A 72,089-nucleotide genomic window follows, 5' to 3' on the forward strand; every position below is an offset into this window, starting at 1 on the left:
GTGAGTTCCCCAAATACCACATACCACACATATCAACATACTACCTAGCATATTTGGGTGCTCGCCTACCCCTTTGGTCTCTTTGAACCGGATATTGTCTAGCATATAAGAACATAAATCACATACTGTCATACATAACCATGAGCCATACATATCATTCATATATCATAATCAATAAAGATGTTATGTGCCGATACATAGTCATGCTACTATGCCACGGGCCGCCACGTAGTCTTTCTTGCCAAGCTGGAGGCCACCCCCTGGGTTTGACAGACAAGCGCCAAGAGCCACCTCCTGGTCTTCCATGCAAGAATCACAAAGACAACTAGCATACATACTGTTATACTTAGCTAATTAGCAAACAGTGTGCCAGGAGCCACCTCCTGGTCTTTCATACATAATGCCTAGGGCTAACCCCGTGTCTTCCTATCATACATAATAGCTTACAGTGTGCCAAGAGTCGCCTCCTGTTCTTTCATACATAATGCCTAGGGCTAACCCCTGAGTCTTCCTACATCGCATAAACCAAATGGGCCGGCATTGGTGTCTTCGATCCATACAAACAGTAAGGAGACTCATCTCGTATGCAGAAGCTCCCAGGAAGAAATCCTTAGCTGCTGCCCCGCCGGCTTCCCGAGCTATCAATACCAGAACCAGATAAAATCTTAGTTAATAGGCCAAAACTCTCAAGTTTGGCCCAAGGTCAAAATTTATCAAAAGTCAACGGTCAACAGAAGTCAAAGTCAACAAGTCAAACTTCAGGCTGAGTACTTACCAACCATAATTGGGACCCCATATGAGTACGCATAGCGTACTCGAAGGTACACTCGACGTACCCAGCGAAATGTCACTTTTCCATTAAGTGCTTAATCTCTTAAGTCCTTTCATCCAACACTCAGATCTAGTCCCACAACATCATTCTAAGTCATAAAGTTTCCACCTTTATGACTTTCCATGTCTAGAAAAGGTCTAAAAGCTAAAACCTTAACTTATTAATCCATTAAGACATCATGACACTCTCATGGAAGGTATAAAAGGATCAAGATTACATTTTTATAGATACTAAAAGCTCCATAATGGATAAAGTTTCCAACTTTATCCATTAGAATGGTCCAAACCACCAAGATCTAGCCTTTAAGCATCAAATGGGACCAAAAGTGCATCTTTTTCAACTTAATCCATTAAGTCCAAGTCTCTAACCTTCAGATGAATCACAATGATGTTTAGATGCATAAAGTTTCCAACTTTATCCATAACAAGGTCACAAACTTTCAAGATCTAAACTTTATGCACTAAAATGACGAAAAGCTCATAACATCCAAAACTACCTAAATCTAACAAATGCATCATCAAGATTCAAACTTTATACCTCTAGAAGATAGATCAAGGTGAACAAAGTCCAGATCTACATGCTCCAATGCAACCAACACTTCTACAAGAAGTTCCTTCTTCTCCAAGGTGCACCATGCATACTCCAATGCATTCAAAATCACCTTCTTTTAGCTCACAAGGCTCATCTATGGTTCGGGTTTCATGAATGGGTTGTTGGAGGGGTGGAGGATGAGAATGGAGTGGGTTTTGGGGAGTTAAGGAGCTTAAATAGGGCTTAAATCACGAAAATAGGGTTTGGGCACTAATTGTGTACACCCAACATACTCCTGGTACGACTAGGGTACTCCTGGTACGCCTAGCGTACTCAGGATTCCATTAGTTCGCCTATCGTACACCTTTTTGTCCGCCCAACTTACTCAGCTTGGTCCAAAACCACCCAAACTTCAAACAGTCATAACTTCTTCGTTCTAACTCCGTTTTCGATGTTCTTTATGTCCACAGAAAGCTATTGAGGAGTTCTACAACCCTATTTAAATACTTTTGAATTAAAACACATCGAACTAAAATCCATAATTCATAAAAGAAGTCTGAAACACTACATTCCCATTTTACCCTTTGACTCCAAAGTGCAAACCGAACTATTGGGTCACATATCTACATTACCCACATCCAAATGGGCCTAAATCTTACCTTTTCAAAGGCCTAATCCTTATGATGATCGCTCTTCGGGTCACAACCTCGAATTAGGAATTGATTCGGAACAGGGCGTTGCAACTCTCCCCCACTTAAATTAGATTTCATCCTCGAAATCATTGACTACCGTCCCCAGCATACCAGGCAACCTGAGCAACACAACCACAATCCTGTGAATACCATAGCCTTCCCAAGGCAACCGAAACCAACGCTAACAAAACTCTCCAAACCCAAAGAGAACGAATCCTTAATCCCTTATAGAGGACCACATCTACCCTTCCGAGACCTGAAATCTGCATTGGTGTGACTCCTCGACAGACCACCCCCACCGAACCATTACCGTGCGAATTCCTTATCGAATAACTGATCGAACAACCACTAATGGTCCTGATTATCTCAGTGTTACCAACCGAATGAATTCACTTACCATATCCAGATGTTGAACGCCCGTCTTAACAGATAGTCCAAATAATCCTTCGAGTAGAGGATCCATCTCTAAAACGGTTAGACTCAGACGAGAGCTGCACAACAGAGTCAAATCGATTACTCTGAGATTATTTAATCCCACTGCAAGTGGCTTAGCATCTCCCGGTCAACGACTACTCCACATAAGGATCCCAAATCACTGCCGCTACTCGGAATACCATATCGCCGTCTAGCTGCTTTCCATATCAACCATGACTTCCCTGGATCCCAATCTTGCCTGCCACTATCCGAAATATTGGATTCCTTCCCGGTTGCTGAGCCAACATGCAACCTTTCATTCTCCCCACGTGACCTCCGAAGGATACCTCGTCTAACAATAACTTCCCTATCTATACCGCCACTCATGGCTCCTTCAATCCTCTTGATCCATCCGATCATGATAGGCTCACGACCTGTCACCGCTGAATCCAACACAAAAAGGTGAATGCTACAAGAATAATTGTAGTCTTACATCATGCCCGTTCTCCTTCGACCTACCGTTTCGTGAATCCGATCATATTGTGGCCTACTCACATTCGTGTGGCTGACCTGCCCTGGCCTAAATCATTTGAAGGAATCCGTGAGTAAATCACAAATCTGTCACATTCTCACTATCGAATAAGGACCGGTGAATGGTACGGGACACTCCGCAGTCTTACAACACTCTGATACTAACTGACCACTAGTGAATGCTACAGGCCACCCCCGCAGTCTTACTATATGTGACATCCCCAATTTTACGGCCAGAAAAGACCGATTTGTTCATGCTTATTTAAATAAGAGTATTTCTTTTCAAAAGAATAATAGTGCGGAATTTGTTCCCAAAAAAAACATAACAATATCATTATCAAATCATTTCCGAGGAAATGTATTTTTATTTATATTTAAAAACCTTGGGATATCATGGTCAATACAACAACATAAGCATAAACATAATATTACAGGCCTTACAATAATTTATTATTCTGATGGCCTATTGTCCTTTAAATCTCTCGTCAGATTTAAACTCATCACACCTGTGCTCTTACGCCGCTACCTGTGATACAAAGAAACTGAGTGGGCCAGACTTGGGAGCCTGGTGAGCATATAGGGTTTTCAATCCACAATAATAATATTTAAAATCTTTTTAAATATAAACACACCACACCAAATAAATAACCCGATTACTTGTTCCCGTTATTTTCACTCCTTGACCCTAAAATGATTATCTCAAGGTACCTATCCCAAAGGATCTATATAGCAATGGGTAGAAAATATCACTCCGGGGATACCTGAGCGATATATGTCAATAAGGCAACCATGGGGGGATAGAGTACACCGAATGAACACACCATTCATTAACACCTACAGGTTGCGAGCCTGCTAGTGTTCCCACTGGACTGTATAGAATGGTCCGTGGTCGTCATCTATACTCTGCTAGATGACAATTCACCAATGACGCGTTGGTACCTTAGTTGTCAACACCTCACCTTTATTATTTCACCTTTCACGACCCTTCACTACCCAATATGATTTAAGTACGATAAAATAAATAGATTAATACTTTATTAAAATATAATTTAACAAAGTAAAGTCATATTGAGCACAAATATTGTAAACACAGATAATAGCACATATAGCATTTAAGCAATTAAAATACTTCATATCTATGTGTAAATTGAAAGTAACTATGCACTCACCTGATATGACGGGTGTATGTGTCTTACTTGCAGAATGATTTCTCGATATCTAATTATTTGAATTGTATTATTCCACTGTTTCTATAAAAAAAAATTTGAACCGTGAACACAAGATACTCCTATTTATACTAAAACTTAATCCTTTATTCTTAAGACACATATACATGCCACAATTTGACACAACTCTTCAAATTATAATTGCTACGTTTCAACCCGTACAAATTCATGGTGACTATTAAATTCATTGGTGGACACGTATAACTCTAATTACAAGAGGCAATAGAAAAACAAAACACGTGTACCTGAAAGTGTACGATTACATATTTAAACAACACGTGTTATCTTTAATTAAAAAAATATGTACGACCTTTCTTATATTTCTTACATATGTTGGTTTTCAATTTACAAATTATAGTTACATTTATGGCCCCTCAGTTATTCTTGTATTAACACATTATATCCTTCAAGTTACACTATAGTCCCTTAATTATTTATTAATGAAATCATTATACCTTTTATAATAAAATCTTATCAAAATCATTTAAATCGTTCTTATCCAAATTTATAATTAATAACTAACGTTGTAAAAAGTACCCGGTCAAGTATTATCGAAAAACGGGTGTAACGGAAAAATTATCGTTTTACTACTTGGGTTCACCCTTAAATGTATTTACATCATATAATTTGTAATGTTAGGTTCGTTACAACTTTCGTTAAGATTAGTTATCCTAAATAATCTTTTTATTTTTAACGTTTGTTTTAGCCATATTTATTAAGTTTTTAAAATAAAACTTTTTTCTACACAAATATTATATACACATAATGTTTGTCAAATGTCCACGCATATAACATATACTCGAATAATTATCTTTCCCTTATTCTTAAAAGGTTACAATCGTCGACCGACGTAAATACATATTTTATAGGATATGCCTAGCAAGAAACGTGGGCGTTACAATTATCCCCCCCCCCCCTTAGGATGATTTCGTCCCAGAATCATGCCTCAGCAAACAGATGTGGATAGCGACCTCTCATGTCAGTTTCTGTATCCCAAGTGAGGTTCGGTCCATTCGTATGTTTCCATCGCACCAACACTAATTCGACCATCTTACGTCGCAACTTTTTCGTCTTACAGTCAACAATTGCTTCGGGCTTCTCAATCAGCCTCTTGTTTTCATCGATCCTTAACTCTGAAAGGGGAATCATATAGGGAACTTCACCCGTGAACTTCCTCAAGTAACACACATGAAAGGTGTTATGGATGCATTCTAGTTGAGCTGGCAATTCCATCTTGTAAGCTTGATTTCCATCTTTCTGAAGTACTTTAAACGGTCCAATAAACCTTGGATCTCATCTTCCCTCGCTTTCCAAATCTGATAAGTCCCTTCCACGGAGAGACTTTGAGCAACACCAAATCTCCAACTTTGAAGGTTATTGGTCGTCGCTTCTTATCTACATAGGCCTTTTGACGAGTTTGAGCTGCTAACATTTTGTCTCTGATCACCTTCAATTTCTCAGCAGTCTGATGGACAATCTCAGGACCCATAAACTGCTTTTCTCCAGCTTCAAGCCAACAAGATGGCATACGACACTTCTGTCCGTACAACGCATGATAAGGTGCCATCTTAATGCTCGAATAGTAACTGTTGTTGTAGGAAAATTCCACTAGTGGTAAGTGCTCATCCTAGTTACCTAGAAATTCCAAAGTGCATGCTCGTAACATATCTTCCAGTGTTTGAATCGTCCTTTCGCTCTGACCATCAGTTTGGGGATGGTAAGCTATGCTCAAACACAGTTTTTGTTGGATTAATGTCTAAGTCCATAACTATATTTGGTATGTACTTGACCCGACCCGGCATGGTCCATTTGGGTTGCACTTCACCGGCACAATTTATATGGATAATCTTTTGAGAATAGTATATTTATGATTTATATTAATATATTATAAGTTCTAATATATTAATATGGAATCATATTATTTAATTAGTATTGATCAAGAATTAATTAAGTGATCAAAAAGAACTAATTAAATATGGACTCTTATATATGGAATGGGCCAAGTTCATTTAGGTTGGGCTAAGCTTTCATGGATGGTCCATGGAGCTTTTAACCCATGGATCCTATGTAAATGAAAGGTAATGGGTATTAGGGTTTACATGGATGTAACCCTAATCCTCCATAATATATAAAGGGGTCCTTGGCTCACAAAATTGGAACAAGTGTGTGAAAATAAGAGTGGGCCGATTTTAGTGTGCATACATATTCTCTCAAGTTCTTCCAAGGTGTTTTGGTGATTTGTGATTCCATTTGAGGCTTCCACACTATTGGGGCTAAGATCTTAAAGCTTGAAGACATCAAGCTACATCAAAAGGTATGTCATCTAACTAGAACTTTGTAGTATAGGTGCTTCATAATATGCTAGTTAGGATGAAACCTTGGAATAGTTAATATTTGCATGTATAATAGAGAAAACATAGATCCAAGGTTTATAGGGTTGCATGTACACCATAGGAGTGTTAGAATGCTCAAAACCCAACAGTGGTATCAGAGCCATGGGTTGTTTTCTGTTATATTGATGCAAATGTTTTATTTTCAAGTTGAAAAAAAAGGAAAAAAAAAACATGACGTTTGTCAAATTTTAAGATAATTACTTGTTTTTGTGAAAAACTAATTATTTGTAAAATTTGAATCATTTGCTATATGAGTTGAAATAGGTCAAATTTAGTAAAAGATAAAATGATATGATTATTTTATTAGTTTTAAAAGTTTGATCTAAAGAGTTTTTTGAAACCTCCATAAGTTATGGATATGAAAAGGTTTTTAAAAAAATTGATTCAAAGTTTTTTATGGAGTTACAAAACTTGGTCTTAATGTTTTAAAGAATTCCATAACTTGTTCTTAAGTAATGGAACATGAAAAGTTTCATCATAAAACAAGTATTTAACTCCATAAGTTATGGAATCCAAAAGTTTTCAAGAGTTACAAAACTTGCCCTCAAGTTTTGGAATTTGGAAAAAGTTTTTTATGATAAAAAAAAAAGAATTGAATTCTAAAACTCTTGGGTTCATAACTTAAACAATTAATTAAATGGTTTTAATTTTGAATTTAATAATTGGAATTATGATGTTTTTGTTGAATAATTCAATTAACTCTTATGGACTTTATTAATAGATAATTAAAGTGTTTAATTAAAAGAGAATTAATAATTCCATAATGACATGGTTTAAATTTAATTAAATTAAGAGTATAGTTTAATTAATAGATTAAACCACCAAGTATTTTAAATGTCTAAAATACACCCTTACACTATTATAATATTAAAAGTTTAATATATTATATGTATAAGAGCAAGTCGTCTTACCATTAGTAGGCCTCATTCACAAAGCCGGTCTATAAGGGGGGGTATAAGGTTACTGCCTATAAAATGGCAGTTTAATGGGTGTCCACTATCACCCACCGCTTCCTTGACTGGTGGAGGGTCGTTAGCCGAACGGGTAGGACAAGGACTATAATTCTCCCTTCATTATAAGTATAATGATAAATACTAAGTAACTAAACACTTATAAATTCCCAATCTTAGTTACTTAGGAAAATGTGAATAAGGTGCTAATCCATGAAATTACACTTTGCACTTTGTTTAAGTTGTTAGTGGAGCGTGTGTGGTTAACCGGCACACTAACCTGGACTTAACAAGGTAGGCAAAGGGTAACTTAATGTTTATCATAGTATCGTTGAAGCGTGTGTGGTTAACTGGCACATCGATTGAGGGGTAAATATTAAGGGTACCAAGTATATTTGCATGGTTACTTCACACCTTGTTTTGTGATCCTCGACATCCCAGTCACAAAACCTGAAGGGCACACTCGAGATTGAAACATGCCATTGAAAAGTTCAATGAATCTCAAAAGAATCTAGGAGTTTCAAAACCAATTAAAACCTAATAATACATTTCGTTTATCTTGGTGGAAATTGGTGAATCGTCATTCTCCTACCTTCAAATATTTTATAGCTTGGATTACGGCATCCCTCTTCCAAGTTATAAAATAGTTTGTTGGGTCCTAGCCTTAATATATCATATTGGGTGTTATATTAAGGACTTAAATCAACTTTACGTGAATTTCTCCCATTGTTGATGTCTGGTTTAGACAACAATGATCTTCCCAAACCAAGCTTTCCTAATGAATATGACTTCCCGAGTTTGGCTCATAGAAGTCATACTTCTCTTCCTCCACCTCCTCCAAATATTCTCCCTAACCCACAAGTTCAAGGTCACTCAAGCCCTAATGGCAAGCAAGGTCTATGTGTGATCACATCTTAGAGATGAAGTCACATATTGACAAGCCGGGAGAGTTGGGTGTCAAAGTCTTGAGAAAGTTGGATGTTCAATCACTTTCTAAGTCACATAGTGAGTTCCTTTGGGACTACTATGAAACAGACTATGACATGAACCTTAATGATCATATCTATTTGCTTGGTGCTGCTGAATCAGCAATGATTTGGAACGATAGTAATGCAAATTTGATTAGAAGATCAACTTCCAAAAAACTTTATGGACAGTGACAATGGTGACACTGGAAATCCAGAAAAAGCATTCTCTTCCCAATGGAAAGGGATTGGCCATAGTCAACCCGGTTGACCAAATGGTAAAGAGAAAGGCTAAGTCTGAGATAGTCCCATTACCAAAGGGTCCATATGTTTATTTTGCCAAAGGAAGGGGCGTTGATTGCAAAGCTGCCAAATTTACCTAAGGATGTTAAAGTCAATAAGTTTGACTCTACATCAGGTAGAGCCCATTATCTAACTCTGTTAAGTTCTATTCTGAGATCCTCATTACATGATGTGACTGGGTCACATGTTGATGTTTTAAGAATCAAAGAATAGAGAGAAATCTTAAAGGAAGTATATGCTGATTCTGATCGCGAAGGTGGATTTCGATCGCATCAGAATTTTGAGCAGTTGCTTAAGAAGTTATGATATATTGCTAAGGAATAGATAACAACAATTTTCCATGTGGATTGTAAGGATAAGTTTTTCCGCAAAGTTTTAAAATAAAAGAAAATTGTTTAACTTTATTTATTTGAAGTATCCTTACAATGGCATTTGTGGAAAATTGTTGCTTATATGATTCCACTGACAACAATATTGGAAAATGGATTTGATTCTTTCATTTGTGGTAGTGTCTAAATTTACCAAATCAGGAAAGTTCCTCATCGCCCAAGTTTCAATTGGACCGAAACTTGGAATCATGCAAGTTGAATAGTATGATGAATGAGAACTTTCAAGCATTGGAAAATCAAGACTAATTACTTGTTCACATGGATGTGTGAGTCAAGTGAAGGACTAAAGGGATCGAGTACACATTCTTGTGCACTGGTCATGTCCACCACAAAGCTCGTTAAGACTATTTGATTTACTAAAGTTTAGTAAATATGGTTATACTTACAAGTTTAAGTATAATTCTGAAACATTGGAAAAGTCTCAAGTATGGCAGAACGAATGGGAAGAATCAAATTAGGCAGAAAGATAAAAGTTTCTCAAATCTGAAAAGATGGGAGAGTACTTTAGTATCATGTTTGTGATCATCTTAATGATTTAGAAATCATATAACAATTAGTCCTCTAAAGGTCATCTTAGTGCATTCTTATGACTAAGAAGAGGAGTCATGAATTGTTGAAATGGTTAGATCAGGAAGATGAGTCATACTTCGTTCCAAAACAATTCTTAGAGTCATACTCCAAGATTGTAACTGGAGTGACATATCTTAAAGAAAGGTTTAAAACACTTGTCAAATGTAAGAGTAATAGTGTCCTACTCTTGTACATTTGAAATTGGTAAGTTGTGATGTTTTGGATAAAACAAAGACCAACTAAGGCCAATTGTGTGAAGTGTTTGTCTTGATAAAGAATCCGCACTATCTCTTGAATATTTGGCAAGATAGTCTTATATGTCAAGAGGATAGTGGGAGTCTTAAAGATCCTAAAAAGAATTTCAAGAACTAATCAAGAATAAAACCTGAGGTTCTTCGCTAGCACACGACTTGAGGTTTATAACCTATCGTGTTGACATATTCTGTGCCCATTCCAGTTAAAGTTGGCTTTGCATAGGAGTTCTGAAAGTTCTCAATTGGTTGCATAACAACTTGGAAGCAATGGAAGGCCCTGTACTGCCAGGTGGCAAGAAGTTAAGATTGCATAAGTTCAGTCCATATGAGTTTAGATTTGTCATTATCCTTGTCTTGTGACTATGGTTTTGACGATTCACATGGATAAGAACACATACACCATAAAATCTAAGGGTCATAAGGTTTCTCTCCGATTCATGAAAATGATGGTGAGGAAACACTTCCACCAAGTAGATTTGAAGCAGATGGCAAAAGGTCTAAACAATTGAGACTATGATTATGGCATCCCTATTCATAGTTCTGAAATTGTTTAGACACACATGCATGCTATCTAAGGAAAGGTGTATGATTTTGATAAAGTTTTATCAAAGCATCTCGTATCAGAAATCTGAACTTTGGTAAGAAAGTCAATAAAGTATTGATTTCTAGAAGTCCAGCTGATTTCTGAGTACATGTCAAAGCTAGTGGGAGCATAAGTGTTATGCTAATAATCATCATGTTAGTGGGAGCATGATAATTATTGTTAGTGCTGCAAGTTAGCAATGTTAATTATAGAAAACAACAGTTTCAATTCGTGAGGCTGCAGGGATTGAAAAAGTTGTTTTGCTATAATTAAGGGAGAGGATATACTTCATTTCAGTTCTAAAGGCTTAGATTGAGACCTTAATCATCTTTAGTCAAGAGTATATATATGAATTTCATGTGGGATTGGTTCAACTTAAGGAAATTCTATATATTGCGTTCTCAAAATTCGATTATGATTACAGCATCCCTCTTCATAGTCAAATTTTGAAAACATGGCAAATAAAAATATTGTAGCAAAAGACTGGGCTAGAATCATGTCTTTATGTGAGACATCATGAATCGTGTACCATTTGCTTTGGGTACAGGATCGATTGCATGTGCTATAATATTTTTCATTTCTAAATTTTTCCAAATGCCCAGAGGCATTAAGAAGGGAAAAGGTCTAGAATTGGATATGACTAAAATGATTAAGCAATTCTCGAGGACAATCTGAGGTTTACCAAAGATTGGTTGCTCAGGGACAGTTGGAAGTATAGTGCTAATTTTGGAAGGACCATATTGACATATTCTGAAAAGAGGCATCTCTTATTCAGAAGTGATAGTCAAAATAAGAATATGGAGTTGTCTCCATAGGTGGAAGTTATCTGTGTAAGATTAGAAAACTTAATGCAAGAAGCATGTCCAAAGCAATGTACTTTGAATATGAGACTTAGTTTCCATGGAGTTGATCTCCATTGGAATACCTTATAATGACTGTTGACAAGTCTTTGTGACTTTGTACATATTCATTACAGGAGGGTCAGTGCATATAAGTTTAAAATCTAAACAGATTTCGATAAATGATAGGAATTTGAAATTCTCACATTTTTCGATAAGGATTTGGGAGTGTGAAATTAGAATCATTGAAATTATGTTCAATTGGTTTATTTCACAAAGTAAGGATCATAGACAAACATAGAGTGCATACTTGGTGTATGGCAAAGCTATTGTTTAAGAAAAACATAGTGTACATGCTTGGAGCATGGGACAACTAGTGTTTTTAATTCAAGTATAAAGTTGATAAAACCGAAACAATGAATAATGAGTAATCAGTATGGTGATAAATAAAAGTGTTTATTTATATTCATAGGGTTTGATACCATATTTGATTCATTTATTCTTGTGTTTCACTTTGCATATTTTGACTTCCCGAATAACTAAGTCGCTCTTCCTGAATGATTAAGTTATTCAAACCATCCACAGTCGGTCATATGTTGGAAGTAGATATGAATGAAGACTGTCATGGGTTGGTTTGTAGAGGTCCAAGTTGGTGGACAAAGTGGTGCTACAACACTCATGAGTGCTGATACGTTCTGAGTATTGGATACAACCCACGCTCATTTGAATCACTTCATGGATTTTATCACGAGTGATCATGAGACGATAATATCTTATATTCTTAAAACCTAGAGATATGAGTTGTTACTATGAGTTGGTTATACATGGATTGCATGAAAACGCATTGGTAACTCGATGTTATAAAACGTGCCTTTGTGTATGATTCAAAAAGTAGTAGAACAAGCCATATGAGTCGAAGTTTATCCATTCCTTTTACCTTCGGGATAAAAGCGATATCTGTGGGCCCCTCGATGATTTAGCGATGACACATGTGAGTGCTTGGCCAAGCCAGAACTGATTTGATTTGTTCAATCAGTCAGTCATCATAAATCGAAAATCGGGAAACAACAAATGGACAGAGAGAATGATTATAACCCATGTCTCAGTCCATGTGATATCTAGAATGGAGGAAGATATGATGCCTTATCTAATGGACAAGTCATTGACAAGGTCAGAGTTCGACAGCGGCTTTAAGAGCTACGATTGCCAGTTAGGTTTTGAAGTCATACTCAATAATAGTTTTAGACTTATACAAGTGGGAGACTGTTGGATTAATGTCTAAGTCCATAACTATATTTGGTATGTACTTGACCCGACCCGACATGGTCCATTTGGGTTGCACTTCACCGGCACAATTTATATGGATAGTCTTTTGAGAATAGTATATTTATGATTTATATTAATATATTATAAGTTCTAATATATTAATATGGAATCATATTATTTAATTAGTATTGATCAAGAATTAATTTAGAATTAATTAAGTGATCAAAAAGAACTAATTAAATATGGACTCTTATATATGGAATGGGCCAAGTTCATTTAGGTTGGGCTAAGCTTTCATGGATGGTCCATGGAGATATTAACCCATGGATCCTATGTAAATGAAAGGTCATGGGTATTAGGGTTTACATGGATGTAACCCTAATCCTCCATAATATATAAAGGGGTCCTTGGCTCACAAAATTGGAACAAGTGTGTGAAAATAAGAGTGGGCCGATTTTAGTGTGCATACATATTCTCTCAAGTTCTTCCAAGGTGTTTTGGTGATTTGTGATTCCATTTGAGGCTTCCACACTATTGGGGCTAAGCTCTTAAAGCTTGAAGACATCAAGCTACATCAAAAGGTATGTCATCTAACTAGAACTTTGTAGTATAGGTGCTTCATAATATGCTAGTTAGGATGAAACCTTGGAATAGTTAATATTTTCATGTATAATAGAGAAAACATAGATCCAAGGTTTATAGGGTTGCATGTACACCATAGGAGTGTTAGAATGCTCAAAACCCAACAGTTTTATACCCATCTCTTCATGTAAGCTCTTCCAAAATCTTGAGGTGAAACGACTATCGCGGTCTGACACAATCGTCAGAGGAACACCATGAGCTTTCACTATCTCTTTCACGTAAACCTTTGCAAGCTTTTCCATAGACCACTTCTCATTGGCTGATATGAAATGTGCACTCTTCGTGAATCGGTCTACAATTACCCAAATCTTATCGTGACCTCCCTTTGTTCTGGGTAATTTAGTCACAAAATTCATGGTGATGTCCTCCTATTTTCCCATGGGTACTGGTAAAGGTTCCAAATTCCCATATGGTTTTTGATGTTGCGCTTTAACTCTTGCACATGTCACACATTCAGCCATATACTTTGCGACATCGAGCTTCATCGTCGGCCACTAGTAGTAAGGTTTCAGATCCCTATACATCTTTGTACTGCCTGGATGAATAGAGTACATGGTCTTGTGAGATTCTTCCATGATAATATCTCTTATTCCTCCCATCTTAGGTACCCAAATCCTATCCTGGAATACCTTCAACCCTTGACTATTTGTACCGAATACCAACGTCTTGCCTAAACGTTCTTCCTTTCGGTCATTTTTCACCAAAGCATCATTTTGTGCCTTCTTGATAATTTCTATAATTTTTGATATAATTTCAATCTTTAACGCTCTTGGCGTTTTCCTTTCCGGGTTTATCTTTCTACTCAATGCATCAGCTACGACATTTGCCTTACCAGGGTGGTAAAGTATTTCACAGTCGTAATCCTTGAGTAATTCTAGCCATCGTCATTGTCTCATGTTCAACTCCTTCTGGTTAAAGAGATAATGGAGACTCTTATGATCAATAAAAGTTTACACTTCGTGCCATAAAGATAATGCCTCTGTATCTTTAGCGCGAAGACTATCGCTGCCAACTCCAGATCATGAGTGGGGTAGTTCAATTCGTGGACTTTCAGTTGTCGAGATGCATATGCTATCACTTTATCTCTTTGGGTCAGAACACACCCTAGCCCAACTCCAGATGCATCACTATAAACTGCGAAGTCTTTCACTCCATCGGGTAAGGATAGAGTTGGTGCTTCACACAACTTTTTCTTTAACTTCACAAAAGCTTCTTCATGCTTCTCGTTCCATGTATAGGTATCTCCCTTATGAGTCAAATATGTCAATGGGAAAACTATTGAGGAAAAGCCTTGGATAAACCTTCTGTAATATCCAGCTAATCCCAAAAAGCTACGGATCTCAGTGGAACTTTTTGGTCATTCCCACTTCATTACTACTTCAATCTTGGCTGGATCAACCATTATGCCTACTAGGTTAATCACATGACCCAAGAATTGCACCTCTCGGATCCAAAAATCACATTTAGAGAACTTTGCATATAACTTCTCCTTCTTTAGAACTTCTAATACTTCACACAAATATTTTCCATGCTCCTGTTGGCTCTTTGAGTATATTAGAATATCATAAATGAACACTATCACAGATTTATCGAGGAATAGTTTACAAACCCTGTTCATCAAATCCATAAATGTTGCTGGAGAAATGGTTTGTCCAAATGACATAACCAAGAAATCATAGTGTCCATATCTTGTTCTAAATGCGGTCTTCTCAATATCTTGCTCTCTCACCTTCAACTGATGATACCCACCCTGACCTAAGATCGATCTTCGAAAATTATCTTGCACCATGAATTTGATCGAACATGTCATCAATCCTTGGCAATGGGTATTTATTCTTTATCGTTGCTTTGTTCAATTCTCTGTATATGCACATCCTCATACTACCATCCTTCTTCTTTACAAATAACATCGGAGCTCCCCATGGTGATGAACTAGGTCTAATGAAACATTTGTCCAATAATTCATGAAGTTGCATCATAATCTCCTTCATCTCTGTTGGTGCTAATCGGTATGGTGGTTTAGCTATTGGTGTGGTTCCTGGAAACAAGTCGATACAGAATTCTACTTGTCTATCAGGGGGTAGTCCAGGAAGATCATCTGGAAATACTTTTGGATAGTCACACACCACTGGTATCCTTTGCATTTCATTTTTATCTTTCTTTGCATCGATTACAAATGCCAAATATTATTTACATCACTTGGCCAGACATTTTTTGGCTTTCATTGTGGAGATGATTCCAGAATTCACTCTACATTTGTCTCCGTACACCATAAATGGTTCTCTTCCAGGAGGGTTTACTTTCACCATTTTTTTTCTACATAGTATCTCATCACGTTCACACTAAGCCAATCCATTCCTAATACTATGTCGAAACTGTTTAACTCAATAGGAAATAATTTCTCATGGAACTTATTTCCATTCAAGTCAATGATGATGTTTTTCACGCGATGGCTAATAGGTAGAAACTTGCCACTAACAACCTCGACTATTAAAGCATTATCTAGTCTTTCTACAAGGAAAGCTAGTCTTCTACCAAATTTATGAGAAATAAAGGAGTACGTTACTCCATAATCAAACAAAATGTTGGCAGGCAATTCATTCACTAGAAATATACCTGAAGTGACATTTGTTTCATCCTTTGCTGCTTCCAGAGTCATCTGGAATGCTCTCGCCTTTGGCTTTGGCAGCACATTTGTCTTTGCAGGTACATTTTTCTTTGGGCAGTTCATCTGGATGTGCCCTGGTTCCCCACACTTCTAGCACACGCTTTGAGCAAGCAGGAAGTTGTTAGAATAGTGACCAGTCTTGCCACACTTGTAGCAGGTCACCTCTCCACTGCATTTCCCGAAGTGCTTCTTCTTGCATTTCTCACACCACTTGGCTTCATTATTGCCCCCAAATATCTTGTCTTTGGACTTCAAAAATCTACTCTTCTTATTGGGTCTAAAAGATCCGTCAAACTTCCTCTTCTCACCAACTTCATCTTTGTTAGCGGTTCTGCCCTTGATCATCTCTTCAACAGACTTGGCAGCCCAGATAGCAGCCTCAAGAGTAGGTGACTGACGTACTGGCATAGTGTACTCCCATGGTAGTCCCTTTGCATACTTATCGATTTTTGTTAGCTCATCAGAGACGATGCGCAAAGTAAACTTCATCTTGTCTGTGAAGGCATTGGTATACTCATCAATGGACATGTTGCCCTTTTTCAGTGTCAGGAACTGGTTCTCCAATTCTAGCATGTTTTGGGCTAAGCAGAACTTGCGTTTGAAGTGTACCAAGAATTTTGCCCATGTCAGTTGTAGTGGCTCATTGGGGCTTATGGTCTTTCCCAAAGTGTTCCACCAACAAACAGCCCCACCCCTAAACTGACGCACAACATAAGTGGTTTGTAGTTTTCCCTTGCAACCGCATGGTTTGAAAGCTAGCTCCATCTCAGAGATCCAGTCCATAAATCCGATTGAATCTTCTTTTCCAATAAAAGTTGACGGTTTGAAACTTCTGAAGTCTTTATACTTACATCCATTCTTTTCAATTCCTTCATCATGGTTGTTTCTCCTGACCACTTGTGGTTCGGCTTGACTAACGATTCTACTATAATTTCCTTCTTCTGACTGTTCCTCATTCAGTTCAGGTTGCACAACTGGCACAGTAGGTTCATCCCTATTTTCTAGAAGTAGACGCCTTGTCTCCCCCATTTTTCGATATAGCATGACTTGTATCATTGCCTGAACTCCTGCCATTGTGATAGGTTCTAGTGTAGGTGCGGTGACTGGTGCATGCTTAGGCTCAGGCTGTTGGTTTCCATTACCTTTTCCCAATCCACTACGAGTTCTCACCATGACGTTCTATATACCAAAGCAGTCGTTAAACGTACTGGGACACGGGTATATATGATATGGAAGGTTTTTATTTATGTATATCCTCCTCATCACTCCGAAAAGATACATGCCAGTTCAAATACAATAACTAAATGTTTAGAAGTTTGAACACATAAAATTTCTTAAATCATGGTCGACAATAGACCTTATGTCTAATCAAGTAATAGCAACTTAGGTAGGCAACCTAATTTAAGCTATAATACAAATTATTTAGCACATAACAACAAATTAGGCATCTTATCCTAAATTAAGCTAGTGCTTTGTGTCAATTCAAGTATACAACCTAGAATATTTTAGACGCAAACCTCACCATCATCACTTAGCATTCTAAGTTTAAGTCTAGAAATTTCCTAAAATTCCTAGTTCGCTTAAACTAATGCTCTGATACCAACTATGACATCCCCAATTTTACGGTGATAAAAGACCGATTTATTCATGCTTATTTAAATCAGAGTATTTTTTTCAAAAGAATAATAGTGCAGAATTTGTTCCCAAAAAAACATGACAATATCATTATCAAAGCATTTCCGAGGAAATGTATTTTTATTTATATTTAAAAACCTTGGGATGTCATGGTCAATACAACAACATAAGCATAAACATAATATTACAGGCCTTACAACAGTTTATTGTTCTAATGGCCTATTCTCCTTTAAATCTCTCGTCAGATTTAAACTCATCACACCTGTGCTCTTACGCCGCTACCCGTGATACAAAGAAATTGAGTGGGTCAGGCTTGGGAGCCTAGTGAGCACATAGGGTTTTCAATCCACAATAATAATATTTAAAATCATTTTAAATATAAACACACCACACCAAATAAATAACCCGATTACCCGTTCCCGTTATTTTCACTCCTTGACCCTAAAATGATGATCTTAAGGGACCTATCCTAAAGGATCTGTATAGAAACGGGTAGACAATATTACTCCGGGGATACCTGAGCGATATATGTCAATAAGGAAACCATGGGGGGATAGAGTACACCGAATGAACACACCGTTCATTAACACCTACAGATTACGAGCCTGCTAGTATTCCCACTGGACTGTCTAGATTAGTCTGTGGTCGTCATCTATACTCTGCTAGATGACAATTCACCAATGACGTGTTGGTACCTTAGTTGTCAACATCTCACCTTTATTATTTCACCTTTCACGACCCTTCACTGCCCAATATGATTTAAGTACGATAAAATAAATAGATTAATACTTTATTAAAATATAATTTAACAAAGTAAAGTCATATTGAGCACAAATATTGTAAACACAGATAATAGCACATATAACATTTAAGCAATTAAAATACTTCATATCTATGTGTAAATTGAAAGTAACTATGCAGTCACCTGATATGACGGGTGTATGTGTCTTACTTTCAGAATGATTTCTCGATATCTAATTATTTGAATTGTATTATTCCACTATTTCTATAAACAAAAATTTAAACCGTGAATACAAGATACTCCTATTTATACTAAAACTTAATCCTTTATTCTTAAGACACATATACATGCCACAATTTGACACAACTCTTCAAGTTATCCTTGCCACGTTTCAACCCGTACAAATTCATGGTGACTATTAAATTCATTGGTGGACACGTATAACTCTAATTACAAGAGGCAATAGAAAAACAAAACACGTGTACCTGAAATTGTACGATTACATATTTAAACAACACGTGTTATCTTTAATTAATAAAATATGTATGCACATTTCTTATATTTCTTTGGTTTTCAATTTACAAATTAAAGTTACATTTATGGTCCCTCAGTTATTCTTATATTAACACATTATATCCTTCAAGTTACACTATAGTCCCTTAACTATTTATTAATAAAATCATTATACCCTTTATAATTAAATCTTATCAAAATCATTAAATTCGTTCTTATCCAAATTTATAATTATTAACTAACGTCGTAAAAAGTACCCGGTCAATTATTATCGAAAACCGGGTGTAACATAAAAATTATCGTTTCACTACTTGGGATCACCCTTAAATATATTTACATCATATAATTTGTAATTTTAGGTTCGTTACAACTTTCGTTAAAATTATTTATCCTAAATAATCTTTTTATTTTTAATGTTTGTTTTAGCCATATTTATTAAGTTTTTAAAATGAAACTTGTTTTTTACACAAATATTATATACACATAATATTTGTCAAATGTCCACGCATATAACATATATACTCGAATAATTATCTTTCACTTATTCTTAAAAGGTTACAATCGTCGACCAACGTAAATACATATTTTATATGATATGCCTAGCAAGAAACGTGGGCGTTACACTAAACCACTATACTAGCGGCTAAATAACAAATGCTACGGGTCACCCCCACAGTATTACAATGTTTCTACTCTATCTGCCAACTAGTGAATTCTATGGGCCACCCCGTAGTCTTACAACACCTCTACTATATCTGCCAACTAGTGAATGCTACGGGCCAAACCGCAGTCTTACAACACTTCTACACTACCTGCTAACTAGTGAATGCTACGGGTCACCCCCAGTCTTACAACATTTCTACACTTGCTGCTGACTAATGCTGCGGGCCATCCCGTAATCTTACCACATTCCCCCTACTATCTGGCCGCTGGTGAATGCTACGGCTATCCCGCAGTCTTACAACACCTTCCATGCTATCTGGCTGCTGGCGAATGCTACGGCTATCCCACAGTCTTACAACACCTTCCATGTTATTTGGCTGCTGGTGAATGTTACGGCTATCCCGCAGTCGTACAACACCTTCCATGCTCTCTGGTTGCTGGTGAATGCTACGGCTATCCCACAGTCTTACATCACTTCCCACGCTAACTCCACCGCTGACCATGGTCTTACTGCTTATTACCAATCTGAACACATCCAAAGTCGAGCACACATACGATCTAACATCCCACATTGAACTCATGCCCTGACTGGGATCCCCAACCTGGTTCCCCATATTCTGCTACACATCAATCAGATGTGGTCCCAAAGTCGGGAAGTTTCCCGAACTTCCAATTCACATTATCCTTCATACAGGCAGCCACTTGACCACCTTTCCTTTCCTGATGGGGATACGAGCTCATCCCAATTTCACGTTTGCTTCTTTCATAGGTACCTGAACGGTTCTTCTCCACTTTGATCCAACTAGTTATCCACGGTATACGAGGAATGGAAGGATTTCCGATCCTTCCTACCTTCCAATGATCGATCTGTTGACAACCAGCGCTTACTAATGCTAGTGATTCATTACTAACCGAAATTAAGAGACCATACAACCTCTGAAGACTAGATGAACACTTTCTGAATCCCAGTAATCCGATAGCCCCTGATGCTTGAAATGATACCACACTCAAATCTTAAAAACCAAAAGACAGATGCTCCAACCAATGCCTCAGTAAAGCCACTTCCCTTGGTGTTTCCATTAGCCACTCCAAGGACAACTACTAAAACCACTGAATCCTGACAATGCCGAATAACCATCCTATGGACCCTGACCACAGACCTTCACACAATGCCCCTGAACCGATCTCGACCCTATCCCAAGATAACACTGACCACTCCCAACCAGCTAAAAGGGAAACGATCTTTCATTAACCACTTAGTACTTCACGGTATGCAAATGACATATAATAATAGTTGAAGATATAACTCATACATGGGCAAAGAAATGAATCGGTTGTATGCTTATCCAAACCGATGTAATATTTCGATAACCATAAATACTGATAGAACTGAAAAGAGAAAAAGATACATACATGCAGAACTCAACTCCTCTCTCCTGGGGCTCCTGTCCTACCTTCTCGTCCATCGGTGATCCTCAAAGAAGCCGGAGCAGGCACACTCATGCTCCTCCCCTCAACGTCGGACAGTCGGCCTTCTTGTGGCCCACCCGATCACAATGAAAACATAATGGACTTGCTCCCTGAGGACAGTCCTTGCTGACGTGGCCAACCCGGCCACACTTGTTGCAGCCCAAACCCTTGGAACGATAAGCCCCATCGTGCAGTTTCCCACACGTGTTGCAGTAACTCCGGTCATGTCGGCCTTTCGAATGCTGGTCAGAAGTCTTGGGTCTCTTCCCGGGACCCTCCAAAGTATGCACCGGATCTGACCTCCTCTTCTCAATGTGATCAAAATCAATCTCCTGCTCTCGGGCTCTATAGATCATATCATTCAGGGTCTCGCACCCTGAAATACTCACGAATTTACTGATGTCGTCTCGCGGCATATCGTGATAACTTACTTTTTTCATCTCCTCGTCTGCTACCTACTGCGGTACCAATAAATCCCTCTCCCGGAACTTGGCAGTGATCTCTGCCACAATCTTAGTAGTCTGGCGGAGATCCAGAAACTATCGCACCAACTGCTGCACCTCAATCACCGGTGCAAACTCAGCTCGGAACCTGGTCGAGAAGTCATCCCATGACATAGCATCGACCGCATCATCACCCAACTTACTATCGATCTCCTCCCACCAATCAGATGCCCGATCCTTCAACAGGCAGGAAGCATACCTGACCTTCGCCTCCTCGGGGCAGAAACTCGTCCTGAACGTGTTAGCCATATCTGCTAACCACCTCCTACTGACAATGGGGTCCCTCTCCCCACGGAACGCAGGAGCTCCACAAGCATGGAACTCTCGAAAAGTCAGTATGTGAGCTCCAATAATAGCCATAATCTCCGCACGGAATGCGCCCAAGCGCTTGACCACTATCTCCGAAACACAGCAAGAGATCTCCGATGAAATGAACTCCTACAACTGCTCGCTAATCGGCTCAACATCTGCACCTGAGCCGGAACCCAAACTTGAACCATCTCCCTGAGAGCTCATCTCCAAATTGAAATACAATCAAGCCAACAATCCGAACATACCCAAGAATCCACCTCTCATAAGCTTCTTAGATTCTCTAAGACTCTTACCGACTCGAGTATGGATCCTGTGCTTTCAGTAGTACGGGCCCGATACTACCTTCCACACCTATCCATACTTTCCTCAGCAATCCTCCTGAATCCTCTAAGTCACTTCTTCATACCATTATGCCAGTACTCACTGAACCATACTACTAACCCACTGCAGCATGTCCTAGGATTTCCTAGGTTCCCGAACCCACCTAGTCCTCAGCTGCTGAAGGATTCCCCATTAATGTCAACTAGCTACCTCATGAATATAGCCACATACAATAGAGATCAGATAATCCTTCGAGTAAAATACTCAATCCTAGAATGGTTGGACTCAAACGATAGCTGCACAATAGGGCCAAGTCCCTCACTCTGAGATAATCCAGCCTGTGCCATATGTGACTTAGCTTATTCATGTTGGATTAGTGTCTAAGCCCGTAACTATATTTGGTATGTACTTGACCCGGTTGTGCATGTCCTTTTGGGTTGCCTTCACCAAAGCAACTAGACAGGATGATTTATGGAGAGAGAGAGAGAGAGGTTATTATGGTTTATTAATATATTATATGAATAATATATTAAAGGATAAATCATAAAGTTTAATTAATATTAGTCAAGAATTAATTAAGAATTGATTTTGTGGCTAAAAGAGATTAATTAAATAAAGGGGACTGGAACTGTCAATCGTGTGATAGTTAGTTATTGGGCTGAGAATCCTTATGGATTAGGGCATTGAAGAAATTAAGATGGAGTCCACCACAAGGGATGCAAGCCGCTTCTACGTGACTTTTACCGATGATTATAGCAGATATGGCTATATCTACTTAATCAGGCATAAGTCAGAAACCTTTGAAAAGTTCAAAGAGTTCAAGCAAGAAGTGGAGAATCAGTTGGGCAGGAAAATAAAGATGCTTCGATCTGATCGAGGTGGAGAGTACCTTAGTCATGAATTCCACGACTACCTCAAGGAATGTGTAATCGTTTCACAATTGACACTACCTAGGACACCGCAGTTGAATGGTGTAACTGAGAGGCGCAATCGAACCTTGCTAGACATGGTTCGTTCCATGATGAGTCGTGCTTCGCTACCTATCTCATTCTGGGGGTATGCCTTAGAGACTGCCGCCCATATCCTTAACTTAGTCCCTATGAAGAAGGTTGCCAAAACACCTCACGAGATGTGGATAGGGAAAGCTCCCTCATTGACACATATCAAGGTTTGAGGTTGCGAGGCTTTCGTAAGACGAGAGACTCACGACAAGCTCGAACCTCGTAGTGAGTGATGTATTTTCATCGGCTACCTGCAGAAGTCCTTTGGATATCTCTTTTACAGACCAGGTGACAATGTTGTCTTCGTTGCGAGGAGAGGGGTTTTCCGAGAACGAGAACTCATAAAGTACTAACTTAGATAAAGTGCTAAAACGTTTTAGTATGGAGAATTCTAAGAAAGGGGAGTTACCAATCCAAAGCAATGCCAAACTGAGTAAGACTAAAAGTCCGAGTACCGAAGTCGAGATAGCAGAGATAAGTCGAGTACCTTACGCTTCCGCAGTTGGATCGATCATGTATGTTATGACTTGTACTCGCCCTGATGTGGCCTTCGCTTTGAGCATGGTCAGCAGATATCAGGGAAACCCTGGCAGAGCACATTGGACCGAAGTCAAGAATATTCTTAAGTACCTTCGGAGGACCAAGGAATGGTTTCTAGTCCTCGGTGGGAGCGATGACTTAAGGGTGCGAGGGTATAGTGACACCAGTTTTTAGACAGACCGAGATAATTATCGATCTCAGTCAGGCTGGGTCTTTACCCTAAATGGGGGAGTAGTGACTTGGAAAAGTTCCAAGCAGGAGACCGTAGCTGATTCAACGTGCGAATCAGAGTACATAGCAGTGAGCGAAGCGTCAAAGGAGGCGATATGGTTGAAGAACTTCATTGGAGACCTTGGAGTTGTACCAGCCATAAAGGAGCCCTATGGAGATTTTCTGTGATAATGAAGGAGTGGTTGCCTTAACCAAGGAACCAAGGGATCATGGTAGATCTCGGCATATCGACAGAAAATATCACTTTATTAGACATAGGGTAGAAGATGGATTCCTCATAGTGAAAAGGGCATCGTTAGAAGATAACCCATCAGATCTCCTTACGAAGGGACTGAGTAAGGTTAAGCACTTGCAGCACGCTAGGAGCATTGGGCTGAAGGGCGATATTAGTTTAGATTAGATAGATCAGAAACGTGTAATAGATAAATTGTAATTAACATTTGATGATTAAATAAAGGCGTATTATTTATAAATAAAGTTATTGTCTTGTGTTAATCATTTACCTATGGTTTCACTTTGCATGTTTTGACTTCCTGAATAATAAGATTATTCGAACAGTCCACAGTCGCTCATACTTTGGAAGTAGGTATGAAAGAAGACTGTCATGAATTGGCTTGTAGATTGTCTGAAGTGTATTAGACAGCCAAAGTTTTCTACAACGTTCATGAGTGCTTATGAACTAAGATTTGAGCATTGGATTAATCCCGCGCTTGCTGGTATCACTTCATGGAATGTATCACGAGTGATCGCAAGAAGATAATATCATATAGTCTTTAAACCTAGATATATGGTTTATTGTTTGAAAGTTGGTTGTGCATTGATAATGCGTAAACGCATCAGTAACTTGATGTTATAAAACGCATTGTTGTGTACGATTTGATGAGTGAATAGTGAATGCATATAAGTCGAAGTTTATCTATTCCTTTTATCCTAAGAGGCTAAAAGCGATATCTGGGCCCCTCGATGATTTGGTTTGACTTATGTGTCGAGACCGGTCAGGACTGAATTGATGTGTTCAATTAAGTTCTATGTCAGACGAATCAGAGATTGAGAAACAAACTGCTAGACAACAAGTATGACTGTGTTCCATGTATTTGTCCGCACGATATCTAGAACAGAGGATTATAAGATCCCTTATCTAAAGGACATGTTACTGATAAGATCAGAGTTCGATAGCGTCTTTGAGAGCTACGATTGCTAATCGAATCCTAAAGTCGTACTTGCATTTATAGTTACTAGACTTATCCAAGTGGGAGACTGTTGGATTAGTGTCTAAGCTCGTAACTATATTTGGTATGTACTTGACCCGGTTGTGCATGGTCCCTTTGGGTTGACTTCACCAAAGCAACTAGACAGGATGATTTATGGAGAGAGAGAGAGAGATTATTATGGTTTATTAATGTATTATATGAATAATATATTAAAGAAGAAATCATATAGTTTAATTAATATTAGTCAATAATTAATTAAGAATTAATTTTGTGGCTAAAAGAGATTAATTAAATAAAGGGGACTGGAACTGTCAATTGTGTGATAGTTAGTTATTGGGCTGAGAATCCTTATGGATTAGGGCATCGATGAAATTAAGATGGAGTCCATCTTGAATTCGTCCAATGAGGCCTTATTTTATAAGGTTCCTTGGACTGCTTAAGGCCTAAGCTGTCCATTAAGCTTTTGACTGAAACCCTAGTAGCACAAGTATAAATAGAACCCTAAGGGCATCAGATTTCGGCCACTTGAAACCCTAGAGAGTTCATAGCTTAAATTATGACTCCTTCCCTTCTCTCCAATATCATCCTCTTGCTTGTGGTGTTTGTAAGCCATTAGAGGTGTGACATTTGTGACACTAAGCTCCAAGAGTTGAAGATTCAAGCTATTCAAGAGAGGTGATCTTCTAGATCTGATCTATTAGATTAATTTTGAAATATGTATGCTAGATATATGTTTCATAAGTCTTGGATGAATTGCAAGTACAATAGAGAAACCTAGATCCAAGATTTTAGGGTTTTGCATGTGCACATAGGATGTTCTTTTGCTCAAAACCCATCAACTCACTTAGTAGCTAGCTCACATTCCTTAGAGTCCCACAAAGAACAAAGTAAGCGGCATTCAGACAATGGAAAATCTAAGCAACATACTCCATCAATCCATTCTATCCTCTAATCAGGAATTTGTACTAGCATGTAATTCGAAGGCTCATATAATCTGGCATAACCTAAACATGCCATCCTACCACTGGATGATCAGTTCTAGCATACAAATCTACAAGCTCATATAAGCACACAAAGGCATCTCTCGTAGATCCTTAGCTCTAATCTAATGTTCAATCATGAAAAATGACCCTCTTGAACTTCAGCTACCGTAGCCAACAAGTACCCGCAGTCAAGCTCCCTCATCAGCAACCGCATCCGAAGTTATCTAGCCAACCGAAGTCATTCTTACTTTACTTAGTTTATTTGTCTTTTTGTAATACTCGCTATTGTCCAGTATGCCTTGCATGGCTACTCTTAGAGAGTGAATCTAATGTAACTCTTTGAGTCTCTATAAATAGAGCTCATTCTCACTTATTCTACATAAAATCTTAAACACATCTCTGAAGCTATCTTTTCTATCTCTCTATCTGATTACGCATCTCTTCTTACTATCAAAACTTACTAGAATATAACTGATTACAATCACTCTTCGGAGCAAGTCTCTTGTGACTTAATCACTAAGTTTGATCTCACTTATTAACTTGCCTTGAATACATTCCTCGTTATGAATCAACTTATGTGTATACTTGATATAACAATTGTTGTCATTTCCATTTCTTTACTTTTCCACAACTAACTCTCTAACTATCTAAATCTAACTTATTAATATTATTGTTGAGCTTTTAGATCCTTCAAGATTAACTATTCCGCAACATACTTGTTCTAACGTTTGTTCAAGTGTGTCTCAAAGTTTTTCTCTCAACAATTGGTATCAGAGCCATAGTGGTTGTTTTTTGAAAAACGGAACTCTAATTTTCAAAGGGCCTTCTATACCACTGAAGCTCATTTATTAAAAAAAACTTCAAAAAAAAACAAGGAAAAATGACACAATCGTTATCTCTGAATGTTTCCAACAGTGTTCGTGGTTCTAATCGAGCCCCAATACAGGTAGCAAATGAATATCATCATTGGTCCCAAAGAATGGAAAGATACTTAAGGAGACTTGGTAGAGATGTATGGCGATCCGTAGAAGAAGGACCACATGTCCCAGTTCTTACACCAGTCCAAACTGACGGTGCTACAACCAGACTAGGAGGAGGTCAACCAGTCATGAACCGTCCCACCAAGGATGATCTCGATAAAATGGAAAATGATGCTGTTGCTTTTTATGAAATTTCTTGTGGAGTTGCTCCTGACAACTTTGATATTATCATAAATTGCAAATAAGCAAAAGAGATCTGGGAAGTTCTCAAGAATTTGTACGAAGGCTCCGAACAAGCACAAGACAAGAAGCTTACAACCGCACTCAATGAGTTCAACAACTTCAAAGCTCATACTGGCGAAAGTTTAGAAGACTCCTTCAAAAGGTTCAACCTAATAGTCACCAAGTTATCCAATGCAGGCACCATCCGCAGTAACCATGAAACAAATCTTCAGTTTCTTAATGGTTTGGGAAGACATTGGACTACGGCTAAGATGATAGTCCAAGGCGATAGAAAGATTCACTCTTTGTTTCTCTACAAACTCTATGGAGAATTGCAAGCACAAGAACCCACCGTACTCAAAGACTGTGCTGACTTCGGAGGACCACTTGCTCTCATAGCACAAGCTCCACATAATCAATCTTGCTCTCCCTCGTATGACACTCCACCGCAGTCATACGAAGCTGATTCAGAGTATGATGATGAAGAAGAATTTCAGAAGGCTATTGCTCTAGTTAGCCAACAGTTCAACCGTCTACCACCTTCTTCCTTCCGCAAGAATCAACAGTTCAAAAAACCTCCATTCAATCGTAACTTCTACCCGCAGAATAACCATCCTCGATATCCCAAAAGTTCTCATCCACCACCGCAATCTCAAAATACTCAACCAAAGGAGGTACCGCAGTCTACTCAAACCACTGACTCCGGTACTCCCTCAGAAGACAAGACTGATGTTGTGATTTGTCACAAATGCAACAAAGAGAATCATTTTGCAAGAGATTGTAAGGCCAATGTAGTAAAAGACAGAGCATTCTACCTTAGAATGGCTCAAGAGTTGGAAGATAAGGAAAAGGCAAGGGCATACGTAGCCCATGTCAAAAGAGACCATCAAGTTTGGTCATCCGGAGATGAAGATGATGCCATCAGCAGTGTCAAAGGAAAAGGGAAAATCTGCATGCTGGCAACTACGGATGATGATGGGTCTACAAAGCTGGAAAAGAACTACTGCTACATGGCAAAGGATGGAACTCTAAGCATCGTCGAACAGGTAAAACTTATGATCCAAACTCTAAACTATAGCATGCATGACTGTCAACCCTTCATAGATGGTCTTAATGACACGTGTGTTGCCATCCTTACAGACTATAACAAAGCCTTAGAGGAGAAGAACATTGCGTCCCAAGAGATGTTCCATGTGAGAGGACGACTGGATAACAAAAGACTCAAAATGGCTATGTTAGAAAAGGAATTAGAGTTAGAGAAAGATGCAAGAATGTTGAGTGAAACACAATTAGAGATAGCTTTGAACCAGAGAGATTTAGCTCAGAGTGAAATTGTACGCTTAAATCTCTTAATCGAAAATTTGTTCAATGAAAGTGAAGCTATTGAAAATTTGGTAAATAATGGAACCGTGGACAATACATACAATTGGGGTTGGTCAAATGGATATCCTACCGCAATGGATTCCTCACCCCGGTTCAATAAAGACAGACTGTATGTCCCTCCAGACCGAAAATTTCATTTCCCAGTCAATGACAAGACCTTTCCCGAAGACATCAAAACTCACTTCGATAGACTCCATAATCTAAGCAATAATTGTGTCATTGAGGAAATTGTACCTGAGGTTTCGGGTCACACAAGTGATCGAATTCCTATCTGTGGCACCATTTACCCAAATTCTCAAACCTCATCCGTAGTTGATGAAGAAATTGTCATTGAGGGCCCCGAAGTCTCGAAAGACTTCCCATCTTTGCCCTCAGACCGCAGTGTCTCACACTGTAGTCAAAAGTCCCACAAAAGTCCCACTGAAGTCCCAAATCAGACTTACTCTGCGGTAGTCAAATCATCACTACCGCAGTCATCGGTAAAAGGAACTGTGACTCTTCAGCAAATTCATCATGAATTACCCATAGAAAACTTTGAAGTGGGTCAATGCTCTCAAACCCCTGAATCTTCAAGTTCGGATGACTCAAGTCCACATTTTCAAAATTTGTCTAAGAATTATAGGAAACCGCAGTTGAACATCAAAGATTGCGGTTCCCCAAAAACCTTAGCAAAAAGGGCTTTCAAAGAGGAAATTCGATCCTGAGGCACAAATAGACAAACTTTTTTGAAAAACAAGAAGCATATCAGATTTCCGAAGTCCAAAAGTCCAGAAAAATTTGTTTTCTCACACTATTTTTCGAAAAACACTCCCATCAAGAAAACATACAAAAAGGAATGTATGGTTACAACAGTCATTCCTAATTCATCTGACACAACCCAAAAGAGTGTAAAGTCTTTTCGAAACAATGGTTTTCAAGTCTATTCCTCAGATGATCCAAAATGGAAAGGTATCTTACCCACTCCAACACTTTTAAAGTCACATCAAAATTTTGACAAGTGGAAGGTTATTCTACCAAATCCAACAAAAAGGACACAAAGATCTACACGTGCTAAACCTTTTACAAAACAAACTTTTTCAAAGTCCAACAACACTCATGTCAGATATTACCAACCTCGGATCGGTCGCAAACCGAATTCATTCCTTAGACCGCTGACCAAAAGTGGTGTCAGAACAAAAGACAAAATTTCAATCTGTAAATGTCAGTGTAATTGCCAAAAAGATTCATCCTATGTCAAATCTAGTTGGAGTCAGAAACCTCGTAATTTTTCAAAAACACACAATGCTCCAAAACTGCACAAACACCCAGGACTAGGATTAAAAGTTGACAAGAAACTTGTCCCTGCAACCTCGGTCCATGCATCATTCAGAAACTCATCTGTTGTCCCAGGCTCCAAACTAGTTTGGATGCCTAAACTAACCGTGTAATTCTCAGGCTTTGTGCAAGGAGGAACAAGAAGAAGAATGGTTAATCGACAGTGCCTGCTCCTTGCACATGACCGGAAGGTTAGAATACCTTCGGGATTTCAGGCCAATTCGCAACGGTGGAAATGTTACATTCGACAACAATGTGAATGGAATCATCCGAGGTTATGGTGTTCTCACTACGGGGAACTTCTCTATTCAAAAGGTTGCTTATGTAGAAAGCCTTAAACGCAATCTCATCAGCGTTGGCCAACTATGTAAGGCATGCCATCGAGTTGAATTTGATGATCAATTTTGTTATGTAATGACAAGTGATAGGAACACATGTTTGATCAAGTCTCGATCCGAAGGTACTATGTATCCTCTGGATATCTCTCTGATCATAGGCAAACCACAGTTATGTTTCCTATCCAAAGCTGTATCCGAAGTCAGCTGGCTATGGCATCGCAAGCTAGCTCATCTCAACTTCAGATACATCAACAATTTGGTCACCGGAGAACTAGTCAGAGGATTCCCTATTCTCAGGTTCAGCAATGATACTCTCTGTCCTGCATGTGAATGTGGGAATCAATCCAAAGAAAGTCACCCCATGGTGATTGACTCTTCAATTTTTGAACCACTAGAGCTCCTGCACATTGATCTCTGCGGTCCATCCAACGTATCCAGTCTCCATCACAAGAAGTACATACTGGTTATAGTAGATGACTTCACACGCTTCACATTGGTTTTCTTCCTCAGACTCAAGTCAGAAACACCGCAGATTCTCATCAACTTCATCAAGGAAATAGAACTTCAGATCAAGCTGCCAGTAAGACATATCCGCAGTGATAATGGAACCGAGTTTACTAATCATCTCCTCAACAGTTTCTTGGTGTTCAAGGGCATCACTCACAACTTCTCAGCTCCCTACACACCACAACAAAATGGAGTAGTAGAGAGAAGGAACCGCACTCTAGTAGAAGCAGCCAGATCCATGCTCAACTTCGCATACCTTCCTCTCTACTTCTGGGCTGAAGCAGTAGCAACCGCATGCTTTGTACAGAACCAAAGCATTGTGTGCAAACGTCTCAACAAAACACCTTATGAGGGCCTTAACAACCGCAATCCAAATGTTCGCTTCTTTCATATCTTTGGGTGTAGATGTTTTGTGATCAACAACATAGATCATCTTAACAAGTTTGCACCAAAGTCTGATGAAGGCATCTTCGTTGGCTACTCCACTCACAAGGTTGCTTATCGAGTTCTCATTAGACGCACAAGGTTGATCATTGAAAGCTTCGATGTGAAATTTGATGACTATCACATCCGCAACACCCCTCCATCTACTGAAACCACAGCAATCCTGGAAAGTGATATTCCTGCCTCTTCGGGTCCACTAAACCTAGTTGAAGTCAACTATGACGATCTCTTCGACCTTGTAGAAACAACCAAATTATCCGAAGTTCTTGTGTCTCAAGAAGCTCAACAGTAGCACGCTGATGTATCTGGTCCATCACTATCCGAAGTAGCATCTCTCAATACTTCCACCTCGCCGGTTGAGGGGGAAAGCTCTACTCCAGATCAAACAACAACCATCGAGGTTCCAGTATTTGATACATCTCACGTTCCCATCCGCAGAGCATCATTACCATCAAATGTCTCTTCGGACTCGGATGATGAAATCATAGAGAACATTAACACAAGAACAGACTCAAGGATTATCACTTTTCCATCCGCAGTCCAGGGGGAACCTTCTCAGGTTCCAGAGGAACTCCCATCAGCAATCTAGGGGGAACCTCTTCCAACTGCTCAAGAAAATTCCATTCTCGCTCCAACAATCCAAGATGATTCCGCAGGATGTTCTCAAGTCGAGGGGGAACTGCCATCTCCAGCCACAGAGTCTTCTGATATCGAAGACATTCTCTCTACCGCAGCTGCTGATCATATGCAACCCCATCTACACGTATGGACGAAGGACCACCCACCAGGTCAAATCATTGGCAACCCATCCGCAGGTATCCAGACTCGATTTTCCAAGGACTTATCTGATCATTGTCACTACGCAGCATTTATGTCCTCGGTCGAGCCCCGAACGATCAAAGAAGCATTACTAGAACCTGATTGGATATCCGCAATGCAAGAAGAGCTAGAAGAATTCAAAAGAAACAAAGTGTGGCAGCTCATCCCGAAGCCACATGGTCATACCATTGTTGGTACTAGATAGGTATTCAAAAACACGTTGGATGAATCTGCTGCGGTAGTCAGAAATAAGGCAAGGTTAGTAGCAAAGGGCTATAGTCAACTTGAAGGTATTGACTATGATGAAACGTATGCTCCGGTGGCACGAATGGAAGCCATCCGAATCTTCTTAGCATACGCAGCCCACAAAAACATCAAGGTACACCAAATGGACGTAAAGAGAGCATTTCTCAATGGGGAATTAAAAGAAGAGGTTTATCTTCAGCAACCTCCAGGTTTTGAAAGTATTGAATTCCCAGACCACTGCTACAAACTTGAAAAAGAAGTCTACGGTCTGAAGCAAGCCCCAAGAGCATGGTACGAGACTCTCTTTGAATTTCTTGTCTCGTCCAGATACAAAAGAGGAGTGATTGATCCCACTTTATTTAGAAAAGCAAATGGTGATCACCTTATGCTTGTACAAATATATGTGGATGATATCATCTTCGGATCAACTGATCAAGGAATGGTGGATGAATTTGCTAAGCTCATGACCAACTAGTTCCAAATGAGCATGAATAGAGAGATTAACTTCTTTCTAGGACTTCAAGTGAAACAAGTTCCGCAAGGGATATTCATTCATCAGGAGAAATACACCACTGAACTGTTAAAGAAATATTCTATGGACAAATGTTCTTCAGCTAAGGTCCCCATGGCCTTCGGATATAAGATCTCTGCTGATCCCTCAGGCGAATCTGTGGATCACAAGACTTATAGAGGTATCATAGGCTCCTTGATGTACCTCACCGCAAGCCGGCCAGACATTGTCTTTACAACAGGTGTATGCGCAAGGTATCAGGCTGACCCAAAAGTGTCACATATGACCGCAGCCAAACAAATACTACGGTACCTGAAAGGAAGCAAGTCTCTTGGATTATGGTACCCCGCATGCAATGACTTCAGCCTTCAAGCATTCACAGATGCGGATCACGCCGGATGCAGACTAGATCGAAAAAGCACCTCAGGTGGATGTCAATTTCTGGGTGGAAGACTCGTCAGCTGGTCATCAAGGAAACAAAGTTGTGTATCTCTGTCTACCGCAGAAGCTGAATATGTGGTCGCAGCCAGCTGTTGTTCACAAGTCGTATGGATGAAGACACAACTTATGGACTACGGATACAGAATGTTGCGGATACCAATTTACTGTGACTCTGAAAGTGCGATAGCGATTTCTCACAATCCTATTCAGCACTCCAAGACCAAGCATATTGAACTACGGTATCACTTCATAAAAGACCACATCCTGAAAGGTAATATTGAACTCATCTTTGTCCATACTCATGAAGAGATTGCTCATGTGTTTACAAAGGCACTTGACTCTACAAAACCCAACAGTTTCTTACAAATGTTAGGAATGATGAATCCGGACGCACAATTCTTTCTGAATTGATAGGTACCGCAGACCATCCTTGGTGTCTGTTGCGGTCCTAACTGAAGTTACTTATGATAGATGGTTTTGGTATATCCTGTGTACCGCAGTCTATGTACCACAACCATATATCATATTTATCTTTCACTGGTCCTTATTGTTTGTTGTTACTAACTTCTTGTACAAGTGCTCTCCTCAGTTTTTCTACTGCAGTCATACATCTACCCATCCGCAATAGCAAAGGATCCATCCGCAATGAAGTTTCCATCCTCAATCACATTAATAGTTTCTCAACTGTTTCATTAATCTTTGAATCATGGTGTGCTATTTAATGATCCTTCATTGAATAAAACATTAAATAAAAACATTCCTTGAGAAACTGTCTCATCTCCCTTTTGAATAAACCTTGTGTCAGACCTATTTTAGGTATGATGACAAAAAAAACGTTTTTCCATAAACAAATCCTTAATCTGTCCTTTCCTCTTACCCAGCACGTCCAATCCGTTACAACTTCTTTTTGCACAACGGATCAAACCAACCCTCACCACTCGATCACCAGACGTGATGTTGTACGTCTGACTTTTCATTAAATGCAAACCCCTTTTTGGTAAAATCTCAAAATTTTTAACCGTTTCATAACATGTGGCTGAGATTTCACCTCCCAAATCAAAAGAACCCCCAATCTTTTTACCTTATCCTTTTCAGCTAGGGTAAAAACGTTTCCCGCTTCCATAAGCACCTATAAAAAACCTTTCTTCTTCCCCAAGAACAGTTTACGCTCTCTGAACTTTGAATCCTTTCTCCATTTTCGCACTCTGCTTCTACACTTTCTCTCAAACTCCTATAATGGTGAAATCCGGTGTATCCAAGAAACACTCCAAAGCATCTGGATCAGTGAACCCTACTGGTTCAGACTCTGCTTCAAGACATCCCACACCTACGATTGCATCAAGCAATTTCAGAGCCGTGTGCGAAGACCATTCATCTTACAATGCTCCGATCAAGCTGATGATCAAGTTCTTGAACAATCACCCCCTGTTTGGCCCTTTCGATTCGTTCACAGACGTTGTTCCCCTTTCAACCCTATTCAAATGTGCCTTTTCAGCGTATCGACCACTCGAGAACCCACAAGAAATGCATCTTAACCTTGTTAACGATTCTTTGGTAATTCTGTCTAAAGAAAAGTTTCTCTCTGCCATTAACCTTCTTGTTCATCCTTCCATCAAGATTTTTACTCCATCCATGGCGGACATCACTTCTGCACTTTACCAAATGGGATATCAGAAGAAAATCAAAGGCATTGGAGAATTCAAGAAAAACCAACTGCCTGCGGTCTGGCAATTCGTTTGCCATTTTGTCATCCGCAGTCTATCCGGCAGAACCGGAGGCACGGATAATATGGGACTCAAACTCCTAGAATTAGTATGGAGTATCTTCACTGGCCATGATGTCAACTACGGTCAGATTCTATGGGATGATTTTCTGCAATACATTCCCAAGGAGAGTCCAAGGGAGAACCCTACTGAACTTACATTTGCAAGGTTTTGGTGCCTCTGCATTTCAGATCTCCATGCGGATGCAGGAATCAGCATGGGCAACGACATCAACTTCTTTGTAACCAAGGATCTCAAAAGGTACAATCCCTCATCTGATTAATCTGTTTTTGGACCTATTAGAAGACTTCCAACCCATATTCTCTCCACTCTTGGTCTTGATACTGCTGATGTCTCAGATCATATTGAGACTACGGAAGGTATTGCCCCATACCTTCCTACCCCGCCTTTTCAAACCCCATCCGTAATCATTACCCCTGGAAGTACCGCAGTCCCATTTTCCACTACTCTCTCCAATCTTTCTCAAAGAAGAAAGAAATTAGCCTCAACCCATCAAGGCCCCCGCAACGTCTCCAAGAAACAAAGAACCCCAAAGAAAGATGCTCCCAAACCAACCGCACCCTCAAAGAAACGCAAAATCACCCCAACCACACCCACCAATGATAGTGATTCTGATGAGGATGCGCAACCAATTGCCATCCTTAAGAAAAGAAAAACCTCTCCCACTGGCCAAATGTGTGACCGGACTAATACCTCAGCCTCTCAAAAGGCTCCGATAGTCCTTGGGGTGGCCGCAGACCCATTCAACACCACAATCGAATACCACTCAGGCTCAGAAAGTGAGTCTGTTTCATCTCATCGTGGAGACTCCCCCCCAATTCAATCCCAAGAGGATAACACTGGTTCTTGCCCTAAGGTCTCCAGGGTTTCCTAACTGCATTTCTTTTCTTCTGAGGAGTTGAACTCCATCCTCTTGAATGTAACCCAAACACTTCAAACACCTTCCCAACCGCAGGGCACTTCTTCTGCCCTTGTCGGAACTAAGCCGAGGCCAAACTTGACTACGGGTCAAGGAGACCGAGGAAGCTCAGGAAATCCTACTCTGCTTACATCAATAACAGGTGGGTTAGGCACGGTGAGCACAAATGTGCAAGGATCCATGGACCCGAAGGACACTTCGGTGCGATATCAAGGATTTGACGGTGAAAACTCTAATGACTCATGGTTACACTACACTCCCGTGTCTGAGGCCGACATCCAGAAGTATGCCGCTTTCCGTAGGGCATTTCAAGCACGAAAAGATCAACAAATCAAGCAACAGCAGCAAAAGGAACAGGAAATCCAATATGTGGCTAAGTATTGGGCAGACGTAATTAACAATGCCAATACCGTAACCACCATACTGAAGGTCCAAGATTGGATGTCTGAGATGGCTGAAACAATCCGCAAGGCTCGGTCCACTCATGATGGTGCCGGTGCTTCCAAAGTCCCTCCAACTCCACCTGTTCAAGATTCACAAGACGAAGGAACCGCAATAGAAGTCAGCTCTGCTCCCACCTTCGGTTTTGATGATGTTGATCTTCAGGAGGTAAATCAACCCTCTCCCTATGATGATGATCTTATGATGTTTGATGAAGAAGAAGAATCCAGTGGCTCTCACCATTCAACTTCTAAGCCCAAAGAGAAAAAGAAAAAGAAGAAGAATGTGGTAACAAGAAAAGAATTTTTGAGCCTGCAAGCAAAGGTCGATCAAATTCTCACTGCGGTGAAGCCAACTCAACCGCAACCAGAATACATGCCCGGACCGCAGTCCTTGATCGAAAGGATAGAGCGCTTGGAAACTCGTGAGAGATTGGCTGCTGAGCGCATCTCTCTCAAGGTTGAAATGGGAATTCGGTCCCTTGATAACAATCGTCAAGCAGATCACAAGGAATTCATGGCTGCTGCGGAACGCCTCATCTCTGAGGTAACCGCAATCAAGAAAGACCTACAAGCAGCCATTGCGGTCCAATCCTCCCAATCTCAAAAGCTGATAGCTGAGACTCACACTGCATATGAGTCTACTATCTCAGTCCTTCAAGCTACTATCAACCACCTGCAATGATCTTTGTCAACCAACTTCCATGGCCCAGAAATCCTTCAACTCACTAAGGAAATTCACAGGCTGCTCTTCAACTCCACCATCCCCAACAATCAACAACTGGCGGATGCCCTTAAGGCCTAATTTCAAGTAGTTTATGCCAAAGTTAATGGCCTAAGACAATGGCTTGAGGAAGCTCCTGCGTTGCATTCCTCAAGAGGGGGAAGTGAAGAAGAAGTCCATCACTCCAATCATTCCAAAAGCATCTCACAACATCAAAGTCCCCCTATCATTGCAGAAAGAATTCCTACACCGCAACCTTCACCGCAACCATCTCATCACACTCCACCATAAAAAGAGATCACTCCTGAGAAACCAGAGACTCCCCCTCACTTCAAAAATCTGGTGGATCACATGTCCTCTCCAAGCTCAAATGACTCCCCTGCCACCACCCAAAAGAAAAAAGACTGGAAAGCAGCTAAACTTGCTGAGCTTATATGGAGAGAATGCGGTTTTGACACTGTCATGGATGAATCCTTGATAAACTTTTGGATCAATCCCCACCGCAGACTGCTGGATGACGACTACAAGCCATATCTCACATATACTGAACCCCCCTCGGATGGCTACTGGGATGTTCCAATCTCCCCAAATGCCAAATACTTCACAGTGTTTGAGCAGTTTGACCGCAGCCTTCCAGACCACAAAAGACTGCCAATGGAATTCGAGAGACTTAACCGATTCTATGCAAAGCATGCCTCTCCCATTGAGAAAATCTGGTCTAACGACATACCATCCGCAGTCAAAAACTACAATCCCCGGAAGTTCATGAAGGCAGACTTCATCCAATACACTCTCACTAGAAGGGAACACGACTATGTCCGCACCCAAGCTGACTTCCCCTGCATGAATCTTGAAGAAGTCTTTCTCATAGCAAAGGTGTTCCAGAACAAGTCGGAGAAGCACCCGTAGATGAAGATAGCGCTTGAAAGGGCTAGTACGTTTTGAAGGAGACGGTCTGTGATTTTGCTAAAATCGACGCAGACATCTACCCCACCATTGCCAAGAAGTTCGATCTACCACCACTCGATCCTGCACCGATGCCTACCGAAGGTTATCAAGAAAGATCCTTAGGTGCAACCAACTTCCCTGAACTTAGAGTCATTTTCAAAAGGAAGACCGATAAAGTCAAATACTTTATTCCTATGACTGCCATGAATCGCCTCACCAGGAAGCAACTTGAAATCTGTCGAACCGCAGTCGAAAGATCAAAGCACACAACTGCCGAAGTCAAATTCGAGATTTTAAGGAGGATCACTTGGTTGGAAAACATCAGGAAGTTTTGGTGGATCCTGATCATGATGAAACAATTAATCGAGTATGAAATAAATCAGAGTTTAATGATCAAAGTAGGATTGCAAGATTTAAATACATATGTAAATATGATCTTGTTTCAGCTCTATTACGCTCTCAAGTTTTACAGAGTACAAATGTCAATTTTATAAAGACTCCTGCCTATGACTCTAGGAAACACTCCTATTTATAGGAGAGAAAAGCGTACAAAAAATATACTAAGGACTATGCGATAAGCTTCGAAAACAATGCCCTAGTAAAATAGATTACAAAATGTTCGAAGGGTACAAAACATACTTCGACTAATTACAACATTTTGAACCTTACAATCTCCCCCTTTGTAATCATAGTCGAAGTCTTCAGTTTGTAAGAAGTGTGATGGAATACAACAACACCCTTAGAATCTCTGTGTACCAAGAGATAATTTTCTTCAACTCTTTCTTATCTCCTTCATTGTTCTTCTTACAGTGATTCATAGGAACAATTAAGTTCGTATATTGAGAAGTTGAGTACCTTTCCACTTCGCACGCTTGGAATAAAAACCGCTTTGACTTCCCAGATTTGTCTTTCCCTGCGAAGTCAATTCCAAAAGGTTTAAGACATATCTCACCATCAGCATATTTCTTTAATTATGTCTGTGTCTTCGAAGGTGCCATTGGATCAGTTATTTCCATTCCTTTAGCTGTTGCTAACTCCACATCAGTAAGTGCCAAACACTCATAGTAATTTTCGATAAAAATTTTGATGTGAGCAACTCCAAGCTTGAATTCTTCTGGTTTGTGTTTTGAAGGAATGAAAAGGATTTATCTTTCAAAAGTAATGCAACTTGTATAAGATCATACAAGTTCATTAATGGAAAATCTGCAACAGTGAATTCGCAAATTTTTCCATCTGCCCTGGCAACCACATATTTAAAATTTTGGACTGTGTTTTCGAAAACCACATCCTTTTTCATACTTATCACCTTCTTGATTTTGATCAAAGACCAAACATCCTCAGGGGCTTTTCCTAGAACAGCATGAAAACGAATTTTCATGTGTGTCCCTTCATCCTTGTTTTTAAAATTCCCTTCTGCCTTGAACTGAGGCATGATAAACATCATTTCATTTATCGGGAAATCCAGCTGGCTTGCATTAGTATTCGTGACCAGGTAACTCTATTTTGGTTTCTTTTCAAACGAATACATGTGATTGAATGCAACCTTGGCTTCGATTCTTTCATAGTTATAATGTTTCGTTGGATCCCCTTTATCCATTCCCTTTGGATCACTTGCTCGCTGAGCCATAATACTTTGAACGATTCTGAGCTTTTCGATCTCAGCTTCAGCTTCAGCCTTCTTTTCTTCCTTCGACTTTTCGACAACAATCGATTTCCCCTTGTCTTTCAATGCTGGATTATCAATTATCTCTTTTGAAATTGAACCACTTCCACTAGTCTCCGAAGATTTACCAATTACAATCCCTTTCGAAAAAGTTCTTGTAATGGGTAATGTTGTTACAACTGTAGAAGACACCATCCCAGCCGAAACTATTACTGGCTTTGTTGTTGGGATTTTCGAAGAAAAGACTTTTCCCACTACTTTTGCATCTTCTCCACTAGTCTTCGACTCACTGGTTTTCCTTTCTCCCCCTTGCACTCCTGTGATAGCAGGTGGGGCATTTGTGGTTGGAAGAAGACTTGATATGCGAAAGAGAGGAGCAAGTTGTTTGTTAACAATGGCTTCAAATTGAATAAACTTCTGTGACAAAAATTCAGGAGTCATCAGTGGAGACGAAACCGGCTTGACAGAAAGTTCCTTTAACTCCTTGAGTAGAGAAATTACTTCTTCAAAATTCGCACTTTCTGTTGTTGAAATTTGAGAAATTTGAGGACTCAAATTTTCATACAACTTGACAAATTTGGTGACAGCGTCACAAATTATATCAACTTTTTGATGCAAGGAAGCATAGTCTTGTTGAGCCGTAGCGATTTCTCTTTTCATATCGTCATGAAATTCGTGAATCTGCAAGTTGACATCCTCTCGTACTTTCTTCACATCTTTAACAAAAAGCACATGTCGTTCCTTTGCTACATGCTTTAAATCTTTCAAATCACTAGCAAATTTCGAACTTTGAGAATTGAGTCGAATTTCAGTGTTTTGATCATTGATATCAACTTTCTCCAAGACTCGAGCATAGAATCAATCTCCAAACTAGAAACAGATGAACCACCTCCAAGATCGGCTTGAGATTGAATTATGGAATTCAATTTCTGATTCAGAATTTTATACTGCTTCATGGTCATCAGCATATGATCAGGAAATTCCTCTTCCTCTTCGTGAAACTCCAATTCTTCAAATGTACCACAAAACCCCTCATTATCAGTCTCAGTCTCCATTTCAATGGTTTCTTGAATAGGTGAAGTTGGTTTGGGTGGATCAGTAGATTGAGAAGAGAAAATTGAAGTGAATGGTTGATTGATAATGTGTTCGAATGTAGGTGAATCTGTGGTTGATGTGATGGGAATAATAGATGGTGATGAAGAAACAATATGTTCGAAAGGAGTAGAAGTAGTATGACCTGAAGCTGCATTTTTCAAACCGTCTTCACCCATATCGACATTTGCATCCGTATCAGATACGTGTGCAGGGATGCCTGAAGTTCGAACCTCCTCAGGAACTGATTTGGCAATCGAATCTTCGGGTGGAATGATGAGTATTTTCTCAGGAGTCGAAGTCTGAGCAAAAATAGGAGTTTCAGGAATTCGTTCTTCATCATCCTCAGTGGACTCAGTGGTAATCACCAGCTTTCGAGTCTTCCTCTTTTTCTTCTTGGTCAAACGCTTGGCCATATCCTCAGCCATTCGTTTCTTGGACACTGGAGAAACCGGTGTTGGCACCTCTCTAATTAACACCCCTTGATGAGTGATTTGAGGTTTTTGAACCACATTTTATGTAGGAGACTTACGTTTGTGAGAAGACTTCATTTTGATTCTTCGAAACATTCCAGTCTTCGAAGGAATAATGACATTCTCTTGAGTTTCTGCAATGATAGGCTCAATCACTTGGGTCTCATCAATAGATACTTCACCAGTTTCAGGCTTTTTCTTTGGAGACTTCGAGGATGTCGAATCCTTGGTTTTCTTTTTAGATGAAGCAGGATCAGACTTCCTTGATTTTTTAGACTTCTTTTCTTCCCTAGGCAACAAAATCCCAGTCTGAATAGAAGAATCAATGGTTTGCAAATATGCCACCAAAACAGAATTCGTAGGATCAATCCTTTTGAGCATCGCATCTAGAATTCAAGCCACAGTTGAGAAATCATCAGTATTATCTACAACTTCCTTCGGATAATGGTATGATTGAAAAGCAACTTTTTCTTCGTCATTTGGTACCAAAATCCCTTCCTTATTATAAAAATATTGCAGAATCAGGCTCCAATATCTTGCACAGGAAATACCGTGAAGGGCATTCGTATGTTCTACACCCTTTTGGAATTCCTTCCATAATTGTGTAGAATAGTCCACTTGAAGATCATAGTATAGACCTGCAACCATTGTATACACCTCCATTCTGCCTTTGTCTAAACCAACTGTTCTCCCGGTTAAACAGCATAGAAAAATACCAAATAAGAAATTCCACAGTCTTGGAAGACCAGATTTCTTAAAATCACTTATTTTGGACAATGGTGGCTGATATCCCATTTCATTAAACATATAGACAATTTGAGGGAATGTGAAATCAACATAAGGAGGCGAATTCGGAATATCAAGAATCTGGCAGAAGAGTTTCTTGGATAGCCTAACCTTTTTGTCGTTCACTAGATGGAAAGTGATCGTATCAGATGCTTTGTTGTAAGTCGCAGTGGATCCTGCTTGAGAAAGCCAGGATAATGGAACAGAAAAAGAATTGAACATCGCCGTAGATAAAACAGAGTGCTTCAAAGCAACGATGAGCATCTTCAATTCTTCTGGATATTGAGAAATTTCACCATCCACATAATAGTTAGTGGATTGAATCTTCATTACTGGTGCAGATGAAATATCTTCAGTGGAAGGATCAACATGAGCAGAAGTTGCCATTGTTAGGGTTTGAAGATGATGATGACAAGAGAATTTGGGATTTTTTTTTTCATTTTGATCGCGGAAACTGAGAATGAACCCTTGAATCCCCTTTTATATGTTACCTTGAATTTTTGAATTTGAAGCGGGATGCATTTAATGAGATCCAACGTGGCACCTTGAAAATCGGACCATTACTGCATAAAAGTAGCCATGCGTCAAAAAGGAACTGTCACATCTCCTTGAGAACCAGACAGAATACCATACGTCATATGTAGACAGCCTGTATTATTATCACGAAGATGATTTGTAACCGTTATGACTCTTCGTAAGGAAGCAAGGCTCTTTCACTTTTGGGTTGAAAATCGAAGTCATACGCCAGAAGTTCGAAATCATCAGCCTGAGTTGGTATTACTCAGAACCTCAAGGATTTCGTGAGTGCAGTGTTCCAAAGAATATAGACGAGAAACAAATAAAAGAAAAATATTGGATAATGTGATGTCAAACCATTGACATAAAAGCAGATTAAATCCCGGGCAAAGATTACTTCATTAATCATTAAGAGAAATGATCAATTGCTTGTGTGGGTTCCCGTGAATTACAATCGAATACTTGTAGAGAAGTTTCGAAGGGCATCTTTTGTAAGGCTACATAGGTGGCTTAATAAATTTCGTTACATATCAGCCTTAACATAAGGTGAGTAATTGTAACATAAATTACTTGTTTGACCAGTGTAGTCAGTGACAAGTTTGCTTTGAAAAATTTTGATATGACAAGGATATTCGAATGAAACTCACACGGAAATCATATTCAAGAAAAAAATTATATGCTGGATCTTGTTGGGTAACAAACATCGTGGGTTTTGAATGTTTGATCAAGACCACTCATTCGAAATGAATATGATTTGGAGTTTCGAATTTTGGTACAGAAACAAAAGTTTCGTGACAATCTGGAACTGAGTTCCCCGTCAATTCCTTAAAAGTTAATGAAAATTGGGTTTCACTTTCATCACGGTCTCATGATGTCAGATCATAAACACAGAGTTTTGATATATCTAAGTCTCGATGGGTTTGATCAGAGACCTCTCGGACATATGTCTTTGTGTGTGATTGTAAAAGAAATTTTAGATGAAAAAGATTGGTGAAGACACGAAGTGTACCTCTGTTATATTTGGACAAAACAGTAAACTCTTTACTCATATGAGAAGAGTCAGGTAGCTCAGGAGACTAATGTGAATACAAGCCTGATTGGGAAGAAATCTTCATATGAAAAGTTCATTAAGGCTTTTGTACACACACATTGAGTCATTTGAGGCTTCGGACAACATGCAGCATCATGCTTCTAGGGACAACCTAACTAGTTCAAAATGCGAAAAATATTGATTGATTCATACGAAAAAAATGAACCTGACCCTAGAACTGCAAGCATATTCCATCTTATATCTTCATGATGTTCTGCAACAAAATACTAAAGAGAAGTAAGAATTAAAATATTTTTGTTGTTTTGAATTTTTCGAAAATAAAGACAAAATAAACGAAAATCTTTTTGTATTTTTGGAAATTTTTGAAAATTGAATGACAAAACAAAAGAAAATCTTTTTGGATTTTTGAAATTTTCGAAAAGTACATGACAAACATAAAAGAAAATCTTTTTGGATTTTTAAAATTTTCGAAAAGTAAATGACAAAAATAAAAGAAAATCTTTTTGGATTTTTGAAATTTTCGAAAATAAAAAAATACTGTACTTGTTGCAAACACACGAAATTTTGTCATTCCTTTATCATTGACAAATGTACGAATTCGAAGGAGTCGAAGCGTTGACTATGAACAGTAACCTCAGAATCAACCCTTAAAAGAAGGGATAAATGTGCGAATTCGAAGGGGTCGAAGCGTTGACTATGAACAGTAACCGCTGAATGCTGAATGACTTTGCTTTATCTTTTATTCAGCGCCTCTGATTTATTCCTTGTCAACCATCATTCTCCTTTTTCGCATGGAACAGAATTTCCATCGATCATTCCAAGCCCTTCTATTATTCTCACAAGGGATTTTTCATCTAAAGGTTTCGTGAATATATCAGCTAACTGATCAGTTGTTTTCACGAAATGTACTTCAATATTTCCATCCTCCACGTGATCTTTAATGAAATGATAACGAAGAGCTATATGTTTAGTTTTCGAATGTTGCACAGGATTATGACAAATTCGTATTGCACTTTGAGAATCACAATATAATGGAATCTTTTTCATATTTATTGCATAATCACGCAATTGACTTTGAATCCATATTATTTGCGAAGTGCAAGCAGCAGCAGCCACATATTCTGCTTCAGTTGTTGAAATTGATACGTATGTTTGCTTTTTCGACTGCCAGCTCACCAATTTACCATCAAGAAATTGACATCCTCCACTTGTGCTTTTTCGATCAAGATTACATCCACCCAAGTCTGCATCCGAATATGCTTGTACAAAGAACCCAGTTTTCGAAGGATACCACAATCCTAACGAAATTGTTCCTTTAAGATAACGAAAGATATTCTTCACAGCAATGAGATGTGGTTCTCGTGGATTAGACTGATACCTAGCACAATTACACACAGAAAACATGATGTCAGGTCTACTAGATGTGAGATAAAGTAATGAACCAATCATGCTTCTATATAAAGTTATGTCAACAGCAGGTTTATCCAACGATGGTGTTAGCTTGATGCCCGTTGCCATTGGAACTCGTAGCTTCGTGCTATTCGTCAATCCAAACTTTTCTAGCAAATTCTTGGTATATTTTTCTTGATTGATAAAAATTCCTTCTCTGTTTTGACGAATATTCAAACCAAGAAAATTATTGATTTTTTCCATCATGCTCATTTCGAACTTCCTCTTCATCAAATCTTCGAATTCTCTAGACAAAGCAGGGTCAGTTGAGCCAAAAATAATATCATCAACATAAATTTGAACAAGCATTAGATGATTCCCCACTTTCTTTCGAAATAATGTGGGATCAACAGATCCTTGTTTAAATTTAGATTGTTTCAAAAATGAAGTTAGAGTTGCATACCATGCCCGTGGTGCTTGTTTCAAACCATAAACTGTCTTATCTAAAATATAAACATGATTTGGAAATTCTTCGCTAATGAAACCTGGGGGTTGTTCTACGTATACTGTTTCTTCAAGATCTCCATTTAGAAATGCACACTTCACGTCCATTTGATAAACATCAAAGTCCTTGTGAGCTGCATACGCCAGAAATATACGAACCGCCTCGAGTCTTGCGACAGGGGCAAAAGTTTCTTCATAGTCGATTCCTTCTTGTTGTGAATATCCTTTGACAACAAGTCTGGCTTTGTTTCGAACAATATTTCCATCTTTATCGGTTTTATTTTTGTAAATCCATTTTAACCCGACAATCGAAACATTTTCAGGTTTAGGAATTAATCTCCAAACCTTGTTTCGTTCGAATTCAGACAATTCAGATTGCATTGCAACAACCCAATCTGAGTGTTCCATTGCAATCTTAACTGTTTTTGGTTCAATTTTTGATATGAAAACATTGAACATGCAAAATTCTTGATGAGTATTTAATACCTCATTCTTTGCACGAATTTGAGCTCTTGTTAAAACTCCCTCTTGTAGATTCCCAATTACTTGATCCTTCGGATGATCTCTTGTCCATTTTTCCATTGGTGGATATGCTGGATCAAATTCCAAAGGAGCATCTTCGTATATATCATCATTCTCAGAACCTGCAATCGAACAAACATCATCAAAATCATTATTATTTTCAATATTTTCTATATGCTCCCCCTCAACATTATGCTCCCCCTCAACATCATCATTTAATGTTTCTTTCTCCCCCTCGAAAGAATGCTCGCCATTATCTAATGTATTCGAATCCAAGTGCTCCCCTCCACTGGATTGTTTTGTATACTTTCATTTATTTCTTGAGGAGTTGATGTTGATTCCTCAGTAAACTTCGCAAATTCGGGTATGTGATTATCAGGAGCATGAATTTCAGCATCGACTGAATGATCTGAAATTCCAAAAATCAAATCATAATCAATATCATCCATTTGCAAAGATTCAGTTTCAACTTGTGTGTCTTGTAAAATTGGATGATGTGCAAATTTATGCTCATTTTGTTTAACATAGTAATCATCGAATGTGAGATTGAAAGTTTCTTCCACTTTTCGTGTTCGCTTATTTAACACACGATATGCGATAGAATTGTGAGAATATCCAAGAAAAATCCCTTCATCAGCTTTTGCTTGAAATTTCGAAAGATGATCCTTGAGATTCATAATAAAGCACCTACATCCGAAAACATGAAAGAATTTCAAATTAGGTTTACGATTATTCAGAATTTCATATGGTGTAATATTAAAACGCCTGTGTATGAAAGATCTGTTCTGAGTAAAACATGCAGTGGATATTGCCTCAGCCCAAAGATATTGAGGTAAATTCGCATATGCCAACATGGTTCTTGCTGCTTCGCACAATGAGCTATTCCTTCATTCTACAACACCATTTTGTTGTGGTGTGTATGGAGATGAAAAATTATGCAAAATCCCTTTGTCCACCAAAAATGAATCAAGAACATTGTTCTTAAATTCAGTTCCATGATCACTCTTGATTTTTCGAACAATCTTCTTTAATGTTGTTTCCATCTTTTTGATAAAATCAATCATGATTTGTGCAACTTCGGATTTAAGCCTGAGAAAATAAACCCACGTAAATCTGGAAAAATCATCAACAATAACTAAAATGTACCGTTTCTTGTTGAGAGTTGAAACAGTCGAAGGACCATACAAATCAATATGTAAAACCTCCAGAGGTGCAACAATTTTCGAATCTATCGTAATTGGATGACCTTGTTTATGTTGCTTTCCAACTTCACAAGCTGCACATAAAGAATCATTATCAAATTTAAGTATAGGTAAACCTCTTACCAGATCTTGTACCACCAGTTTATTGATGTTTCGAAAGTTGAGATGTGAAAGTCTTCGATGCCATAGCCAGCTTAGATCAGATGTGGCTTTCGAAAGAAGGCATACAGCCGGTTTGCCTACAATAGGATTGATGTCCAGAGTGAACATGTCACCTTTCCTTTTGGATTTCAGTAACACTTCGTTTGTGTTGACATTCGAAATAATACTTCCTTCTTCGTTAAAGAGAACTTGATTGTCAGTGCCCACAACAAGTTGAGAAACACTTATCAAGTTATGTTGGAGACCTTCAACATATGCAACACGATTCACTGTGAATTGTCCATTTGTGATCTTTCCATATCCTTTGACTTGACATTTTTGATTGTTCCCAAATTTTACTACTCCAGCATTTTTGAGACTTCGAAAATCTCGTAAATTTTCCTTCTTCGCAGTCATGTGACGAGAGCAACCACTATCAATGTACCACGTGTTATCATATTGCTCGTCACATAGTACTTACAATCAGTGGAAAAATTTAGGTACCCAAGACTTTTTGGGTCCTTGGAAATTAGATTTCAACATGGAATTGAATGAAGAATTTTTGACCCAGTCACAAACTTTAGTTTTGAGACTATCAATAATGTCCACATCATCATTTGTAGGAACTGAAACATAAGTTTTTGTTGGTTTCGGATGTATACTGACTTTACCCTTCGCATTTTGAGTTTGTGACTGAACTGTCTTCACTTTTGTGACTGGTCTCCAAGCTTTGATGGAGATGTTCGAATCTTTTGAGGATGAACTTCCATTCGAAAAAGTATAGACATACTTTTCATAAGCTTCGTTGATTTGTTTTTCTGAGTATTTGTTGGATTGATAAACTTTTCCTCGTCCTTCGAGCCAGTGATCTATATTTTTCCTTGAAGTTATGCCTTTTTCATGCGAATCCTTTAGTGTTTGTTTCTTCGTATGATTAGGAAAATTTGGCTTTTGAGGAACAAAATTAACTTTGGGATTTTTAAAATGTTGATTTTGAAAGACTTGTTGATTTGAATTAGATTTATTTGAAAATGCTCTTGATTTGTTAGTGTCAGAAACTTTCGAAAACTTTGGTTGCTTATTCACTTCAGACCATGTATGAGTTGATTGAGATGAATGTTGGGTCTTTGTTGAAAAAGAGGAATTTTTAGCTTTGAAAACATTTTTGGTTGATTGTGATTCAGACATCTTTTGAGACTCAACATTCTGCCAAAATATTTTCTTTCTTGCTTGTCGTTTTGAAATGTTGTTTTCCTTCGAAAATTTGTCAATTTGATCTTTAAATTCCTTAGAGTTTAATTTGACAACTTTTTCATTTTCCTTTTCAACATGTTTTGTATTTTCTTTTTCAATTTTTGATTTTTCAACCCATTGGCTTTTTTGGTTTTTGTCGTTGAAACACATACGAATTCTTTGTTAAGTTGTTTTCAATTGTGTTTTGATTTGCGAAAAAGCCTTCATCAGTTGTTTTTGAATTATCCTCCTCAACTAACTTCTTTAATTCGGGTTTGATATTTTCAACATTTCCAGTAGTTACGAAGACTTGGTTTGGAAAAACAACATCATCAGTACACTTGAAGATCGGGTAAACCACCGTATTCGCTTCTAGATAATGAGCACCTTGTTCAGTCAGCACTTTTTCGAACTTTTGTGTATCTCCATACACTTGTTCAACAACTATACGAGGAATTTCTTTTTCCTTTGTAACTACCTTTTTCTTCGTTTGTTTCTCTTCTTTCTCATCATCACTATCATCTATTTGGCTGTCTCTGACTTCCACAAAGTCCTCATCACAAACTTTCGAAGCTGAGGGTTGATCAGTGTCAATCTCAACCAACAAATCCTTACATTTTTCTTTTCCTTTAAATGATGATGCAACATTTATAATAGACAACTAAGAACAATCAACATCCTCAATATCACTGATTTCACTAATATTGTCAGAATTATCCTCAATATCAGCAAAATTAGATTGAGAATCAGATGTTGAATTCTTAGTCTTTTTCAAGATGTGAATTTGTTCAGACTTAGTCAAAGTAACCTTCAGGTGAATCAAGACATTCATCTACTTGGACTATTCCATATCTATATTTATCATTCGGAACTTTGTTAAAATCAGCTATTTCTTTTTCACAATCATACGAAATGTTATCTACCGTAGCTCTTTCATAAGCTAAAAATGGCAGCAATTTTCTATGTTGTTCTTTACTGATTGCGCACGAATAATGTAGTTCAGTTAATTTCCCATACAATCTTTTAGCCGAATTACAGTAAATGTTCCTCTGAGCTAACAACAGTTTAGATTCACTAGACAAGTTATCCCTATCAACCATGATATTAGTTATTTGAAGTTCTAAACAATCTATCTTAGTAATTTTCGAATCTAGTTTCTTCTGTGTCTCTAGCAACTACATAGACAACTTCTTAGCCTCATTGCTAGCAGATACCACAATTGAATCAAAATAAGTAACAGTTTCATCGAAAGATACTAATTCAGAATTATAAGCATGTATTGGAATATTGAAAGATTCAAGAATATTACGTACCTTTGTGGTCATCGGAGATTTGTCAGCGGCCTTTGATACGAAGCATCTCCCATGAACTACGTATGCCTCCTCAGCTGATTCTTCTTCCATCTTTGCAAACATTGCTCCATGGGTTGGATTTCGCATCTCCTCATCATCTGATCCTGATGACCAAATTTGATAAGTTCCATCTTCTTCTTGTTCACCACGAGCAACTAATGAAAGATTCTTTGCCTTCGCACGCACCTCCTCCAACTTTTCCACATAGTACGCTTCATCCTTCGTCTTATTCTTTTTCTCATCTTTCTTCCTCAGCATGCAATCATTAGCTAAATGATTAGCCCCGTTGCAATAATGACAATCAATCCCAGCATCTCCCTTTAACTTCTTCTCTGTTTTTCCCTCAATAAACTTCGTATCTTTCTTCTCTTCCTTCTTCTTCTCATCCCCAGCACTTTTACTCATAAAATTCCCTTTTGTCTCAGGTGACTTTGCCTTCGGATTGAATGGCTTTTTGAAGAACTTTTTCACACGATTGTTTGAATAGAAAGCAATCGCCTCATCATCTGAATTCATGATGAACCCTTCGTCTTCGTCCGAAACATCTTTCTCAGTTTCCCTTTCAGAGATCTTCGAAACCAAAGCTAGTGGACCTCCCAAACTTGCCTTCGATTCTTCAGCAATTTCGTTCACTTCGCTTTCATGAGACTTCAGTTGATTGTACAAGTCATTCAAAGTTGATGTATCAAAGCTCTGTTGATTCTTAACCATCATGCTCACACTACGCCACTCCTCACGAAGACCCATAACAAAAATTAAATTGAACTCCATGGCTGATCTGGTGATACCATATCAATTGCATCGATAGATTAATTCATTAAGACGATCGTAGTAAACTTCAATCGTTTCATCATCTTTCTGTCTGAAGTCCTTCAGTTCCACTAAGCATTGCTTCACAGAGTTAACTTTTGTCTTCTCACTCCCCTGAAATTTCTCCTTGAGAATGTTCCAGATCTCCTTTGCAGTTGTACAACTCCTCACATAGTTGTAAACAACTGGAGGAAAAACACCTCTTAGCTCTCTCACGCATCTCTTCTCTAGCTTTTTCAGACGATCAGACTGATTCTCAACTTCGGAACTTCCAGAAGATGATCCAATTGGTTGAACATTCATTGGTGGATTGAGATTGCCAGAAATGCAATTCCACAGTTCTTCATCCAATCCGTTGAGATAATCCTGCATACGATCAGCCCATTGATCGTAATACTCAGGGATTAGCATAGGAATTTTGGTGGATGATCCTAGAAGATGAGAAAATGAAGTCATGGAATTAAGATTGAAAGACGCCATTGATGTACGGAATAATTCCTTGAAAATTTTTGAAGAAACTTTGAGAATTTGACAACAAACTATATGATTCAAATCAGAATCACTAGCAGAACACTCGATTCAATGATTCAAGTGCATAATCGAATCAGAGACTTAGATCTAATGAATTTTTCACTTTCAAAAAGTACGGAATTTCTTAAACCAAAAAGTTGATTTAAAAACTTTTGAAAAGATGAAAATCAGATCAGAGATATGATTCTTGCTCTGATACCAATTGATGAAACAATTAATCGAGTATGAAATAAATCAGAGTTTAATGATCAAAGTAGGATTGCAAGATTTGAATACAGATGTAAATATGATCTTGTTTCAGCTCTATTACGCTCTCAAGTTTTACAGAGTACAAATGTCAATTCTGTAAAGACTCCTGCCTATGACTCTAGTAAACACTCCTATTTATAGGAGAGGAAAGCGTACAAAAAATGTACTAAGGACTATGCGATAAGTTTCGAATACAATGCCCTAGTAAAATAGATTACAAAATGTTCGAAGGGTACAAAACATACTTCGACTAATTACAACATTTCGACCCTTACAGATCAAGTTTCTTAAACTTGATAGATGAAGAAAAGTTAAAGAGGTCACTTAGGGGGAAATTGTTCAATCATGAAAAGTGACCCTCTTGAACTTCAGCTACCGCAACCAACAAGTACCCGCAGTCAAGCTCCCTCATCAGCAACCGCATCCGAAGTTATCTAGCCAACCGAAGTCATTCTTACTTTACTTAGTTTATTTGTCTTTCTGTAATACTCTCTATTGTCCAGTATGCCTTGCATGGCTACTCTTAGAGAGTGAATCTAATGTAACTCTTTGAGTCTCTATAAATAGAGCTCATTCTCACTTATTCTACATAAAATCTTAAACACATCTCTGAAGCTATCTTTTCTATCTCTCTATCTGATTACGCATCTCTTCTTACTCTCAAAACTTACTAGAATATAACTGATTACAATCACTCTTCGGAGCAAGTCTCTTGTGACTTAATCACTAAGTTTGATCTCACTTATTAACTTGGCTTGAATGCATTCCTCGTTATGAATCAACTTATGTGTATACTTGATATAACAATTGTTGTCATTTCCATTTCTTTACTTTTCCACAACTAACTCTCTAACTATCTAACTCTAACTTATTAATATTATTGTTGAGCTTTTAGATCCTTCGAGATTAACTATTCCGCAATATACTTGTTCTAACGTTTGTTCAAGTGTGTCTCAAAGTTTTTCTCTCAACATCTAACATGCAAATCACATAATCATATCACATAACAAATATGTATTGGTATTTTGGGAACCACTGACTTGAGCTCCGTCGATTGCACGCATCACACACTTCCTTTACTTAGAATTTATTTTGTAATTAAATGTTTATTTTATAAAAAATTCATCAAGCCCTCACTTTTAGTTCAGGTACACCCGAGAGTATGCCCAAATCCCTCAAACCAAGGCTCTGATACCAACTTGTGACATCCCAAAATCCATGACCAGAAATTTCATTTTTAATATAACTAAAACACATTTGTAACTTGGTTCACACATTGAAAACCAGTTCAAATAAAACATTTATCAGAGTTCATTCCTAGAAATCACATATTGCGGAAAACATAGGTGTATGCGCTGCAATCATCCCGAGCTCCTTGATTTGAAAACTGGAGGTACCTGAAACCAAAACTGAAAACTGTAAGCACGAAGCTTAGTGAGTTCCCCAAATACCACATACCATACATATCAACATACTACCTAGCATATCTGGGTGTTGGCCTACCCCTTCGTTCTCTTTCAACCGGATACTGTCTAGCATATAAGCACATAAATCACATACTGTCATACATAACCATGATCCATACACATCATTCATATATCATAATCAATAAAGATTCTATGTGCCGATACATAGTCTTGCTATTATGCCACGGGCCTCCATGTGGTCTTTCTTGCCAAGCCGGGGGCTACCCCTAGGTCATACAGACAAGTGCCAAGAGCCACCTCCTGGTCTTCCATGCAAGCATCAAAAAGACAACTAGCATAAATATTTTTCTACTTAGGTAATTAGCAAACAGTGTGCTAGGAGCCACCTCCTTGTCTTTCATACATAATGCCTAAGGCTAACCCCCGGGTCTTCCTATCATACATAATAGGATACAGTGTACCAGGAGCCGCCTCCTGGTCATTCATACATAATGCCTAGGGCTAACCCCCGGGTCTTCCTACAACGCATAAACCAAATGGGCCAGCATTGGTGCGTTCTACCCATATAAATAGTGAGGAGACTCACCTCGTATGTAGAAGCTCCCCGAATGAAATCCTTAACTCCTACCCCGCCGGCTTCCCAAGCTATCAATACCAGAACCAGATAAAATCTTAGTTAATAGGCCAAAACCCTCAAGTTTGGCCTAAGGTCAAACTTGATCAAAAGTCAACGGTCAACAAAATTCAAATTTAACAAGTCAAACTTTAGGCTGAGTACGTCCAGCGTACTCAGCTCGTACGCATGGCGTACTTACCAACCAGAATTGGGACCCCATATGAGTACGCACAACGTACTCGAAGGTACACCCGGCGTACCCAGCCAAATGACACTTTTCCATTAAGTGCTTAATCTCTTAAGTCCTTTCATCCAACACTCAGATCTAGTCCCACAACATCATTCTAAGTCATAAAGTTTCCACCTTTATGACTTTCCATGTCTAGAAAAGGTCCAAAAGCTAAAACATTAACTTATTAATCCATTAAGACATCATGACACTCTCATGGAAGGTATAAAAGGATGAAGATTACATTTTTATGGATCCTAAAAGCTCCATAATGGATAACGTTTCCAACTTTATCCATTAGAATGGTCCAAACCACGAAGATCTAGCCTTTAAGCATCAAATGGGACCAAAAGTGCATCTTTTTCAACTTAATCCATTAAGTCTAAGTCTCCAACCTTCAGATCTGAATCACAATGATGTTTAGATGGATAAAGTTTCCAACTTTATCCATAAAAAGGTCACAAACTTTCAAGATCTAAACTTTATGCACTAAAATGACCAAAAGCTCATAACATCCAAAACTAGCTATATCTAACAAATGCATCATCAAGATTCAAACTTTATACTTCTAGAAGATAGATCAAGGTGAACAAAGTACATATCTACAAGCTCAAATGCAACCAACGCTTCTACAAGAAGTTCCTTCTTCTCCAAGGTGCACCATGCATACTCCAAAGCACTCAAAATCACCTTCTTTTAGCTCACAAGGCTCATCTAAGGTTAGGGTTTCATGAAAGGGGTGTTGGAGGGGTGGAGGCAGAGAATGGAGTGGGTTCCAGGGAGTTAAGGAGCTTAAATAGGGCTTAAACTACGAAAATAGGGTTTGGGAAATGATTGTGTACGCCCAACGTACTCAGGATTCCATTAGTACGCCCAACATACACCTTTTTTACGCCTAACGTACTCAGCTTGGCCCAAAACCACCCATACTTCAAACGGTCATAACTTCTTCTTTCTAACTCCGTTTTCGACGTTCTTTATATACACGGAAAGGTATTGAGGAGCTCTACCACCCTATATAAATACTTTTGAATTAAAAAACATCGAACTAAAATCCATAATTCATAAAAGAAGTCTGAAACACTACATTCCTATTTTACCCTTTGACTCTAAAGTGAAAACCGAACTATTGGGTCACATATCTACATTAACCACATCTAAATAGGCCTAAATCTTACCTTTTCAAAGGCCCTAATACTTATGATGACCGCTCTTCGGGCCACAACCTCGAATTAGGAATTGATTCGGAACAGGGCGTTACAATTCAGCTCCCAGTAGTCAATGCACATATGATAAGACCCATCCTTCTTCTTCACAAACAAGATTGGTGATCCCCATGGCAAACTGCTTGGTCGAATGAATCTCTAGTCTAACAGCTCCTGCAGCTGTGTAGATAACTCCTGCATCTCGGAAGGAGCCAACTGATACGGTGCTTTGACTATCGGAGCCGCACCTATAACCAGATCAATCCTGAACTCAACTCGCCTCTCTGTAGGCACCCCAGAAAAATCCTCTGGAATCACATTGGGATAATCACGTACAATCGGCACATCATCCACGGTCGCCTTACCCTTATCCCGGGTATCCATAACGTAGGCGACAAATCCTGAACAACCCTGCTGAATATAGCGTCTGACCCTCGCTGCTGAACACAATAACAGACCACTCTGAGCTCTCTCTCCTTGAACCAGTAACTCTCCCCCACTTGGGGTTCAAATCTGGACTAACTGTTGCTCACAGTCGATCACCGCCCCATTGGGGCTCAGCCAATCCATACCCACAATAACCTTGTTCCCACACAAAGGAATGGGAACCAAATCAATCGAATACTCGTCACTGAACAACTGAAGAGTACAACCCCAATGAACCCTCACAACCCGAACATATCTATAATCTGTGATCTCGATATCTAATGGATAATCCAGCTCCCCTAGAGCTCCATCAAACCTCTTGCGCGCAAGTGATACAAAGGATCGGGTAGCCCCCGAATCAAACAACACCAAAGCATAAATATCGTTCACGAGGAACGACCCTAAAATAAAACACATAAATATAAGAAGACAAATCAATATAAATAAAGAGATAAAAAGAAGATACATACCCGTCACCACGCCGGGAGCTGCTTCTCAGTAACTCTGCACCAATAGTGGATAACTACTAGCGGTGCACGACTCACCAATAGGATGCCTCCATGTCCTAACAGTCCAAAAAGGTACTGTCGGGGACATGCTCCCTCGACGACAGGTATAAAAAAGACCCCCTTCTCCAGAAGAAGGGATCACTCTCTCTCTATCTAATATAGAATTCTAATTCTCCCATACACTTGCTGACTAGACCGTCGGAGTCTCGTTCCAGGACCCCCTCCCGGACGACGACTAACGTCAGCTCTTTCTTTGCTGTGATTCTTAGGCTTAACCAGAAGACTCCATCCACCACCGACATTATGATCGAACACATATGACAACATTTGGCACCATCCAGGCGTGTACTTAGAGTTACACAACCTTCAAACAACCCTAGACGGTGGCAATGACGGGAAAGCCACCTACGGCGTCCGACGAGGGAGAAACGAGCCCACTCACGTCAATGTCGTCGCTCGATGGCACACAACCATATCCTTCAGACGGACAAGCCCCCACCCACATGCCAGAGACACAAACACTAGGTTTAATAATGGGAACCGTAGCGGCAGCAATCGCTGCACTATGGCGACCATTACCCGTCACAATAGAGCAACCGTGCAACACCTCAGTCGACAACGACTCAACAGTCGCAACCGCTAGCCCATCAATCCTTACTGTTGACTCAGCTATCGCAACCTACGGTTTCTCAGCCGCAAACGTAACGGCAAAAGGCAGGGATGAACACATGGTCCCCAGGAACCATCCCGTCCTCCACACACTACTCAACGTCAAGCGACCAATTCTCTCTAGTAATAGGAATGTCGCCTATCCCTCTTTTCGCTCAACAACCTACGATGTTCAACCCCTATTTCCAACAGTCGTATAGATCCAACCATCAAACACCGCTGGCGGGAGAGCTTGACCCTCACCTTCCTTCGGTGCATCAGCTGAACACTCTCGTCCAACAACACCAGGGGTCAATTCGGAGCATGCCCCAACAGCCAGAGCAAAACTCATAACTGCAGCAAAGCACGCAATCGAGCTCCCAGCAACAACCATACATCTCGCAAGCAACAATGTACAATCAAACATAGGGAAACCCATATTACGACCAACAATTTACGATGTACGGCGGTTTTACATATCCTCGCATGGAAATCCCAGGAAGGAGTACCAATTCTGCCTTTTTCCAGGAACTCTTGCAGTATGAGATCCCACATACGGAAATGATACCAACTATCCCCAAGTACGATGGAACAACTGACCCCGACAAGCACATCGACACCTATGAGTGGAAAATTTCACTAAGGATGGACAAACGCTTCATGTGTACATATTTCCCTGTTACATTATCCGGTAACCCTGCAAAATGGTTCAAGGCGCTGCGACCAGGCAGCAACGCCGGCTTCGAACAGCTGAGATACCTTTTCCGAAACAATTTCACGCAACTACGAAAGGAGAAGGGAGATGCAAATTCCATAATGGCGTGCAAGCAAAAAGAGGGAGAGTCGATATGAGCGTACTACGATAGATTCACATTGGCGACACTCAACGTTCTGGGTCATGAAAAGTTCCTTGTAACCAGTGCCTTCGCCCATGGTCTACTCCCTAGAAATTTTTCAAAAAAGATGTAGGGGACGGTACCTCAGTCGAGAGACGAACTCAAATACAGAGTCGAAAAATACCTCCGAAAAATAGAAGGCAAGGAACGGAAGGAAGCCAACCTGAAAGCTGTCACAAACGTGTATATCAAGCAAGAGGAAGCAAACTCCCATGCAAACTGCAATCACCGAGACGACCATGAAAAAAGCCACGACAAGCACAACCGACACTCAAGACACCCACCCCGCAAATTTTTCCCTTTCAATAAGGAGGAGCCCCTGAGTCACCGGGCTGAGGTGCATGCGGTTAAGAAAAACAGCTCCAAAGGTGGACAAAGAAAAAGGGAAGTATCGTAAGTACCACAAAAGTAAAACCCATGACACCGGCGAGTGGATTGTCCCGAGGAAGGAAATGGATGAAAAACGCCTAACGGGCGACCTTATAGCATTTGCCAAGGATTTGAGGTCTAAGTTCGACGCTGACCAGAGGAATACACGAGATTGAAAAGATGGGGGAAAGCTCCAAGTTAAGGAGGAAATTCTTACCATCGTGAGACCTCTCAAGCGAAGCGAGCACAAAGAGACAGAAGGCCATATCAAGGAACTCCCTAAGAACATCCTCAATATCAGCTTCTCTTTGAAAGACCCACGCATGCCTAGTTGGAATCCCAGGGATCCACTCATTATAACGGCCTACGTGCACCTCAAGCAAATTCATCGAGTGTTAATTGATAACGGCACTAACACTGACATTCTTTACGAACACTGCTTCATTAACTCCTAACCTCATGGAAAGAAGGTCTACAACCCTCAACTAGGGGCCCACTCGTTAGAAACATGGGACATCAGTTATGGCCGCTAGGCACCATAAACCTCCCGTTTAGCTTAGTCAGACATGATGGAAAAGAAACAATCACAAGGGTAATATAGTTCTCGGTGGTACGTTGCCCAACCAACGACGATATGCTCCTCGGATGGTGAAGTTTAGTACAAGCACATGCTCATCCACAGTTGTCTCCTGCAACCTACTCACACAGTACGACAAAGCCATTGCCACATTGGAAACAATGTACGTACCAAGGAAACGAAGAACGCGTCGCAATATGAAAAAAAACACCCGATACAGGCGGTTACCTCACGACATCAAGATGACAGGCGGGAGAACACCTGGATTAAATAAATTCAGGGGGAAGGACACAGTAGCAACAATGCAACTTTACTGGAAGATGCATCACCTCACATCACCAAGCAAACCCCCTAGAATTTAGAAAAAACACAAAGCAAGGAGCAAAAACATACCCAAAGAGTAACACAACAAAAAAACAAAAGCTCGAGACGGACCCATGCAGAAAATGGGAAAATGGAATAAGATACCTACTGACTCCCAGTGAGCCTCCCATCACCCACAAGCCTAAAATCCACAAAGCCCGGAAACACGGGTACACGGAGCAGAGAGTGACACGTACGCGTATGGATCCCAAGGTTGAACGAGCACCTCAATAGGAAACTGTGAATTCTGACACATCATCGACCAACGAAGAGGCCAATCTAAAAAGAAACGTCAAACTCACGAAGACCTTCGACGGGTCCAGAATGTACTTGAATCACCATCCATATGGGTCGCTCCCAGTCAAATCCACAAGTGACTGAGCACAGGGAACACAGGGAAGCGTGAGAGTTGGGGTAACGCGAATGCAGGTAAAAAGAGAAAAGCACTCGTCCCCGAAGAGGAGCTGGGCGGACATAACTAGAGCATGAAGGAATCTGAAAATCATCTTTATAAAAGCGATTCACCCAGAAATGCCAAGCTCCAACATGCGCAGAAACATGGTCAGACCACGAGGAAGCATACCCGAGGAACACCCGGGGTTCCAACACACAAACACCGTAGGAACACTCCCCATTGGAGAAATGCCTTGCAGGCCTTTCCCAGGCGACCCCACAAACAACAAGAGGTCCAATGCTAAGATTCCGCGAATGCCAATATAAAAGTACAGCCAGGAAAAGAAAAATACTTGCCTGAGGCAAAGAACCAAACAAGCGGCTCACAAGAAGAAGTCCTGAGAACCATTGCCAGAAGAATGTCTATCCCACGGGCACGTCGGCCCACCGCACACAAAGACGGAATCAAAACCTTAAAAATCACTGCCGACGAATACTGAGAATATCAGGTGCTCATTCCTCCTCAAAGACAACATGCCATGAATTTGACTAACAACTATCAGTCACCAAACCAATAGGGTATCGATATCATGGCGCCACCCCCCGTCATACCAGGAGGAACCAACTTCCTCCTGGTTACCCCCGACCATTTTAGTAGACAGAAAAAAGATAACCATCCATCAGAATCAAAAAAATCCTGGGTTGGAGAACTGCCGGCAACGTCTCAGCTCCATCATTAGATCCCAAGGCCAGACCTCGACGGAGAACCTCTTAACCTGATACAAAGAGTAAAAGAAATGTCGCCACTTGGGATCACAAACGGGCTGTTAAGAGCGCTAAACTTTGGTTCAATCATCAACAACTCAAAACAATGTCCAAACATAAACATGCTCAGTGGGAAATACGTGACCGTTAAAATCAGCAAAGCAAAACACAAGGGGGAGCGCCAAAAATCACCACACTTGGTATATAAGAGTGGAAAGCCCCGATGCAGGAGACTGGAAGTTGGAAAAGGATGGATTTAACCACACACGACCCAAGAGCTAGATAAGCACCACCAAAGAACATGAAAGCATGGCCACAAAACATACCAAGTTTGTAACGCCCGCAGATCCGGGCTAGTCAATTTAAAGACAAAAAACATCAAAAATTAGTTTTTTATGGAAGATTATTTAGAAGGATTAATCTTTTCCAAGTGGTAGTATGTGTTACAAGGGTTCCGTACATATAAAGAACACCGAAATCCGAGTTATAACGAAGAAGTTATGGCCTGTCGAAGTTTCGCGACGGAACCGACACGGCACCGGGAAGCGTAAATAGTGAATTTACGATAGAGCGACTTTTAGCTTTAGCGATCTAAACGAACATCGTAGAATACATTCAACCGAGAGCGTTCATAAAAAGAACGCCCAAATCTGACTTCGTATGAGGAAGTTATGATTTTTCGAAGTTTCGGCTTAGCAGCGTACAGCCCGAAGTTCGAATATTAGATCGAGTGGTTTTTAGCCGACACATCCTAAACGAGAATCGAAGATCTCGTTAATAGTAGTGTAACGATAAAAAGACAGACGAAAACGGACGTCGGATGAAGAAGTTATGAATTTTTAACGGACCAATCCTGTCCCGGCCTGTTAAAAATATAACTTTTAAAATAAAGTCAAAATTAGCCGATGGAGTCTAAAGGAAAGTTGTAGAGTACGATCCCACCTACACGTGGATATAAAGAATGTCAAAAACGGAGCTCGTATGTGAAAGTTACGAATTTTAGAAGTCGAGTACGCAAATTGCGAAACTTATGCGAGATTAATGACGTGGCATGATCTAGGCCGTCGCTTGCTGATCACGGTGCTCGCTTTGGATGATGACACGTCGCACTTCGGACGCCCAGCGTAAGCTTCGGACGCCCCGCGTACGAGCCTCGCACGCCCAGCGTTCTACCCTTCCTCGGTCCAGCATCGTCCACGTCGCCCCACCGAGGTCTCGCCACCTGTCGTTCCTATCCGAGTTACGCCCCACATAACAGAGGGCTACGCCCAACGTAGTACGAATATAAGCTCCTATAAATACCTTGCGAGGGCAGCCGGCTTCTTCACTCATTCCACCACAACTTTCTCTCTCTACTTTCTCTCACTACCCCCTAAGCCTAGGTAAACCCCCTAACACCCGAAGGAAGCCCCGAGGCTCCCGGAGCCCAGAGAAAAAGGGTCTTTCGGTTTGGAAACGTTGCTCCAAGCGAAGCCCGGTTTTCGAGAAAACCCGCTGTAAGTGAGCTACGCCTACGCTATTTTTAATATAGCTTCTAATTAATTATAGTAACATTATTAGAACCTTAAAATAATTATTTGGGCTATTATTACTAGTTATATAAGAGTGTTCCTTAACGCTTATATAATAATATTAATAATGGCTACACTATTAATTAGTCTCAGTAAATATTAGACTAAACCCTAGTGGTAATGATACTAGGTTTTGTCGAAGGAAATTGTTTTAAGAGTAATGAAGTGTTGTCCAAGTTCGGAATCACCACCTTAACAAGTGAGTGCATAGTTACTTTCATCTTACACATAGATATGAAGTATTTAATATAAATGACATGCTATGTGTGCATATTGTCTGTATACTTTCCGTCTATGTTGGGTGAAAGATTTTTATACATGTTTTAAATGATTTAAACTGTATATGTATTTTATATCTACAAAATGTGTTGGGTAAAACATGGGTAGATGAAATAGTTGCTGTGTGACAAAAACAAAATGTTGAGAGGTGATATAGACCATGAGATAAGGGTGAGAGGAGAACCATGAGAGAAGCCTTTTTACCCAAGTGTTGGCCCCGTCATCTAGCAGAGTATGGATGACAACCACGGACTATTCTAGATAGTCCAGTGGAACACTAGCAGGCTCGCACCCTGTAGGTGTTATTTGAACTGTGTATTCACCAGTTGTACTCTAAAAACCCATTGACATGTATTGCGAGTGGATTCTCGGAAACAATACTGTCGATAAACAAATATAAAAACCCATTGACGTGTATTACGAGTGGATTCTCGGAAACGATATTGTCGATAAACAAGATAACCCTGACAGCTATGGATTTAGTGCCAGATAAGCAAACCCTGGAAACTATGGATTTAGTGCCTGTTGAGCAAACCCTGGAAACTATGGATTTAGTGCCTATTGAGTAAACCCTAGCAACGATGGAGTGTGTCTAATAAATTTAGGTAATACACCTGAATAGACACAAGCACTAGCTTATTTAGGAAAAATGTCTAACATGCTTTTATGTGCTAAATGATTTATGATATGCATTATATGATCGGATCTACGGTTTGTTGCCGACCGGATCTGGAAACTTTATGTCTCTAGATTTCTAAACGTTTAAATACGGTATTAGAACTTGCATGTAACTTTTTGAAGTAATAAAGAGGATTACGTGTCTAAACCTTCTCTATCTATATTCTCGTCTCGATGCACTAAACGCATGCTTCCGTGAACATAGCATCATGATGAAAACTCATAGAGAATTGAGTAAATAGAGGAAATGAAAAGGCTTGTGATAGTGAATGACACCTATCAGAAGATATCGTAAGAGTGGTATCTTGCCTTTAGAATATGTCTGATAAAATAAACAGTATGTTTAGAGGAGTACGGTACGTCCGAACTACACCTTCGATTGGCGGGATGAAGGAACGATTGGTGTAATTCCTGAAGTTGTCCTATCGTTTGGGGTTTCCACCACCGAACGAGTTGAAACAGAATTGATGATTGAAGATACACATGGAGGAAGTCCTAGTAGAGCCTAGGGAAAATTTTGTGATTGTTTGGACACATTTGTATTGTTTTTGTGATAATAACTTGGAAAACTGTGAGAGAATACTTGGGACGAGTATGAGTAGGTGTGAATGGTAGTAGAGGCCTATACTACCGGAAGCACAGGACTCACACTTGGATCAGGGAAAGTCACAAGGTTACCAAGGAGCTAGCAATTGATTCCGTTTTATTCAAGTATGTCATTACCATCGTTTCGGTAATGACTAAGAAGATGATTGTTATTTCGACCCTAACGGTCATATCAAATTGAGTCCGACTACGATGAGTATGTTACGTGGTTCAGAGAACCAAGTTTGATGTAGCATATGACTTAAGCCAAGAAGATTGAAGAAAAAGATAATCGAAGCAGTATCACGCTCATAGTTAAAAAAGTTGGTAGCTAGAAATACTACATGTTGAAAGGTGATTATATCACATTAGAGCATGAAGGAAAGTATATTCCATTCCGGAATTTGACTCTAAGAGACCTGAGTCTAAGCGTTACGACACACAATGAAAGGTCATTAGAACGTGACCCAGTGGTCTATTGTGGAAATCAAATAACTTAAGTTGTTATGAAGAAGAAGGAGTCTCCAGTAAGGATCAATATTGTGACTTGAAGGTAATGATTGAAAGGTCTAACATGAGACAGAGAGAGATCGAGCACCGCCCGCAGTCAAGGAGTCCAAGAGTTAGATACTCGTTCGAAGCAACATAGAAGTTACGGTTATTACCTAATATGAAGAGATAACGTATGGAGTCATTATACTGCCCTATTTCGTTGATGATTCTGGGACGTAATCATCCTAAGGGGGAGATAATTGTAACGCCCGCAGATCCGGGCTAGTCAATTTATAGACAATAAGCATCAAAAATGAGTTTTTGATGGAAGATTATTTAGAAGGATTAATCTTTTCCAAGTGGTATTATATGTTACAAGGGTTCCCCACATATAAAGAACGCCGAAATCCGAGTTATAACGAAGAAGTTATGGCCCGTCGAAGCTTCACGACGGAACGGGCACGGCACCGGGAAGCGTAAATAGTGAATTTATGATAGAGCGACTTTTAGCTTTAGCGATATAAACGAAAGTCGTATAATACGTTCAACCGAGAGCGTCCATAAAAAGAACACCCAAATCTGACTTCGTATGAGGAAGTTATGATTTTTCGAAGTTTCGGCTTAGCAATGTACAACCCGAATTTCGAATATTAGATCGAGCAGTTTTTTGCCGACACAACCTAAACGTGAATCGAAGATCTTGTTAATAGTAGCGTAATGATAAAAAGATAGACGAAAACGGACGTCGGATGAAGAAGTTATGAATTTTTAATGGACCAATCCTGTCCTGGCCTGTTAAAAATATAACTTTTAAAATAAAGTCAAAATTATCCGACGGAGTCTAAACTAAAGTTGTAGAGTACGATCCCACCTACGCGTGGATATTAAGAACATCAAAAACGGAGCTCGTATGTGAAAGTTACAAATTTTAGAAGTCGAGTATGCAAGTTGCGAAACTTATGCGAGATTGATGACGTGACATGATCTAGGTCGTCGCTTGCTGATCACGGTGCTCGCTTCGGATTATGACACGTCGCACTTCGGACGCCTAGCGTAAGCTTCGGACGCCCCGCGTACCGTGTACGCCTCGCGTACGAGCCTTGCACGCCCATCGTTCTACCCTTCCTCGGTCTAGCATCGTCCACGTCGCCCCATCAAGGTCTCGCCACCTGTCGTTCCTATCCGAGTTACGCCCCGCGTAACAGAGGGCTATGCCCAGCGTAGTCCGAAGATCAGCTCTTATAAATACCTTGCGAGGTCAGCCGGTGTGACAACCGTCAATTTCTAGTCGAGTCAAAGTCAAATAAGTCAACAAGTCAAACCGGTCAACTCAACTAACCCTTGTATATTAGGGTTTACATTATGTTACTACTGTACAACTCGCTATTTTAATAAGAAGTTATCACTTGGAAAATTCATATATTCAGAATTCTTAAACCCTAATCAGGGTAACTGATGGAACAACTCGATAAAACAATGATACATACCCTTCGGGGGTGTATAACAGTCATAACAAGTCATAATAGGGTTTACGAACCTTACATTACAAGGCAAAACACTAATAAAAGTCACAAACGAAGTCTCTCTCAACCTCTATTACTCTATCAAAATCTCTCCCAAATCTGTCTCAAAATCCCTTTCAACTTTTTATAATCATTCGGGGCATCCCGACCCTTAACTTGGTCAAAAATTACTCAAAACGGGAAGTTTATTTGAAAAACAGCCCTTAAGGACCGAAACCCTAATAGAACCGAACAACCCTTAATGAACCGAAACCTCTTATGGACCGAAGTTTCGGGTTCGACTCCTTGTACTTTCGGTTCGGATTCCTGAAGCGCCTCTCGGTCCATTTCGCTTCTTCTGCGTTCGGTCTATTTCGCTTCCAAGCCACCTTCGGTCCTACCCTCACAACTGAACCCTTCTCGGACCGAACCTGCTTTCGGTTCTCAGCACCATGGACAGAACCAACCTTCGGTTCTAAACTCCAAGGACCGAGCTTCGCCTCCTGACCTCGAATTTTCGCAGATTCGCTCCCTTGTCCCGGTTTTCAACTAGATTCGCCTTTTAAGCTCGTTTTTCATGATTTTGACGGGGATTTTTCACCCAAACCCATATTTTAATAAATTAAACTCCATAGATCCATAATTTAATCATATCCTTGAGGGAAAGTCATATCTTTGGACAAAATCTTGTACAAGGTATGGCTTTGGAGTGTTGACCTTGCCATGATTCTATGACACCAACCACCCACCCACTCCATGACCACTCCATGTCACTATTCCCACCTTACCTTAGTCAAATCGAGATCTCCCCATACCTCTACCAGATCTCTTCCATCAGCTCACTCTCTAATCCCTCACTCTCCTCCCTATAAAACTCCACTCTCCTCCTCCCAAGACACACTTTTTACACTCTCGTACTTCTCTCTAAAAACTCGAGTTCCTCTAGGAGTCACAAGTTCTTCCCCTGTTGCTGGTAAGTTTTTCCTTCCTACACATAAACATTCTACACAACTTTACCAAAATCATAGAATCCTTACACAAATATCATCATATTTGTTGCTAGATCTTCGAATCTTCAAGCATCTCCCAAGTGTTCTTGACTTGGAAACTTCTTCTCTTCATCATCCATCCTAAGATATCACTCAAGGTGAGTTCATACCCCCAAATTTTCATGTTTTCTTCACGTTTTAGGGGGGGAGGGGGGAATACAAGTAAAAACACCAAAAACTTAACTGAACTCAAACATAAGCTTTCAACAGGAAAGTTTAGTTCCATTCACGGACTGTTTTGACCATCTTAAACTTAATATATTTCAAAACTGTTTAATATGAAAGTTTAGTTCCATTCACGGACTGTTTTGACCATCTTAAACTTAATATATTTCAAAACTGTTTAATATGAAAATAGTTCAGGTTCATACTTTTAAAATGACTACTTTCACAACTCCATACGATTTTTCTACAATTTATGGCGATTTTTACAAAACAGCCTATCATTTCAGAAACGAATTCGGACCAGTCTGTGAAAATGAACATTTTCACACAAGTTAGAGACTTCAAAAAATCATAATAAAAATTATGTACAAACTAGACACATTTTATAAACTCTCAGAGTTTACGGATTCAGTTTTCGACTTTGTATGATTTTTCTATGATTTTTCTAAAACAGTGCAAAAAGGTTAAAAACAAGTTAACAGCTTACAATTTACGTAACACTTTGTAATATGTTGAGCAAAGTGAAATCTTTGATGACTTCATATTTTGCATATGCTTTTCTGTTGTGATATATTTATATAACAGAAAATATTCTCTGAAATATAAGAATCCTTTGTAATTACAAACAATGCAAGATGAAACATAATAAGTATAGTTATATATTTGTTAAACTATTACATACACATGAAGGGTCTTACCATGATACAAACGGATTTTCAATTACTACATGATAAGCTATAATAGGTATAGTTTATGAATTTCACATCACTAATTTAGCACACAAAGGAAGATTTCACTTCCACCACAAAAAAAGTTTTACTCGAACACTACACGTAAACTCGTTAACATAAGTTGTGAGACAATTCCTCAATTGTACTCTTAGAGTACGGGTTAAAAATTCCTGTAAGTTATAACCAGAATATCTTGTAGGGAGAGCGTGATAATTGTGTATAGATCTATATTGGGTTTGACACCGCACACCTTGCTGCTAGTTACAGCGGGACCTGCAGGTCTACGGGTGACAAAAGTCATAGGATCTTGACGTCTGAAAAACGTTGTAGCAGGTTCATTCTCGTTATAGTATGGTTATAATGACTCACATAGGGATTTAACAACATTTAAAGTTTACGGGAAAATGCTACTTTACAAAAAGGGGTTTTATCTAACTAAAACTGCATACTCTCAGTCTTGGGATTTAGGACTACACGACCTTGTATAAGGAAAATATTGGATTTTTCTTGAGTATTCATTTACATTTACAAACAAAGGTTTTTCCAACATTTCATCCAAAAGCTTATGAACTCACAAACTTAATTGTTGACACTCTTTCAAAACTACTTGTACTCTCAGGAAACCAGTGAAACAGGTAACCAACTACTTTTGAGGATGAGACGCAAGACGTCAATTTATACATTTTTGTCATCATAATGTAATTGATTTTGAAACATGTAAACTCATACTATGGTGTAACTTTTTCAATTATATTTATATGGGTTGTATTTACTATGAGCACTATTATACTCGTTGTTGTGATACTATACATGAAGTCCTCCACCCCCGGATGTTTCCGCTATCCTTGGTTCGGGGGTGTGACAGCCGACTTCTTCACTCATTCCACCACAACTTTCTCTCTCTACTTTCTCTCACTACCCCCCTAACCCCCCTAAGCCTAGGTAAACCCCCTAGCACCCGAAGGAAGCCCCGAGGCTCCCGGAGCCCAGAGAAAAAGGGTCTTTCGGTTCGGAAACGTTGCTCCAAGCGAAGCCCGGTTTTCGAGAAAACCCGCTGTAAGTGAGCTACGCCTACGCTATTTTTAATATAGCTTCTAATTAATTATAGTAACATTATTAGGACCTTAAAATAATTATTTGGGCTATTATTACTAGTTATATAAGAGTGTTGCTTAACGCTTATATAATAATAGTAATAACGGCTAGACTATTAATTAGTCTCAATAAATATTAGACTAAACCCTAGTGGTAATGATACTAGGTTTTGTCGAAGGAAATTGTTTTAAGAGTAATGAAGTGTTGTCCAAGTTCGGAATCACCACCTTAACAAGTGAGTGCATAGTTACTTTCATCTTACACATAGATATGAAGTATTTAATATAAATTACATGCTATGAGTGCATATTGTCTGTATACTTGCCGTCTATGCTGAGTGAAAGATTTTTATACATGTTTTAAATGATTTAAACTGTATATGTATTTTATATCAACAAAATGTTGGAATATTAGAGTTGTAGATCGATAGATTCCAAACAGAAAAACAATATTTAATCAAGCAAAGAACACGAGAATGGATCAATGGTGTCGAATGATTAATAACTCACACCTCAGAAGAGCTCGATGAAGAACTTCGACTGTAGAGGTGTGCTAGGGTTACAATGCAAGTAATTAATGAGAACGATCAATCTAAAAGCTATACATGCATGCAATATTTATATGCTAACCCTAATGTTTATCCACGGTTGGACAGGACCAAACCGGGTAGACTAAATGGACTTATGACCGAGCCCAAAGACGCAACACCAGACCCAACAATCTCCCCCTTTGCGTCAATTGAGGCAAGAGACTACTTCGGTTGAGTGACCTTGATCTTCTTTACAACCTTGAACAGCCGAGGGATGATCGCAAGAAGCATTTGTCGAAACTAAATATACCACCGAAGCATATCAGTGAACAACTTCTTATCAGCTTCACTGTTCTGATTACACCTATGTATGATCTCCAAAATGTGCTCCAAACAGGAAGTGGAAAATAGGTGTTTGTCAATCAGAGCGAACAAGCATTTTTGACCTTCGCTTCTCATGAACATAACAATGTGAAATTTGGGATCAATCTTTCCCTTAACCATCGCATTCACATCGCCTGCCCTTCCAATCAGCTTCATAGTGGTCTTCTTGTGAATGGCAAAAGCGATCTCCGGATCCATCTTCGCGACCTCATGAATATAACAAATGAGCATTCGCTTGATGTGATCGATGATTGGCTGATACTCCTATGGATTGGTCAGCAAAATATTATTAAGGAGTATCCAGTCGTGAGGGTTCAAGTTCGGCAGGTCAGCCAGGGAAATCATATGGACCGAGCTATCAGAGCCTCGGGTCACTTTAAATTTAATGTTGATGAATTTCCCTGCCGAAGTGGGCCTCAACACCTTGACCGTTATGATTTTCTGAGTGCTCCAGGTCAGGTATTGTGGCTGAGCAAACTCCAGATAATACTCGAGCAAATCCCAATCGACCTTTGGGTCTGGAGAAGGAATGCCATCCGTCGACTCAAAACAGTGAAAGATGAATGTCTTTCGTGTGATGTGCATGTCAAACTGTGAGTCCTTAGAGTTCTCAAGCCCGAACGATGAAACCGGTTCGAGCCAATGAGTTCTCGAGGCATCAATAACCTCCCTGAGAAGCGATTCCATAGTCCATTCAAGAAACATGGACTTCTTCTGTTCTACCAGTTCATTCGCTTTCAACTCCTTCTCAAGAAGTTCCTTCTCTTTCTGAACCTTCTCCCGAATCTCTTGATCAGTAGGCTTGATTTTCTGATCAAGTTTAGAAGCATTCCTTTCAGTATTTTCTTCCATATCATCATCATCATCGTCATCTTCTCCAATCTTCTTCTCTCTTTTGTCCCTCATACTGCCCGAAGCTTCATTACCCTTCGGCTCAGTAGTGACTTTTGGTTTTGGAGGGGGTTGAGATTGAGAAACCTTATCTCCCCCTTGTTTCGGATGGACACCAGTCGCTGGAACACCTTCAATGCGACTCAATACATCCAATGCAGGTCTTAGCTTTTCAGCCAAGTGGCGTCGGATGGAGATGGTCAGAATGGAGTCGTGAGCTTCCAGTAGATGTAAGAGAATGGAATGCACATCTCCAACTGAGCTTTTAATCACCTCTCGCTCAGATTTTAAATCTTCAATCTATTTGGTAGCAGACTTCAGCTTGAGATTCTGAATTTTAAGCTGAGAAGTTCGCTTATCCAGCTCATCCATAATTTTATTTTCAACAGCAAGCTCGGCTTCAAGTTGATTCAGCCGATCATTAATCGAAGTATGAAGCTCTTGGTTAGCAGCCTCAATTGCGTTACGAGCTGCTTCAAAAATTTTCTTCTCTGCCTCCAGTGAATGCGTAAGATTATCGACGGAGGCGTTCACTGTTTGAGCATTTTTCTGAGCTGTCGCTTGTAGAGAATCCAGAAAGAGTTGGGCCTCTGAAACTAGTTTTTCGACTTTTGTGGTCGCTTACTTGCAATCTTTGGTGGAAGCTTCAACTACAAGTGAAGCTTTGTGGCAGGTTGAGGTTGAGGCGTCAATCGCTTTAGCAGCGCTGGAGATGGAGGTTTCATGTTCTTTCACAACCGAGGAGAACAGGGCTTTGAGAGCTGCCTCTGAATATGCACTGGCAGAAGATGAAGAGATCAAGCGATCAAGTTTGTCGGTCACAGTCTTGAGATCCTTTTTGTTAATAAGGGCTTCACCATCTTCATCGCTCTGTACGCGATAAGGACTGAAATAAGTGGAATCAAACTCCAAGTCTTCACCGCCAAGAACAGGTTCAGAATCATGTGATCTAGGTGGGGATAAAGGTGTTGATGTAACAGGAGGATTAGAACCGAATGGACTTGCCCCCGTATCAGATACGTTGAAACGAATAGTAGGTTCGGTTGGATGAGTGGTGGTGGTAGTGACGGTAGTGAATAGTGGGGTTGGAATTGGGATAGAGGTTGTAGTTGTAGAGGAGACAGGTGGAGGACAAGGAGCGATAGTAATATGAACCGAAAGTGGAACTGAACGTGGAGGCGAGGTTCAGTTGCTATCATTAGTGGGTGAGGGAGGAGGCGAATCACCTCTAGATGGACTATCGGTTTCAGTAGCTTCATCATCAGTGGACTCAGGATCTGGCTGACCATCAGAAGGAACATACTTAGGGTCACTTGTGGGAGGGGAAGGAGACTTCGGTCGGCGAGCTTGCTTTTTGACCTTTCGTTTCTTTGAAGCAGTAGGCACAGCTTGCTCTGTCTTGCGTTTCTTAGCGGTTGAAACCTTGGAGGATTGACCCATTTTGTCTCCTTTGGTATCAGCCTTCTTCCCTCGTTTTGTTGGCTTGTCCGCAACATCCAATGAACCCTGCATCTTGGGAGTGAGTTGGCATGGACCTGAAGGAGTCAACTTCCTGTAATCAGCCATTAATTTACTTTCATTAGAGACACATCAGTACATCGATTCTGGAATTGACCTGTTAAAGATAAACTTGGAAGGATCTGAGACAAGAATCCTCGTCGTATGAAATGTACCAATCGAACACATGAGGGAATCCGCCATTGTAGGAACATTGAACTTTTCCATCGCCCAACGAGTGACGATAGTCTAAAATCGTGCACAGGAAATTTCAGTGAATCTTGAAGAAGAGCTTATACTGTAAACGAGTTGAGCCCATATGATCGATCCATAGTCCAAATTTATCCCATGATACAGACCATATAGAATGATCATAAAAGCCCTGCTCGTACCGTCTGAACTAGCAACCCTCTCCAATAAGCCCTTGGAGAGGAGCATTACGAGTCCGTTCCAATGTGGAGGAAGAGAAGACTTCTTGAACTTTGTAATTGTTGTGAGAATCTACGTGTAC

The sequence above is a fragment of the Lactuca virosa genome, chromosome 1, assembly GCF_052849685.1.
Source record: "Lactuca virosa cultivar CGN04683 chromosome 1, Lactuca_virosa_CGN04683_v6, whole genome shotgun sequence".
Classification (NCBI taxonomy): Eukaryota; Viridiplantae; Streptophyta; class Magnoliopsida; order Asterales; family Asteraceae; genus Lactuca; species Lactuca virosa.